Source organism: Nelumbo lutea, chromosome 2 (genome assembly GCF_056320005.1).
Source record: "Nelumbo lutea isolate HS-2025 chromosome 2, American lotus-T2T, whole genome shotgun sequence".
NCBI classification, from domain to species: domain Eukaryota; kingdom Viridiplantae; phylum Streptophyta; class Magnoliopsida; order Proteales; family Nelumbonaceae; genus Nelumbo; species Nelumbo lutea.
In genome coordinates, this window is record NC_142685.1 from 60,993,933 (window position 1) to 61,059,138 (window position 65,206).

Genomic DNA, 65,206 nt, shown 5'->3' on the forward strand with positions numbered 1-65,206 from the left:
GTGTCATGTAGGTTTGAATTGGAGAATTTTACCATTAATGTCTGAGAGCAGCTACTTCATATTCAGTCCGCCCCTCCCCATACTCTGAATAACTGGGTTGTTGGAACCTAGTGTTGGGGTAATTGCCTTTTTAACCATGGACTGAAGTTGGTTTGTAAAAGAGATTCATACTTTATTGAAATATTACAAAGTAGAGCCTTAGACGTAGAAAATTAAACTTGTTGGCTTATTATTCATTAATCAGAATAGCTGCATCTAGTAAGTAACAAATTTTCATCTATGGTAGTACTTTGTCTCAGTGTGATCTTTTTATTACCTTGGTCTAATAATCCACAACAAGAGAGATTGAGGAGAATGTTGCCATAGAATCAAAGTAGAATAGGCAAAATGGAAGGATGCATCCAGAGAACCTTTACATAAAACACAGCTTATATCAGTCAATTTCATGCCCCCTCCCCCCAGCTGGTTATTTCTTGTTAAGAGTCTATTCTTATAGGCGGTCCAGACGAAAAATGCTACTTCAGAGAAAATATTCTTACACCAGATTCTGTCAATAGGTATCTCTTGTCCCTCAAAGTCAGACAGTGCATTGTAAAAAGGTTTGACAGAGGACTTGGATGATCTTTGTCTTTAAACTGTTCAAGGAGTGTAAAGAAGGACGAACCATCTTCTTCTTCCATCTTAGAGGAAACTGCAGGAGCTTCTGACATTGTTGCCCCATCAGGTATGCCTTCCCCCAGTTATCGCATTTTACATTAGATGGTTTACTTCAACTGGGTTCTTTTCTCATTTATGTTAGATAGTTTTCATTAACTGATTTCTCATTTATTCGATCTAATTTAAGCTGCTCTTCTTGAATAAGTGGACTTAATATATATTCTTTTCTATTGTTACTTTGACATTGAATTACTATTTCCTTTTTAAGTGGATTGGTGTGAATTCTACTTCTTAGTTGATATTGAGTTTCTTTTTCTAAATAGGTAGCTAATTTCAGGGACACTAAAAATGATATATGATCTTTTTTCTTTTTGCTTTCCCACCTGTTGTCCCTTGTTTTGCAAATTTATTAGATAATGATGTATTGGGTGATGTTGCTTATGATAGCTCTGAGCATAGAATCCAGGATATGTTGATTTAAATATATGTTTATGAGATAAAAGAATCTTCTCTTAAAGAAATATTAAATGTTAAAATCTTAAAGTAGTCATTGACTGTTAATCGCAGCCAGCTTCCTATTAGCAGTCATTTTACCCATTTTCAGCTAATGGCAACCATTTAATCCTCTAAAGTTTAGCTTCCTTTTGTGCTTCTCCCTCCCTCCCTCTCTCTTCTCTCCCTCAAAGCTGTTTGGTTTATGTGTTCATAACTGATATTTTGCATCCTCTTGCAGTTTAAGTTCCGTTGCCTGCCTCTGAATGATTCTTTTTTCTTTTTTTTCGTTAGGATGTTGTGATTCTTTTTCACTTTTACTGTTACTACATTACCTCTTCCTTTTAATTTCTAGAAAATGAGCATTGGTGCTTTCTTCCAGATGCCATGTGGATATCTTTAGCATGCTGTAAGAGAAATGTTCTTCAATTGACACTTCTCAATACTTTCAGATTAATTTTTCAAAATCCTAAAATCCTTTTCATTTATTAAGAACTCTTTGAGCTAGCTCTACCAAATTAGGAGCTGCAATATAATATTCTTGGAGAATTTGAATGCCCTTGGGTTGGGATTGGGTTGATGGGTGTGCGGGTATATATAATGATAATTTTAGACATCTTATATGAAGTCACTACAAGTAAATCATAAGAAACGTGTATAAAATGTTGAGTACCTTCATTATGTGTTGATAAATAAATATATTACATAATTGGTTTTTATCTTAAATCAGGTTATAACAGGTAAAACCAGTGCAACTACCACCCTATTATAATAGAAACTCAAAAAACCCAAACCCAAACCAACCCAATAATTGTTACTCAAGATGCAGACTCCAAGCCTGTATGATAGGTTCAGGTTAGTTATGGTCTGTCAGGCTGACCTTGGATCAACAACCCTAAAAGATGCTTTCCTAAGCTGGGAGACCAGGAACAATACACTTCACATGGACAATCAGCTAGCTCCATCACTGTTATATCATGAATATCAACATACATCAAACAAGACAGTACACTGCCTTAAATACAGCAAAGGATTCAACTTTCTCATCCAACAAGAGGCATTCCATTAAGCTTGATAGTTGAGCTTCACAGTAATGGCTCTTATGATCTAGGTGCAAGAAATGCAATACTTGCATCCATCATCAAAGAGTCAACCAATTATTACCTTTACAGTAACAGAGCATAGATAATGGGCCCAGAGCAGTTATGACAAAGAAAAGAAGCTATTGCAGGTCTTGAGACATCCTTGAAGCTGGACATTAGGCCCTAAAAGTGGCATCTCTCTCTGTCTTATCTCTTTTTTGAACCAAGACTCTACTGTGCTTTCATGGATCGAACAACTACATGGGAACCATCATGTTAAATATTTGCTCTGTCAATTTGTATGTATATATAACAACTTAATAAGTTTTGATCACTTACCCAGAGAATCAATTACATCATCTTTTTGCTTATTTTGCATTTAATTCACAACCTCATATAATCTTTATGATCCTATGAAGGAACTCATGCAATTTTTTGTTTGTGTGATAGCAATTGTTTTGCCAAAATTTGTGGAATGATAACTGAATTTAGTTGCATTTATTTTGTCTTTTTTTTTGTCTTGGTTTTTAGGAGAGGAACAAGAGGCTGTTTTACAAGCTCTCCATCTGTTCATGGCATCTGTTTGGGGTCTTCCTGCTAGATATGCAAAGATTATAATAGAAGTGATACCTAACAAAATTCTAATCTTTCTTCTTACTCATGAATTTCTTTTGTATTATGCACTTCTTTTATTGTGTATAACATTTTCTTTTGTATTTATTGATATTGACCTATATGTTTGTTTTTTATATTATAGCAGGTCTTCTACCTAAAACAATCAAAGGGTTTGCCTACCAAGGAAACACGGGTGAAGCTTAAATATGTATTTTGTCTCATGATTCTATCTTTGTTGATGCTGCTAATGTATTGGAAACTAAGCTACCATTTATTATTATGCTGGATCTTTCTTTAATTATTTACTTCATGCTCTTGCTTTCTTTTCTCTGCATTTAATCTTTGATTTTTTTTTTTCAATTTCCGCATTTGCTATGAGTTATATATTAGCTCCTTTTAATCTGCGATTTTTAACCATAGCTCCTTTTTTTTGAGAAGTTCTTAATTTCTGGTTCTTTTTAGATTCTTTAATAATTGATGAAGACTTACTTCAGCACATTGTCTTGCAGCCATAGCTTTATTACTAGTTATTCCCAATTCTACCATTTAATTTTTTTTCTTAACCATTGGGTCATTGAATTTGAAGTAACAAAACTTCTGTAGTTGGGACAAGGCTTAGATGATGATGATGATGAGTAGTACATCTCACTCACTAACCTAATGGAAATTTTACAGAACATATCTCCTGTTGTATGGAGTGGCATAGGATGCACACATCTGCTTCAAGCATAAAGTTTAAAACAAAAATATAGAAAGTAGAGGAAAGAATTCAATAAATTTTCTAAAAAAAAATAGATGGACATTGTGCCTCATCTTGGTTTCCGAAAATTTGAATTTGGGTTTCTATATGATGATCCATTTTGTTTTGTCTCATTTTATCAATGGTCATGCAGTGGCTTTTGGCGTTGCAAGGTAGACCCCATATTGAAAGCTGTGAAGCTGTGTTTGGTGAAAAAAACCCAGAAAGCCAGAAATATGCTTGAGCTAAGAAATTGACTTTTTGGTGAAACTATTTTTGGTAGCTTAACATATAATGATCCCAAACGGGCTCTTAGTCCCTTGCTCAAGACAAGATGTAGAAAAGACAAAGGTACGTTTCATGGCAATTACTGTTAAAATGCATCTAACATCTAGGCTGACTAGCCTCTCCATGGAACTTAAACTTCCATATTTGAGACTAGTAGCAGCTGTTGGTTTTAGGGGCAAAATGTTTGAGATTCCAAGCAATACCAATCCTCATTTAAGCTTGCTGGGTTTTAGGCTGACTAGCCAACCCCAGATCTTTAATTGAGCTTGTTGGGCCAAGTGAAAAAACATTTCATATTCTGTGTTGACTTCCATCCACTGTTTTTTTCCTGTCCTTACCTCTAACAAAGGAAATATTTTAAACTGCAGTGATACCTGGAAACACTCCTCTTTTTCAAGTATCATGGAGTTCTTGAAGGCGTTGGTGAAACCTCCAACACCTCAACCAGTTCGTGTAGACATTCCCCAATTAACCTAAAAGGGTGAAATTTGCAAACGTTACATAGGTGCTTTTCAAATTTGCAAGCTAATAATTTGAATGGAATTGCTTGCTACTCTGGGAGTTCATAATTTCCACCACTGGCACATGGTAGCCAAGAAGTCAAGCTTCCTTTCCCATCCCCAACCCCACCCAAGAACTGGTGGACGGAAACGGCTGAACAAGAAATTCTCTGTTCCCTCTGCTACTACCAAAAGAACCTTCACTTGGTCATGTTTGGTTTGAAGGAAAAGGTAAGGAAGGGAAGGGAAAGATAGAGAAAGCTACACAGGGTTTGTAAAGGTTTCCCTACCTTTCCCTACTTTTTCCTTCAAACCAAACATAGCCTTAAAGAACTAGCAGTCTTCGACCATCTCTTCTTTCAGTAAGCAGGTTAGGAGCTTTTGGCTAGATCTAAGCAACTCTTTCCACGGAAATTGAAACTTCATACTCAGGGATGATGTTGTTCGATCTTATTTGGTAGTGTACCAATTTCGTGTGTTGAATTCTGGTAGCGTTTTCAGGTCATGGCGGTATGGAGAGAGAGAGATTTCCTCTTTAAGGTAGCACACAATCAAGGGTCCACAAAACGGCTTCTAAGTTCTAACTACTTGCTTGGTATCTTAACCATGCTGCATGTTACATGTGCAATGAGATCCTGCCTACCATATTGATAGGCCACCCAAAGAGCGCTCTGGCACAAGAAATTCACTATCAGATAGGTTATCCTTACCCTACAATAAATTTTGGAGATAATATCGTATCTTTTATATATATATATATATAAGATAGGGGTGCTCTCTAGGAAATGGAATCTACTCTTGCGAGTAGATTCCCAAGTGAAAGAAATCCATTTCCTATTAATTATATAAATATTGTTAGATAATTAGATATATATAATTATAAATATATAATAATTATTATAAATATTGTTAATAATTAGACATTGAATTGTTCGAACAGTTTTGATCATTTTTTTATTTTTTTTACTTTTTTTGTTAGAATGGGTTGATCGTTCGGTTTGAACGGTCGGACTGTTTGACTCGGTAACTGGATTCCTGATCGATTCGGTTTTTGGTTGGTTTTAAAAAACATGATGTTATGTCATTCGAGTGTGACTAATACGATCCAAAAATTGAATTGTTTTGGCCATCAATTTTTAGGTCAATGGGCTGATTGGGCGGTCCGTTGTGACAACAAAAATTAAAAAATAAAAAAAATGCCAAAACCATTAAATGGGTCAACGGGTTGATGGTTCGACCATTCGAGTCAATGGACCGTTGATTGATTCAATGGTTTTTGGCCAGGGACTAGGATTGGGGTAAAATGAAATTGGTTGTTGGGACGACTCCCAATTATAAAAATAAAAAAACGGACAACCCGTTTTGACAACAAAAATTACAAGCAAAAAATCGAGTGTGAGGTCCATTAAGCAATACCATACGTGCTATGTCATTCGAGCGTGTGACTTAGAGGTGTAAAGTGGGTCGTGTCAGGTTGGCACGGCATGGCCTGTGGGTGACCCACACAAAGTGCGGGCTATGCCATGCTGGCCCGCGGGCCGTCACGGTTCATGCCGCCCTCTCCAATGAAAATTCTAGGGGTTGGCTCGACACGGCCCATAGCCTTGGCCCGTGCCGTGCTGCAAGCCTGGGCCGTGCTAGGCTAGGCCACAAGGCGGGCCTTGAGCCTAGGCTGAACCGAGCTAGATTGAATGGATATCAAGATACGAATAATAACGAATTTACGATTACCCAAAAAAAGAAATAAATAAAAGTATAAAACAATTCAAATAGGAATTTTATTTCATTTAAATTTGAATGAATCATAATACAAATTACAAAGCAAAGCATACAAATATTGAAATTATGAAATATACAATGGTTAGATACTTCATACTTGGTTGAATGAAATATGAAAATAGAATAAATTAATATAATATAATATAGTTATAAATTGAAAATACAAAATTACATTAATAGCAAATAAATTAAATAAATTTAAAACAAAAGTTACAATAATTTGAAAAAAAAATTGTGGGTTATTTGTTAAAATTTACAATTTAAACAAAATTTACATATACATTAATCATTATGATGAAAGCATTCACATACACTTTCATCATCTGCTTCAAGTGAAAAATGAAATATCCGATGTATGTAGTAGTATCATGCGCTCCTTTGTCTTGTAATTGTAAAGTTGTAATGTATATTCTGCATCATGATTCATGACTGCATCTAACTAACCCTAGTACAATGGTACCTGCAGGTCCTGCACTAAAACAATTAAATAAGACTCCGTTGGAACTATAGCCTATAGACACCAAAGGGGTTAGCAGATCACGGATCACGTGCCATGGCAGGATTGGTAGCAAGAAATGTTATCCGACTTCTCCCAATATTTTTTAAATTTATTTTCCATTATTTCAAAAATTCATTTAAATTATGGGTTATTTCTTCTTCCTTCTCATGTGTGAGAAAATGTCTGGTCAAATGGCTAGTACCACTCTTGCTATAATAGCTAAAGTCTTTTTTACATTTTTAGCAAATTGCTCTTTTTCCCTTCCCCTCAACATTCTCTATTTTAAATATTCTTCAAATCAAGCTACTAAACTTAGGGTTTTGGGAAAATCTGCCTTTTTCTCAAATTCTAAAAAAATTAAACTAATTTAATTGGACATACCCCGGATTGTCGGTTTAGAATCCCAACTTGATTTCAACGGTTAAAGCCTTTCAACGTGACAACGTCCAAGGCTCCAAGCTTCCCAAATTGCTAACTTAGAGAATTAGACAATCAGCCAATTAGACTATGAGGCATTAAGACTATCAGAGTTCACTTAGATTGTAGAGAATGTACGAGAGACTGAGAGAGGGAAGGAAGACTGAAGAGATTAAGAGAATAACTTAATAAGAGAAATGTTGAATGTTGATTGTTGAATTGGTGTGGTGAAAAGAATGGTGGAGGATATAGCTATTTATAGGAATTGAAAATAATTCAATTGCCCAAAATACCCTAAAAACTAATTGTTTTTTGTTGTTGGGAGGAGTATTTTGGTCATTGTATAACTTTACCCAAAAAGCCCCATAAACTAGTTGTTATATAATAGTTGTTGGGGGCATTTGTGTCATTTTTCTCCCCTCCATAAGCAAAATACATAAATACCCCCTATATAGTTGTTTATAGCTGTTAGGGGGAATTTATGTAAACCCCCCTGGGGGGGGGGGGAGGGCAACGGCTAGTTTTTGGATAGGTCGAACGCGGCCCACCTGTGATGGGCATGAACAGTCGTGTCATGTTGTATCGTGCTGGCCCGTGGACCTCAAACCCCTGACCCATCACGACATGGACCATCATGCCAAGCCTAGCACAGTCGTGGGCTATCGTGTCGGGACGTGGGCCACCTGGCCCGATTTACACCTCTAGTGTGACTCATACAACCTAAAAATGAAACCATTTTGGCCACTGGTGGGTCGACAGTTTGACTGTTTGGTTCGAACAAATGACCCATTATAACAACAAAAATAAAAAATATAAAAAAATGACAAAAAATCATTGAACGAGTCAATAGTTCGATTGCCCAGGTCAATGGGTCATTGATTGATTCAACGATTTTTGGCCAAGGACCGAGATTATGATAAAACGGAATCAGTAGCCTAGATGGTTCCTAATTAAATAATAATAATAATAATAATAATAATAATAATAATAATAATAATAATAAACGGCTAAAAATCATTTTATGGTTCAATAGGTCAATGGTTTGACCGCTCGGGTCAATGGGTCATTGACCGGTTCAACGGTTTTTTGCCAAGGACCAAGTCTATGGGTCAACAGGTCGACAATTCCATTCCAGCCACTGTGAAGCAGGGCCCCTCTGCTAGTATATATTAATACGAAAGGGGTGGTCTCCCCTTTCGCCAAATGGTAGTAATTTAACTACCGATTATAATAATGTTATTTATTTATTTTAATCCAGTTTTAATAATTACTAATTATTATAGTAATTTAATAAATATAATCTTATATCTTATATATATATATATATATATATGTATGTAAAAGATTCTTTTTGTTTGGCTTTTGGTCGACGGTTTGACCGTCCGTCCGGTTTGAATGACAGCCCATTCTGATAACAAAAACTACAAGCAAAAAATTATAGAACTATTCTGGCCATCGGTTTTTGGGTCAACAGTTTGATTGTTTGATTCAACCGGATGGCCCATTTTGATAACAAAAATTACAGGCAAAAAATTGAGTGTGTGAGGTCCATTAAGCAATATCATATGTGTTATGTCATTCGAGCGTATGACTCATACGACCCAAAAATGGAACCGTTCTAGCCACTGGTTTTCGAGTCGATGGTTCGACTGTTCAATTCGAACGGATGGCCAATTCTGACAACAAAAATTAAAAAACTATAAAAAATGACCAAAAACCATTGAACGGGTCAACAAGTCGATGATTTGACCACCTGGGTCAATGGGTCGTTGACCGATTCAACGGTTTTTGGCCAAGGACCAGGATTGGGATAAAATGGAATTGGTTGCCTAGACAGTTCTCAATTAAAAAAAATAAAAAAATGGCCAAAAGCCATTGAATGGGTCGACAGTTCGACCGCTTGGGTCAATGGGTCATTGACCGATTCAATGATTTTTGGATAGGGACCGGGATTGGGGCAAAATGGAACTGGTTGCCTTTCATTATTCAAAGGCTTCTACTATAGGCTTTATTCGAGCGTATGTGGTATGTTCTTTTTTTTTTTTTTCATTTTCTACTTTTCTTTGTTTTTTTTTTTTTTTTTTTGTGTTTGGTCTTCTTCTTCAAGATCCTCTAAAATGGTCTAGGGTTTACCACCATTTTATTTCTTCCCTTTTGTTTTTTCTTTGAATTTTCTTATATAATGTTTTTTTTTTTTACTTTCTTATAAGACGATCTACTTTGTCTCTTTCTTTGGTTGCATGTATGTTTAGCTCCGTCTCAAAGTAGAACTTTATTTTCCTTGGTTTTTCTAGTTTAGTGGATTTACCACCAATTTTTTTCTGTGTTTAAGGTCACTTTGGATTTATCTTTCAAGGTTTTGGAATCCGTTGCAGTGTCCACCATTCCCATGACTATGACTACAAAGTTATTTCGTCTAACTATTGACATTTAGAAAAAATGACTCGAAAACGGAAACGTTCTAGCCATCCGGTTCAAACGGATGGCCTGTTTTGACAATAAAAATTAAAAATTAAAAATACAAATGGCCAAAAATCATTGAACGGTGTTCAATTGCCCATGTCAACGGGTCATTGATTGATTCAACGGTTTTTGCTAGGGACTGGGTTTGGGGTAAAACAGAATCGGTTGCCTGGATGGTTCCCATGCCAAAGAATCCTACCGTCCAGGTCAACTGGGAGTTCTCGATGTGAAATAATCAATGTGAAACAAATGACAACTATGAAGTATAACTAAGAACTATCATTGTATAATCATGTTCTTTTATATGAGATGCTTTACTGAAGCATTATTTAAAAAAGATAACATGATGATCTCTTTTAAAACTTTATATGAATTTCAAGACTTAAATACTTATAATTGCAAATTTCTTATTAACAAATAGCAATATTACAATTCCATTGGAAGTAGGGGCCCTCCCTAGTATAGTACTAAAAACAATAAAAATGGCAAGAAGGATTCGTGTGGCCAACCCCATATAGGTTGTGTTTACTGGTTGGTACCATTGCTGTTTGGTAACAAACACAATAGAATATCTGCTTCTAACTGCACTAGCATCCGAATGAAGCGCAGAACACTCGACCCGCTTCAAGAGATGGCTCTGGATGACTGTCTCGAGCTTTTAGACGAGACTGTCGCTGATCTTAAAAGCGCTCTGTCCGGTCTGTCACCGAAAAACTCACCTTCGAGGCACTATAATGACTTGGGAACTCTGTTAAGTGCTGCAATGACGAATCAATACACCTGTCTTGATGGATTCGCTCACAGTAAGGGCAACGTAAGAGAAGAGATCAAGCAAGGCTCGTACAACATAAGCCACTCGGTCAGTAATTCTATCGCCATGCTTAAGAAGATCCCAAACTCGAACAGAAGCTCCAAGGCTGAGGTGTTCCCAGAGTATGGCAGAATGGGTTCCCGAGATGGGTGTCGCCTAGAGATAGAAAGCTTCTGCAAGCACCGACAACACGACGAAGTTTGATTTGGTGGTGACTTGCGCTTCTTGGAACCGATGATCTAAGGAAGACGATGAACAGTAACATTGCCCTATTTTTCAAAAAAAAACCTTATTTTGATTATTTTATAAAAACATTATCTTTTATTGATATTTAGGGCAAAAACTTGCCCTTATCTCCTATAATCCCCTAATTTAGGTCATTAGAGTTGAGAAGGAAGAAATTGAGATTTTGAATATTTTCACATGCATTTTTCTAGAGGAGAAGGAAGAAATTGAGACTTTGAATATTTTGACATGCATTTTTGTCTAGAGGCTTGACGTTTTGATTTAGTTTTTGTAAACAGACAAGCTAATGTGGCGACGCATGCGAAGAGTTTTTTTTTTTAATCTTCAAGTGAAGTGCTTAACCAGGCTCTTTTTTTGGCCGGAGGAGTCCCTTTGCTCATCTCTCATATTTGATTGTTACAAGTTAGTAATTCTTGCCTTTTTCTTTCTTCTTCAAACTGTATATAGATCTTTTTGTACCTGTTTCTGTGCTTTAATGAAGTTCCCTTTTCAATCAAAAATATAAAATAAAATTAAAAATGGTTGGGTCTGTTGCATTTGGATGGTGTGAATTTGGCACGAAACTAGAAGGTATAGTGCATCAATCAAGGATTAAAATATCGAGGTACATCAATCTCTATTTGGTGTATCCAAATAGATCTACAACATTTCAAAATGTCAATTATTTCCACTCTATGCACTAATACTTGTCCGTGAATTGGCATCAATTCCAAGCTGGCATCTAGCCCAATTATACATTGGGCCTATGAATTCTGATGCTAGGCTGAATCGTCATTCTCCCTTTTTCAAATGTTTAAAAGGTTTTAAATAGGGGTGGATTTGAGCCGAATATTTGATTCGCCAAAAAACCATGAGGCTTGAGCTCAGTTCAAGCTAGAGAGTCGAGCTCGAATTCAACTCGACTCAAAAAGCTTGTAAGCTCGAGCTCAGTTGTGAGCCAAACTTTCTATAAAATTAAAAAAAATTATAAATATACTTTTTCATTTTATATATAAAAAAATTAAGAATTATAAAAAAAATGTTATTATTATACATATAAAAACTAAAAATATTATGTATATAATATTTTTTATTTATATATTTACATATATATTATTTTTTATATATAATATTTTTATTATATATATATATATATATATATATATATATATATACACGAGCCTATATATTGAATTTGAGTTCAACTAGTAACTAGAGTTAAAATGAGCCAAATCAAGCTTTTCACAAGCCGGTCTCAAATAGTTCGTGAATGGCTCAATTCGTGTCTACTCCTAACTCTCTATCCAGCTCCCTTATCATTATTAAAAAAAAAAGTTTAAAAAATAAATAAAACAGGGCAAATATCGGTCATATGTATTACAGTATTAGTGACCCAAGACCTAGTCCAACCCTGCTCGGGCCCCTAAATTGTCTGGGTTGGGCTAGGCCAGGCCCAGATATAACCCTTATCATAAGTCCGATCCATGAGCAGACAGGGCCCAAATAAGAGTTTTGCTAGCTTCACGGTTGACGTCACCCAACTAAGGAAATTAAAAAGATCGTTGGATGGATGTAATCTTTTTCTTGCGTCTTCACATATTAGCCAATCAGATCGTTGTTAGCACGTGTAGGCAAGCAACGGCTGACTCTTGGCTGCTTGCCTTTCCCTCCTTATTTTTTTAAATTCATAAAACAAAATAAAATAAAAAGTATGTTGACGTATCTGATCTCTTTCATCTTGACCAATGAGTGTCGAGTGAGTGAGCATGAGATCTAAGGAATCCGAAGAGTGGGCCCCTTCGGGGCGTGAACTACAACGACTTTCCAACAGGCTTAACCGCCAATGAGCTCTTTCTCGGAAAAGGTCCTCCCCTGAACAGCGAGCGACGAAGCACAAACCACAAACCAGCAGAGCACCCCCAAAAAATCCACCGCCATTTGGGTCCCTGTCAGTAAAAATCTCGAACACCTAGTTCGCAGATATCCGAACCCTATAAATAGCTGCCCGTAATCACCGTTCACCGACCAAATGCCATCTCCTATTTTCCTTGTAACAACGTAGTCTACACCTGCAGATATTCTGTTTCTTCGTTTCCCCCCTCTCTCTAGTGTACAACAGGCTAGTTATCAGCATCAATGGATTTCTAGAGATAAACCCGTCTTTCTTCCAACAAAATCTCCCTCGTCTTCTTCAGCTTCGTTAGAAACTTCTGCTGCTCTGTCTGGGAGTGGCGGCCCTTCTGGTGAAAATCCTGGGTTTCCTCCGATTCCCGCCTCGGTGTGGCCTTCTTCGTCTTCTATGTCAGTGGGGTTTAAGGCATCTTTTACTCAAGCTTGTTCTTTTGGTGAAAGTTCGGCTTTGGCCGGTTCGTCTTCTTCTGCTTCGGCTTCTCCGTTGGCGGAGCATGAAGGTTCCTGTTCTATGGACCCTTCTGTTTCTGTGAAGATGGAATCCATAGGAAGCTCTTCTGGAGACAAAACCCCATTTTTATCGTCTCCTCGGTTGATAACCGAATCTGAAGCAGCTGGGGGAGGTTTTACATCAGTGAGGGGCAGTGAGGAAGAGAGTCTTCCGGTTCCCCGGCCCCTCGAATGCCTTCAGGGTAACCTGATTCCTCCTTTCCTTTCCAAGACCTATGATTTGGTCGAAGATCCTTCTCTTGATAAGGTGATCTCATGGGAACCGAGTGGTGAGAGTTTTGTGGTTTGGGATCCCGTGGAGTTTGCGAGGGCTGTCCTTCCCCAGAACTTCAAGCACAACAATTTCTCCAGTTTTGTGCGCCAGCTAAATACTTATGTGGGTATTACAGAATCACAGCCGATTACGGCTGCTTTATTTGTATATAACTTTTATGCATTTTTTGTATTCCTTTTTTTTTTGTAATTTTCTTTGTATTTTTATGTATCTTTCATCGTGTAAATAATTTGATGAATAGCCATCACTGTAGATTGCTGCTGAGGCTAAATCGCGATGTATTATGTAAGCTTTGTGGAGTTGGGAGATTTTGCTGGTGTATCCTTTCCTGTCACTCTGTATTTGTATCTGGATTGTAGATTTAATTATCTTTTTCTTTCCCGCAGAAATACTTTGGTTTGGTCTGTGATAATTCACTTTTAAATCTTTGGGAGAAAGGATTCAGATGGTCTTTCTCAGGATTTCCTGAATATTCTAAATGGACTTCGAATGTATTTGGTTTGAAACGGGAGCATTCGATTGTCTTTCAGGGAATGTCTAGTGTAGTGTTAATGGTTTCTTGCATCAGGAACTCCCTCCCTACTTGTTCTGCCCTTTTTAGGTTTAACGTGCTGTCCCAGGTTTGCAATTTCCCTGTAGACGTGTTTCTTTTAGGAAATCTTATTGATTGGGTCACGAGGGAAGGATATCAACTTCTACCAGCTATGCAAAAACGGGTTTATACTTATATTTTCTTTTTAGTTTATGGAACATATGCTGCTTCTTATTTGCAGGAGTGGATGATCTCATTCTTTTGCAGGTTGTATTTTTTATATTCCTTTTTATGTGCTAATCTGAGCTCCATGTTTTTGTTTTAAAATGCTTTGTTTTAGTAGTTTACAGAATCTCAGTATAGAGAAAATGACTTTATATTCATGGTTTAGATTTTAGAAGTTGTTTATCATGCATATTCATTTATTTTCTTGTAGGATTTTATCTTTTCCTCCCCATTTATTCTTGAATATTTTTTATTATCCTATTCAGGGGTTCCGCAAGGTTGATACAGATCGATGGGAGTTTGCTAATGAAGATTTTCTACGAGGAAAGAGGCATTTGTTGAAGAACATCCATAGGCGCAAGTCAAATCAAGCACATCAGATTGGGAGCTATAGTGGGCTAACTACTGAAACAGAAAAGCTTGGTTTGGAAAAAGAAGTAGAAAGGCTTAGGAGGGAGAAGAATTTCTTAATGCAGGAGGTTATAAAGTTGCAGCAGGAACAACATGGGACAACTGACCAGGTGGAGACAATGAATCAGAGGCTCCAGGCAGCAGAGCAGAGACAGAAGCAGATGGTCACCTTTTTGGTGAAAGTGCTTCAGAATCCTACACTCTTAACTCATCTTCAGAAAAAGGCAGAACATAGAGGGATTGCTTCTCCAAGGGTGAAAAGAAAGTTCATCAAACAGCATCACCTTGATCAAAGGAAATTGGATCCTTCCATGGAAGGGCAGATAGTGAAGTATAACACTGTTGAAGACAACCTCAATACGTCCTCAGTAATGGAAAAGTTAGATCCAGTCTCTGGTACACAACTTCCTGGTTATATCTTACAAGATATGGTAGGGAAGTTGGGTCTTGGTGCAGCAAGCATTCACATTGAAACTGAAAATGTTGCATCCAGTGAAATGCAGCAAGAACTTGTTGGGGCCTCAAGTCAGATGGAAGTAGGGACATTGGACTTGGGAACTCTGGGCTCTGAAGTTGCTCTCCTCAAAGGAAAGAATGTTATGAGCCTCCAAGAAGAAGGTAGTGCTGATTATTTTGTCTCTTTCCCTGAGGGTTTGGCAAAAGATAAGACACTTCCAGACTTCACGTCCCTAGGAACCGAAAGCATCAGTAAACAGGATGATATATGGAGCATGGGTTTTGATGCCAGTGCTAATGTCTCTAGTCTCTGTCCTGATATGTGGGATAACGCCATTAATTATGATGCTCAAGATCTGGGAATCATGGGTGGGATATCGGATCCATGGGACCTGAGTTCACTACAAGCAGCAGGAGGTGGAACTGATAAGTGGATGGGTGATGATCCCTCCTTAAGTGATCTTGAAAACCAAGCTGGACAGCTAAAAGATGATAATTCTCAAAACAGGGGTACCTAGGGTTTCATCTGCTTCAGCATTGATGCCCTCAGTAGATCCCCATCTTGTATATTTTCTTTTCCTATACAAGGTTTTCTAAACTTCAATCAACTTATTATAATATATACAGTGATTTATGTTTTTTTATCAGTACACTGATTTATGGTTTTCATTCCTTTTTATTAATTTCACTACAAGTTATATCCCATGTATTATAATCTGTTTCTTAAATTTTATTTTACCAATTTTTATGGGTTCCTATCTATATGCCAATTGAATGAAGAATGCCTTCTCTTATGAGCTGAACCTGTGTTGCAAGATTTTCTTGCCAACAGATCTTTTAAGTTCTGAATACTGCAAGTTTATTGACAGCGAGATCTATAAGTACTCTTCTGTAGGGATATATAAACAGGTTTGGTTGTCTACTCTAGCAGTCTGGCATCCAGGTTCTGGGGGAAGAACCGATGGTATGAATTTTTGCCTAATTTTCTTTGCAGATATCGGTTGCTTGATTTTGCATAATTTGGCCTTGCCTTCTTATTAAAACCTATGATTACTTGGATCCTTGTACATGCCTAGTTTTTTGATTGTCTAACAAAATAACTACTTGATATGACATTAGTACTGCACAGACAGACTGAGTATACTTTATAACAACAATACTTCTATAATATCTAAATTATATTTTAACAAATCATACCATACAAAACATTTATATGCTAGAAGCTTTTTTTTATACAAAGTACACTTGGGCCTCCCCCATCTGTCCATGAGACAGAAGCTAGGTCCTACGGGACTCTACCAACCAAAACTAAATCTTCGTTATGACCCTCATTTGCAAGCCAACTGGCTGCCTGATTTCCTTCTCTTCAAATGTTCAAGTTAGGTGTGCAAATGGATCGGGTCATGATTCGAATCCAATCCTATTTTTGTCGGATTCGGATAACCCTCTATCGGATTTTTGGATTGGATTCAGATCCCCCCCAAGGTTTAAAATTTCAACACGCCTCTATGTATTGACAAAGGTGTATCGGAACTTAGAAACACACAGAAACTCTTTTTTTTTTTTTTGAATTTTTTTTGGGGAGTTAAAAACATGTTTTTTTTTATTGAAAAGGAGTGGGGTCTCAAAACACGTAGAAACAGGCGTATCGGGACCTAAAAGATACGATACGATATGCCCGATACAGGGTGTATCGTATCGAATTTTTGAACCTTGCCCACCCCACCCCCAAATCCGATTCAAAAAGATCTGATCCGATCCAACCTATATGTGTATATATTAATAAACATATTTACTTATAAAAAGACATGTATATATTAATATAAGAAGTAAATCTGACTTCCAAATCTGATAAGAAACTTGATTAAAGAAATAAAAAGGTGATAAAGGAAGAAGGAAACAACAGAATAGAAGAAGGGGAAACAACAGAATAAATCACCTCTCTCCCCTCACTAATCCTTTTATTGATCTTCACTGATGTGGTTAATTACAAATCATCCCTTAAGTGGGGCATATAGCTAAGCATAAACTTAAAATAAGTTAACATGCCCTTTAGCATACAAAATAAATAACCTATTACTGAAACATAAAATAGACACTAGGGCCCATTTGGCCCAGCCTCTCTACACTCCCCCTTAAGATGAGCATAGATGCCAATCATGCCCAGCTTGCTTATATAGTGTGTTAGCTTTCCTTTTGGAATACCTTTGGTCAAGACATCAACCAACTACTCTTCTAAAGAAATAAATGGCAAGCAAACATCTCCTGAAGCAACTCTTTCCCATATAAAATGTCTATCAGCCTCTATGTGCTTAGTTCTGTCATGTTGAACAGGATTATGTGCAATTTAATAGCAGCCTGATTGTCACGGTAGAGCATCATTGGCTTTTCATAGCCAATACCCAACTCTTCCAGAAGTAATCTTAGCCATAGTAATTTCGACACTCCATGTGCCATTGCCTTGTATTCTGCTTCAGCTGAGGATCTAGCTAATGCAGACTGTTTTTTACTCTTCCATGAGACAATGTTCCCTACCACTAAAGCATCCTGAGGTGAATCTCCTATATTAATACATCCAATCCAATCAGCATCAATATATGCTTCCAACTTTGTGTGTCCATGTTTGGCAAACAAAATACCTTTCCCGGGATTGCCTTTCAAATAACACAAAACTCTTCCTGTAGCAGTTAAATGTGTCTCTGGGAGAATGCATAAACTAACTAATAACACTCACTACATAGGAAATATATGGCCGAGTTATGCAAATATATAACAACTTCCCAAGCAGTCTTTGAAACACTCCCCTATTAGGCAACAACTCACCATCAGTGGCAGAGAGCTTATGATTGGGATCTATAGGGGTGGAAGTTGGTTTAGCACCAAGTTTACCAGTCTCTGCAAGGAGGTCAAGAATATACTTGCATTGAGAAATGAAGATACCATCCTTGGATCTAGCAACTTCAATTCCCAAGAAATATCTGAGATTCTCCAAATTCTTGATTTCAAATTCAGAGTTAAGAAATCTTTTGAGCTTAATCACTTCTTGGGTGTCATTACCCGTGACCACAATGTCATCAACATAAACGATAAAAAAAGCCACCAAAGAATTACTTCTTTTCAGAAACAAAGTATGGTTAGATTGGGTTTGTGTATAACCAAAAGGTACATGAACAGCTCTGAATCTCTCAAACCAGGCTCGAGGAGACTGTTTGAGACCATAAATAGATTTCTGCAGTTTACACACTTTCCCTTACATTTCCTTTTTATTCAAAAAGGCATTTTTAACATCAAATTGGTGAAGGGGTCAATCAAAAGTAGCAGCTAGAGACAACAAAACACAAACTAATGTCCTCTTGGCCATAGGAGCAAAGGTCTCAAGGTAGTCAATACTATACATCTGAGTGTAGCCTTTAGCAACCAATCAAGCCTTAAACCTCTCAATAGTGCCGTCAGAATGGTACTTAATGGTGAACACCCGTTTACAACCCACCGGTTCCTTCCCTTTAAGCAAATCCACAATATCCCAAGTATGGTTCTTATGCAAAACATCAAGTTCAATCATCATAGCATCCCTTCGTTCAGGTTTAGACAGGGCTTCTGGTACAAACCTGGGAATCACATGGGTAGAAACAGAGGCAAGAAAAGAGTAATAGACAGGGGATAAAAGGCTATAGGATAGGTGTTTGGAGATGCAATGTTTTGTACACTTCCGCTTGCCTTTTCAAAGGGCAATAGGAAGGTCAAGGGTCTAGGAAGATAGGTGGGTTAGAGGAGGGCTAACTTGTTATTTCAATAGTGATGGGAGGTGCAAGAGGGTCTGCGGAAGGAGTGGAAACAACTTGTCCATGCTTGATTCTTTGTCATTGGTATCACCTTTGGAGCATAGGATGTGAATGAAATGTAGGAGGATGAGCTGGAGGAGGAGAGGGAGCAAGAACATGTGGTAGAGACACAGTGGAAGGGAGGCATCAGAAGAAAATGACTCGGTAGGGGACTCAAAAGGAACTGGAAGATGAACAGTTGGAGACATAGAAAATGGCTCCTTAGGATGCTCCCCCTCAGGAGAAATACCAAAGAAAGGAATGGATTCAGCAAATGTGACATCCCTAGAGACAAAGCAGGTGCACGATCCGGATCAGAACAACAATATCCCTTTTGTGTGGAGGCATATCCCAGAAAGACACACTTATGTGCCTTAGGCTCAAATTTGTGTCTCTAATGATTATGAACATGTACATAGCAAGTGCACCCAAAGAATCAGAGCGGAAGAGAAAAGAGATTCCCATCCGGAAAGAGAAGACTAAACAGGGTTTTGAAACCCAAAACCCGAGAAGGCATATGGTTAACAAAAAATGTGGCAGTAAGGACAACATCCCCCCAAAATTTAATAGGAAAATGAGATGCAAAAAGGAGGCATCGAGCAACCTCAACCACATGGCGGTTCTTCCTTTCTGCCACTCCATTTTGTTGTAGGGTATAAGAACAAGAACTCTGATGAATAACCCCAAAGGTTTTAAAGTAGGATGAAAGGTTCTTTTCAAAATATTCCTTAGCATTGTCAGATTAGAATATTTTGATCAGTGTATTAAACTAGGTAAGGATAAGCTCATGAAATTTTTGCACAATAGTTGGTACTTCATCCTGATATCTCATTAGATAAATCCAATTATAGTGAGAATATTCATCAATAAAGATGATAAAATATCTACAACCCCCCATAGTAGGCAAATGATATGCCCCCCACACATCAGAGTGCATAATATGAAAAGGAGAAATGGATCTTTTATTGCTTACCGAATAAGATTGTCTACAATGCTTTGCAAGTTCACAAGATTCACAATGAAGACTCGATAAAGACACTCCCTTAAACATATCATGAAATAAATGACTCAATGATGAAAAAGGTAAATGACCAAACTGCAAATGACATAACATGACTATCAATAGACTCTGACACAACAAACTCCAAAGCTACTCCATTAGGTGGTTCAAGACTCCTATTAGGTGTGTCCAACAGGTATATTCCATCCGCCTCATGGCCACTCCCAATCGTCCTCTGAGATTTTAGATCCTGAAAAACACAATGGGTAGGAAAAAAGGTTATGCTATAGTTCACGGATTTAGTCATGCTACTAACAGATAAAAGATTGGTATTAAGCTTGGGGGCATGATGAATAGAGGATAAGACAAGTGTGTCAAAGGCCTTGATATCTCATTTGCCAGAGATGGGAGCAAGAGACCCATCAGCAAGAGATATCTTCTCTTTACTAGAGAGGAGTTGATAGGAACAAAATAGGTTAACAGATTGGTCATATGGTTTGATGCACCGGAATCAATAATCCAAGTGATTTTATGATTACCTAAAATAGAAGAATGCTTTGCAGAAGCACGAGTGCCTGAGTGAGCAAATGCAAATGATCATAGTTGTCAAGGCGAGCCTAGGCAATGGAATTTGAAAGTATAAAATATATATCCCTACCCCTCTTAAGCTATGTTATTGGTTTTTTATACTAACCAACATACCTATATGCTAGCTATTAGCAATAAAATCATTCAAATAAAACATAAAATGCCATATCTAGCATCCAGGCCAAAAAAATGGGGGATTTTTTTTTGATGAATAATAATAAATTTATTGATTCATAAGCAAATTTAGAGTGAGTTCATACATCATCCTAGCAAGAGCCGCGAACTGCAGCCCCTCCTTGAATCTTACAAGTAAACTAGGAAAGAAAAACAAGAATCACAACTGAGCCCAAAATAATTCTTCCCAATTTACCCATTGCTTAGCTAACATATTTGACAAAGTATTTGCTAATCTCCCCACCCACTGTACAATGACCAACATATTCCTTGTCAACCAACTAAATTTCTTCATTTCATTCTTGTATCGCCACATAGCCTCTTCAGAAATTTTCAACCAACCCACTACCACTTTGGAGTCCCCCTCGATTATTAGGTGTTGTACTCCTAGCTGGTTTGCAAATTGCACCCCTTGTACAGCAGCTAAAAGTTCTGCCCTGATGGAGTTCCCAAATCCCAAGGGACCTGAGTAAAGCAACAAAATCTCTCCCTTCGCATTTCTCAAAGCACCCCCCATTCTGGATAAACCTGGATTACCCATGCTACTTCCATCAAAGTTCAACTTTAGTAAGCCTTTGGATGGAGGAGACCAACTTGTAATTGATTTGTCCTTCAGAGATGAACACCTCGCTACTGCTGACCAATTTCTCCAAAGGTCATTAAAGGAGAACTGATGAAAGATTTCCAAGGTCTTCAGCCAATGTATTGCCCTAATTAACACACAGTCTTTCAAATCCTGGCTGCTCATTTCTTTTTCTTGAAAGACTCTAAGATTTCTTTCTTCCCAAAGAGTCCAAATCAAGGCAGCACGAGCACATCTCCACATAATTCTCCCTATTTTTGTAGGCCAATAAAAGGTAGAATGGTCGAAGAGCATGTGAAAAGAATGAAATATAAGGGGGTTGAGTCCCTGCTTCGTTCCTAACATAAGTTGTCCAAGAGGACAATCTGGACTGTGTTTAAGGGGGTGGAGACCCTATTTCAAGCTAAAAAAAAATGGAGAAGGATTGTTAAAAGTAAGAAAGGAGTACCATTGTGATTTTAGGAAAGAGGAGGAGGCGGAGCCCCCTGTTTCATCCCAAAAGAAGAAGGAGAAGAAGAAGGAAAAAACGTACCTGGAGGTCTTGCCTACTTGGAAACTTTCAGTCATCGTTTTCTCTTCTCTTTTATTAAAGTAAAAGAGAATTATTTTAATAAAAAATGATAATATACAACATGATGTATTCTAATAAGATAAAACAAACCAATAAAAATGATATAATACATATGCACATTCAAAGAAATAGTATAGCATATATATGGGTGAGTGCCTAATACAAAAACACCTAGGCATTGGGTGAGGCGACTTCTAAAAATCGCGTAGTTGCCTTGACAACTATGCAGATGATGAAGTGCTACTAAAAGGGGAGGATGTTGTTACAATGGTTTCCAAGTGATTCAATAACCTCCCATATTTCTCAAACTCTGCCTTTACTGTTGCCAGCTGCTCTATAGCTGACTTTTCTTCACTCTCCTTGTTCCTTCCTTTAGGTACTAGGCAACATTAGCATTCTTAGGCTTTCTTGTCTGACCATTCTTCTCGAAATTGTTGTTATTCCGAAACCCGTCCGGGAAAAGATCAAGATGGAGTTTCCAACAAGTATCCTTAGTATGCCTCGGTTTCCTGTAGTATTCACATATCACTTATTTCTTCTTGATAAGACCTTTTGGCTTTATTCCAACATGTGCAAAATGTTATGTAGGTGGACTCTGTAACTATACCTATCGCTTACTCCCTTCATTGCTTGCCATAGCATATGCTTGAGCAAGAGTGACCTCATCCTTCACCAGAATATTCTGTCAAGTAATGTCGAACTCAGGGTTGAGTCTTGTAAGAAACTCAAACACCCTATTTCATTCCACCAGTTTCCTAAAAGTCTCTGCATCATTAGTGCTCTCCCAAACAACTGTCACCATAACATCAATTTCCTACCATAGTGATTTAAGCATGCAATAGTAGATCACTATATTCTTCTCCCCCAATCTCAATTTTTTCACATCACTTTTTAGCTTATAGACTCTTGCCACATTCAACTTTTCTAAATATGTTTCTGTAACATTGTCCCAAATTTCCTTGGCCGAAGACATCCAGAGATAATGCTGACTTATATGGGATTGCATAGAGTTAACCAATCATCCAATAATAGTGTAGTTCTTCTGCATCCATTTCTCATATGCAGGGTCTGTCTCCACGGGTTTCACCTTATTGTCTGTGAGATATCCCAATTTACCTCTACTACAGACATGAATCCGTATAGATTGGGCCCATGCTAGATAATTAGTGCCATCTAGCTTGATTGTGGTCATTCCAATCAAAAAGGGATCTACCAGGCTAACCTTGGATACTAGCATCTGCTTCGAATCACTTCCGGAATGTTCCATTAATCAAACAAAATAAAAATAAAGAAAAAAAATAGCTTTTCAGTCTATATAAACTTAACTGAGGCCAATACAGTACCTAGAGACTTGAAAACTAGGGCTTCACTGCACCCAGCTGTCGGGGAGGAAGAGAGAAGAAGTAGCCGCTCCTACTAGAGCTTCCAAACCACCTACAAGTCTCTACCGCACACTTCTAGAGATCAAACTACACCTCCCAAGTCTTGAGCACCACACCAAAATCTTCTCCTTGACCTGTAACTTGAAAGCTCTCTTGTTGGCTAGGGTTTTGGGTAGAAAATTACAACTCCACTTCTTGGTAGTTCTTGGGTAGATTCTAACTCTCCAAACCCTCTACCAACTAGGCAAAAATATTTTATGATCTATCAAGAACTTATCTCTCCATACGCCTAAACGAAGGGTGTATGGGAAAAGGGAAAAGAAAAAAAGAGGGAAAACCTGCTCTGATACCAAGAAGTAAACCTGACTTCTAAATCTGATAAGAAACTTGATTAAAGAAGTAAAAAGGTGAGAAATGAAGAAGAAAACAGCAGAATAGAAGAAGGGGATGGAGAAGAAGAAAATGGTTTGGTAATCACCTCTCTCCCCTCACTAATCCTTTTATTAATCTTCACTAATCCTTTTATTAACTACAAATCATCCCTCAAGTGGGGTGTCCAACTAAGCATAAAATTAAAATAATTTAAAAGAAGTTAACATGCCCATTAGCATACAAAATAAATAACCTACTACTAAAACATAAAATAGACACTAGGGCTCATTTGGCCCAGTCTCTCTACAATATATATGATGAAAATAGTTGAAAAAAATACTTATATTTTTTGTTTTCCTATATATAAACTTTTATGTTTTTTCTTTTAATAATTTATTAAATTTTTCATAATTTGAATCGGATCGGATCAGATTCAGATATCCAACATCCTTAACTGATTTAGATTTGAATCATCATTTGTGAGATCCGATCAAATCTTCGGATCGAATTGGATTCAGATGTACCCTAATTCGAATCTGATCCGATCCGTTTGCATCCCTAGTTCAAGTAGGCTCATAGTATCGGAAAACTATACTTAATCTTCAAAAACTTGATATGGCATGATATAATATAAGGATATTAAATGAGATACCCTCACCTGTACTTGTGTCTAGGATCTTAGGAAATGAGAGTCATATGCTCATTTCCTATAGCTGTGTCTATCCCTATCCATACTCCATATTTAGCCATCATATACCACCAACACTCACAATATAATCAAAGACCACTGCATAAAACTATGTACAAGAAGAAAAACAAAGTCAAAGTAGCAGAAGATGGAATACCAGCCCAAACAGACAAGAGGCAATCCTCACATTATGTATTTCACAAAAAGGACAAATTCTGTTGACTTGAACCTCCTATCTTGACTTAAAGGAGTTTTATTTTTCTGTTCAGGAACACCAGGAAGAATTTGAAAATTTTTCTCGTGTTTTTTTTCTTTTTTCTTTTTGGAGAGGGGGTGTAAATGAAACATGAAAATGCAAATAAAAGCTAAATCTTCAATAAGAACAGACCTTCTTTCTTTTATGTATATTCAGATGATCAAAGCAATACTAAAAAAAAAAAAAAAACAAGAAGAGGTATTTTATCCACCCAAAAGAATTCAGACCACTTATACAGTTCTACTCAGATTTAATGCTTGAGATGATGATATATTAATTTTAATGTGAGGTCAAGGTGGGAAATGCAACTCCAGATCATTGTTCATTGTTTTTTCTTTCTTTATTTGGGAAATATCCCTTAGGCTTAATTCATTCAGTGTTGCACTGTTGGTAAGTCCAGGATCTACCTGCATGCGTACTTTGGGCGTTAGCCTACTTGAGCCTCATGTTGATGGACAATTAAGAAAGGATATCTTGGAAATTAACAACATGGCTGGTGCTGTTCACAGTCGATCAGTATTCTGATGTGGTTTCAGTAAGAAAACTGTAGAGAACACTGATGCGGGCCCCACAGCTACGGTCCCACTGTGTTCGTAGGGTAGAAGGTGTTCTAGTCTTCCTAGGGTCAGCTGTTAGTCATTTAGTTGTTTCAATTGTTATTTGTTTCGGTCTTATTTTGCTCTATTTGTTATGGAAAGACTAAGGGCAGATCTGTCCTTTCCATTTAATGAGCATAACCTATAAATATTAAATAAAGTGGCGGCGGCAGAACATTAATCTTCTGTTCCTCCTTTCAACTTTGTGTTCTACTTCTCTTCCTCCCTTTTTCTCCTCTCTTCTCTATACCTTTTTTCCTTATTTCCGAACCTGAAATCCATTAGAGTTCAAGACTGATAACAGTCCTGAACGTCTACTCGGTATCAGAACTAGGGTTTCTCATGTGAGTCTAGTCCAGCCGACCACATGAGAACCATCTAAGGCTGGAAGCTAAGAAAGCGGAGTTCGTTGATTGATTCTTGGAGATCTCCGGAGGGTTTAGCAGCTCTTTGAAGAATTGCCACAGTTGCAGTGTGTTGGTGATCAGGAAGAATTAGGGAAGGCTAGGGTTCGGGTAACCTTGGAAGGCAGCGAACATCCTCTTGTAAGTTTTTTATTTTCTGAGAGAAGTACTATCAGAGAAGATAGGTTGGACCTATCTAGAAAGGGCGGTTGAACCACTCTAGGGTTTTATCTTTCTATTCTCTAGGGTTTTGTCTTAACCCTGTGGCAAACCCTAATATTGGGCTGAACCTTGTGATCTAACACTACGGCAAACCCTAATAGTTCTCTCCTCAACATTGATCAGTTTTAGGGTTTCATACTAACCCTGCTGCAAGCCTTATCTGTACGGTACTGTTTGGAGTGTACGGCTGAGAATTTGCTTTTAGGACTGATTAAAACCCTAATTCTGCTTCAGCATTTCAGATTATTCTCCAAGTTGTTTTTCAGATTTTTTGGGGTTTTAAACTCTTCTAAGGGGGTCAAAACTGTATGGACTGTTGCTGTTGTGTGTGGTAATTGGTTTCAGATCAGTTTTATACATGTTTCATGCACATCTACTGTGAGTACAGATTGGTTCTATACTGATTTTGTGATTGTGGTTGATAGTCCAAGTGTTGTTTTGACTGTAGTAACCCTAATTTTGAGACTACTGGTTCTTGACTGAAATGGAGTTTAAGAATCAGGCAGAAGTTGTTTTGACTGTAGTAACCCTAATTTTGAGACTACTGGTTCTTGACTGAAATGGAGTTTAAAAATCAGGCAGAAGGCAGTTTTGGGAACAGCAGTTATGGTGGTGATTCTGAGACAGGTTTTCAGATTACAATCGTAAAATTTGATGGATCAAACTATTTGGAATGGGCCCAATCAGCCATGATGGCTATTGGGGGAAGGGGCAAAGTATGGTATCTCTTGGGAGATGTGACAGAGCCCTCCAAGGGAGACCCTATGTATACCAAGTGGGTCCAAGAAAACTACTTGGTTATGATGTGGCTATGTAATTTTATGCAGCCTTATATCAGCTGAAATTACTTATGGGCAAAGATAGCCAAGGAGATATGGGATGTCAAGAAAGAAACTTACTCCCAACCCCTTAATGTGGCCAGAGCATATGAATTGAAATGTGAGGTGAATACCCTTAAACAAGGAGAGAAACCGGTTTCGGTCTACTTCTCTACCTTGAAGTCCCTATAGCATGAGATTGATCACTTATAGACTCTTGAGTGGGAGAATCCCAAAGATGCTCAGACCCATAGAAAGCACATCGAGACAAACAGGGTGTTTGAGTTTCTAGCAGAACTGAATTCAGAATATGATATTGTGAAGCAACAGATTTTGACCAGAGATAGTGTGACCCTCTCTCAGGCATACTCCTTAGTGCACAGTGAAGAGACCAGGAGAAAAGTCATGATGCAACATCAACCGCTTACACCTGCCTTGGTAGCTGTCAAACCCAAAACTGGGGGTGATTCACAGAGGGACAGAAAGAAGGAAGATAAAAGGGATGTGGTATGTGAGCATTGTAAGAAATCTAAACACACAAAAGAAATATGTTGGACCCGGCAAAGTTGAGAAACAAGAAGGGTAATGCTCATGTGGCCGTGACTACTGATTCAGCATCCTTGTCTAGCACAAGAGGCACACCCTTAGAGACCTTAGCTGCAGTTTGGGCTGCTCTAATACAGTTGGAAAATGAAGTTGGCAACTCAGCTCAATCGCTGCAGTCACCATCAACCCTTGCCACATCGGCCTTTGCACATTCAGGTACTCAAGCCTCAGCCTACCATGCCTCAGCTCCAGGTACTACTGAACCCTGTTGGGTAATAGATTCAGGTGCATCCGACCATATGGCTAGCTTGCCCTCATTGTTTACTACATATCACTTATCTTCTGGTAGGGATAAAGTATCTATTGTTGATGGCTCTCTTATCCCTATTTCTGGCAAGGGTGACATCAGACTGTCAGATACTATCTCCTTGTCTTTTGTCCTGCATGTTCCTAAACTTGATACTAACCTTCTTTCAGTTAGTAGTATTACCAAACATATGAACTGTTCAGTAACTTTCTTCCCTGACCGATGTGTTTTTCAGGACCTGGAGACGAAGAAGGTGATTGAGACTGGCCGTGAGATGAATGGGATCTATCTGCTCGGGGAGAGTTCTCGTCGGGAAGAGTCAGTGGATAAGAAGTTACTTGTTTCTCAGGTTGTGAGTCTGGTTATGCTTTGGCATAACCGATTGGGTCATTTGTCTTTTCGTTCCTTAAAGAGTTTGTTCCTTACTTTGTTTGAGTCTGTTGAATTGTCTCAGTTGAAATGTGAAAGTTGTGAGTTTGCTAAACATTGTAGAAACTCTTATTCATTGAGTAATAAAAGGAGTAATAGTTCTTTTGATATTGTGCATACTGATGTTTGGGGGCCATATCACATTCCTTCTATGCGTGGGTACAGATATTTTTTGTTATTTATTGATGATCATACTCGGTTTTCTTGGATTTATCTTATGCGTTCACGAGATGAGGTTCCCGCCCTGACCCAAAACTTCCACCAAATGATCCTAACCCAGTTTGCTACTAGGATCAAATTTCTTAGATCTGATAATGCAAATGAATACTTTGCTAAGCCATTGGCATCGTACCTTCTTAATCATAGGGTTATCCACCAGAGCACTTGCCCTCATACACCTCAGCAGAATGGGGCTGCAAAAAGAAAGAATAGGCACATCTTGGAGGTGGCTAGAAGTATTATGTTTACCTCCAATGTCTCCATTCGCTTCTGGGGTGATGCTATCCTCACGGCAGTATATCTTATTAATCGGGTTCCTTCCCGGGTCCTTGATATGAAACCTCCATTTTCCCTTCTATACCCCAATGAGGAGTTGTTTACTATTCCCCTGAAAACATTTGGTTGTACCTGTTTTGTTCAACTTCTCGGTCCCCATCACTTCAAGTTCGAACCCAAGGCCTCCAAATGCATCTTTCTTGGTTATGCACAAACTCAAAAAGGTTATTGCTGCTATGATCCTGTCTCAGGGAAGAAGTTTGTATCAATGGATGTCACTTTCTTTGAGGAGACACCCTACTATTCTCAGGTTTCTCCTAAGGGGGAGAGTAGTGAGAGTGGGGATTTGGGTCATTTTCTTTAGGGGGAGTGCAGTGAGGGTAGGGTTAATACTTTTGGGGCTGTTCCTTTACCTATTCCATTGGGTGATGAGGGTTGCAGTAGCAAGGGTGGGCAGGGGGAGTTGAGAGTCTATCATAGGCGATGCAGACAGGTTGATCCCGGTCATCAGCAGTCCCGACCAGTTCCAATCTCTTATGCGGCTCCAAGTCCAGATATTACAGTCCCAGGGCCCACAGAGACTCCTTCCATTGTTGCCACTTCTCCCCCTACAAATGACCTTGACCTTCCCATTGCCATCCGTAAAGGAAAACGGCATTGCACCACATTTATAGCCCACTGCATCTCCCAGTTCTTATCCTATGATCGCCTATCTCCCTCCTATAGGTCATATCTCACTTCCGTTGCTAATGTCCCTATTCCAAGAACAGTGCAAGAAGCCCTATCAGTCCCGGAGTGGAGAGGTGCAATGCAAGTTGAAATGGATGCCCTGTTGAAAAATAATACCTAGGAGCTAGTTGATTTGCCCAAAGGAAAGAAACCAGTTGGATGCAGATGGGTATTTACTGTGAAGCACAATGCGGATGGTTCCATTGAGAGGTACAAAGCTCGGCTAGTTGCAAAAGGGTTCACTCAGACTTATGGTATAGATTACTTGGAGACATTTGCCTCGGTTGCCAAGATGACCACCATTCGAGTTCTATTATATCTTGCAGCAAGCCACACTTGGCCTTTGTACCAAATGGACATTAAAAATGTCTTTCTGAATGGGGACCTGCAGGAAGAGGTTTACATGCAGTTGCCTCCTGGATTTTATGATACAGAGGCAGGTAAGAAGGTCTACCGGCTCAATAAGGCATGTATGGTTTGAAGCAGTCACGTAGAGCTTGGTTTGACAAGTTTGATTATGTACAAGCCCAGTCAGATCATACATTGTTCATCAAGAGGGTGGAGTCCTCTCTGACATTACTTGCAGTATATATTGATGATATTGTGGTGACAAGAAATGACAGCCATGAGATTGAGTCCCTCAAACGGCTCCTTCATCAAGAGTTTGAGGTGAAAGATCTGGGTGCACTACGGTATTTTTTGGGTATTGAGGTTGCTAGATCTAAACAAGGGATCTTTGTTTCTCAGAGGAAATATGTTATAGATCTGTTGACAGAAACTGGAAAGCTAGGTGTCAAACCTGCGGATACACCCATTGAATAGAACTACAGGATTAGTGCAGAGAGTGGGGAGACTCTTGAAGACAAGGTTATGTTTTAGCGATTAGTGGGAAAGCTCCTATATCTCTGCCTCACTCGGCTAGATATCAGCTATGCAGTTAGCGTTGTCAGTCAGTACATGCATTCTCCTAGAACCACGCACCTTCTAGCAGCAGAAAGAATATTAGCATACTTTGGGTAGAGGTATACCATTCAAGAACAATGGTCACATGAAGGTGGAGGTCTATACGGATGCCGATTGGGCTGGGAGTGTTGATGACAGAAGGTCTACCTCTGGATGTTGTGCTCTTGTGGGAGGTAACTTGGTCTCTTGGAGGAGTAAGAAACAGAGTGTTGTCTCCCGATCTAGTGTTGAAGCTGAATACAGGTCAATGGCTAATGGAGTGGCTGAAATTCTTTGGCTGAGATCGCTACTTGAGGAGTTGAGTATTGAGTATGAGAAGCCCCTGATGTTGTATTGTGATAATCAAACGGCTATTAATATAGCACACAACCCGGTACAACATGACAGAACTAAACATATTGAAGTTGATCGACATTTTGTACGAGAGAGGGTCTCATCACAAGAAGAGTGTCTCTTGTACATCACCTCCAACATGTAGTTGGCAGATATCCTCACTAAAGTTGTACCACGGAAGAAGCTAGAGGCGGATCTATCCAAGTTGGGAATGATAAACATTTATTCCCAACTTGAGGGGGAGTGTAGAGAACACTGGTGTGGGCCCCATAGCTACGATCCCACTGCATTCGTAGGGTAGAAGGTGTTCTAGTCTTCCTAGGGTCAGTTGTTGGTCATTTAGTTGTTTTAGTTGTTATTTGTTTCAGTCTTATTTTGCTCTATTTGTTATGTAAAGACTAAGGGCAGATCTGTCCTTTCCATTTAATGAGCATAACCTATAAATATTAAATAAAGTGGCGGTGGTAGAACATTAAGCTTATGTTCCTCCTTTCAACTCTTGTGTTCTACTTCTCTTCCTCCCTTTTTCTCCTCTCTTCTCTATACCTTTTTTCCTTATTTCCGAACCTGAAATCCATTAGAGTTCGACTAATAACAATCCTGAATGTCTACTAAAACCAAAAGAGAAATAAAAGAACAACAGAAGAGAGGAAGAGAAGGGAAGAGAATAGAAGAAGAATGAGAAGAGAAAGGGAGCAAACCTTAATCAGTTTCTGCCACCCAGATTTGATATTTATATGTTTCTATTATAACAAGATCTACAAAGACATCAATGCCCCTGCCTCCCAACATACTCCTTAATAAACAATAACAACAACTATAGTAGGCCTAGTAAGGCCTAGAAAGACTAACAACAAGGCCCAAAATACTAATAGCAGGTAAATTAAAAAAAAGGCAAATAATATGGCAGGGACTTCACCAAATTACTAGCCTATTTCTCCACACTCCCCCTCAAGTTGGGAATAGATATTAGTCATTCCCAACTTGCATAAATCTATCTCTAACTTGACCCTTGTAACTGCTTTAGTGAAGAGATCGGCAAACTGCATATCGGAGGCAATATAAGGAAGGCACACTTCTTTGGAGGCAACTCTTTCTCTGATAAGGTGTCGATCCACCTCAATATGTTTGGCTCTATCATGTTGTATTGGATTATGATCTATACTAATAGCGGCCTGATTATCACAATACAACATTAGGGGATTTTCATATTCAACCTCCAACTCCTCAAGTAGTGATTTTAACCATAACACTTCACCCACCCCATTAGCCATAAATTTGTATTCTGCTTTAGCATTGGATCGGGCAACAACAGTTTGTTTCTTACTCTTCCAAGAAACAAGGTTGCCCCCAACAAGGGCATAGTACCCTTAGGTAGATCTCCTATCATCCACACATCCAACCCAGTCTGCATCAGTGTACACTTCTATCTTCATATGACCATTATTCTTGACAAGTATACCTCTGCTTAGACACCTTTTTAAGTAGGCAAGTATCCTCTCAACTGTAAAAAGATGGGATGTTCTGGGAGACTGCATACATTGACTAACAACACTAACAGCATAAGAAATATCTGGGCATGTTAGACAAAGGTAGAGAAGCTTTCCAACCAGTCGTTGATACATGGCTTTATCTTCAAGTAGTTCACCCCCCTCTGCATTTATCTTATGGTTTGGCTCAATTGGTGTTTCTGTTGGCTTAATTCCCAATTTCCCAGTTTCTTCTAAGAGATCAAGGGCACATTTCCTTTGGGATATGAAGATACCACTTCAATTCCTTAGTAAGTAGCTTCTTGAGAAAATTTATCTCAATACTATCACTGCCTGTCACCACAATATCATCAACATATACAGTCAGGAGAGTTAAAGCTGAACTTGCTTTCTTGAAAAAGAGAGTGTGATCAAATTGAGCCTGTGTATAGCCAAATTTTTCCAAGGCATGTCTAAACCTATCAAACCACACCCTTGGAGACTATTTCAAGCCATACAAGGCCTTCTTCAATCGGAAGACTTCTCCACTATCTTCATTATAGAAGCCTGGGGGCAACTTCATATACACTTCTTCCTGTAAATCACCATTCAGGAAAGCATTTTTAACATCCATTTGGAACAACGACCATGAGAAGTTTGCAGCAAGAGACAACAACACTCTGATTGTGTTAATTTTGGCAACTAGTGCAAAGGTTTCTACATAATCAATACCATAAGTCTGTGTGTATCCCTTAGCAACCAGTCGAGCTTTGTATCTTTCAAGTAACCCATCTACATTGTACTTCACTGTAAATATCCACCTACACCCAACCGGTTTCTCCCCTCTTGGTTGATTGACTAGCTCCCAAGTATAATTTTTGATAAGTGCATCCATCTCAACTTTCATTGCTTCCTTCCACTCAGGTACTACCAAGGCATCCCGCATAGTCCTAGGGATAGGTACAGAAGCAATGGACACCAAAAAGGACTTATATGATGGTGAAAGATGGTCATAAGAAAGAAACTAAGAGATGCAATTGGCAGTAAATGAGGCCCGGACTATAGTAGGTCTACTAATAACAAGGTCAAGAACAAATTCAGATGAATCACAAGGGACATGGAATTTAGGATGCAATGGGTCAAAAGGAGTGCAAATGCCATGGCAGATGTTCTATCCAAAGAAGGGGTGGGAGGAATCAGATATTTTGGGCACAATTGTACAGTTTTGTTAGTTTATTTGGGGAGAGATAAGAGGGTTTATCTCTCGTTTGACTCTCCTTTGATGTATTCTCTTTCAACCTTAAAATTAGTGAAATTTGTGGCTATTAATAAAAAAAGAAAAACAGTCTACTTATTGAATGGTCAAGATTGAAGAGTGTGTACATGCCTAGTTTAACACATGGAAATAGTCTAGCACATAGGCCATACGGTCTCAGCTGAAGCTACACAGTATGTGAGGAACTATAAAGAAATGATGCAAAAAAAAAAAAAAAGAAGAAAAGATTATCAAAATAAAAATGGCTCGCAAACCTACACATATACATACATATACATAAATATGTGGTTCCTTTTTCTTTGGCACTTGATATCTGAGGCCTTATTGCATATCTAGGGGTTCCCAGACCTTTTTGACTCCATAGCACATAAAAACTTTTCCTTGGCTATCAAAAAGACGGGTGAAATTTTTCCTTTTGTCACCACTCACTAGTAATATGAAGTTGTATGTGATTTTCCGTCAATGGTTGTTTTGTTGCTGCTTTATCATGCTATATTTTTTCATAATTGACTTGAAATTTTCTTATCTCATTTCAATATAATGGAAATCACTTGGTGGAAAAGAAAATCAAGTTGCTGTCATAAGCCTAAAAGTTTCCTTTTGTGTCGTTGTGCAGAAACTGATGCTCCATGTGCTGCTTGTGGGATCTGGAGTAGGAGAACATGGTGATTGGGTTCTCATGCAGTTTGTTTCTGTCACAGCTGCATGGAATTTCTTATGAGTTATCATTTTGCCTGGTTTTAGGGCAGTTATTAATGTAGTATGTAAAATAGATGGATTTGAATCTTTGCTGCGTGTATGTGCATTGCCAGGATGTATTTTGATTTGTTCCATCCATGACGCACCCTGCATCAAGGTTGTTTTAAGTGCTAATTCAGTTTGGTTCTCTTTCAAGAAGGAAGAGGAAAATCTCTTGAATTTCAAGTCTAGGATTGTCAATTGGTCAAGTAATTCAACGGACTAACATTTTTTTTTTTTTTCTGTTGATAATTACAGCAGACTAATTGATCCAACCCTATATAACACAGGATCTGGGTCTGCATTTTTGTCTCAATTTTAGTATGGAATGTAACTGATTTTACCTGTTCTTATCTGTTTTCAATCATGTACATGCTACATACGTACTTGTACAGTTGTACATATCTATTTGTGTTTCTCATGGTGTATCTATGACAATTTCATCAAAATTTGTAATTTTACTGGGGATATATTAGAAGAAAAAGAAAATCAACAGTTAAAGGCTTGCCACTTTGTCTAAAAGAAATGAATTCTATAGTGTAAGATATTTATGCCAGAATCTCTCTCTCTCTCTCTCTAAGCTGGAGTTAGAGATAAGATGGAGTTGCAAATAGCCAAATAGAAATGAACAAGATAGTGAGTACTACCACGTTTCTTTCTTAATTTCTTTGTTTATTCTATTGGTGGGCGTTGAAGACCTGTTGTTGTTTGGCGTTTAAAATTTGTAAAATATACTTTTAAATTTTGGAAGAAAATGAAGGACAAAAGAGTTATAAGGTATATTCAAGTTTTTTTTTAAAAAACCCAGTATATATTTAAGTGAATTTATAAAAACCCAGGGTACGTTCAAGTCCTTTTCATCTCACAAATTTGCATATGCAAAAATCAACCTAAATGCATAAATCAGTTCTCTCAGATGTGATCATGTTCAAAGTATCATTACTTCAGATATGCAAAAATCTTGTATCTAGAGTCTTTAACATGAGCACGGAAGTGCTATTTTTATATTTTTGTTTCATAAATTGGCAATAGATGTTATTGTTACTTTAAACCCATTTAAAAGTTGTAACTCATTGCTTAGCATTTACTCTTTGTTTTTCGCTCCATGGGGTTACACAAGAAAGAGTAGCCCATCCCTTAACAGTCTTGTAGCAGGATTTGATCCCAATCTCTGCTAAAAAAAACTGAATCAACCACTGTATATCATTCAAATTGGAAAACCTGCATCTCCACATGTTTGGCCCTTGACCCCATCAACAACCGCAACATGAAGAGAGTATGGGTGCTATTCAAATTGGAAAACCTGAATCAACCCCATTTCCACGTGTTGTGCAACTACCTAAGGCCTTAAAAATCAAGAATGTTTTGTTAGTATGGGTGCTCACAAAGCACCAGAACCAGATGGTATTAATGCAGCGGTTTTTCAAAGGTGTTGGGATATAGAAGGGAGTGATATTGTGAAGTTGGTCGAGTATTGTTTCTCCAATTCAGAGGTGATTTCTTATATAAATTGAACACTCATATGCCTGATTCCTAAATCTGACCATGTAGAGTTTCCCTCAGATTTTCGCCCCAGTGGGCTAAGTAATTTGTCGTACAAACTCATTGCCAAAATCATGGTAAATAGACTGAAACCTCTTTTACAGAAAAATATTGGCCCATACCAAAATGCCAAGGCAAATTACTGATAATATTGTAATTACAAAAGAAGCGGTTCATACAATGAGGAAGCAAAGAGGTAAGACTTCTTACTTTATTAACCTTTCCAAGGCCTATGATTGTGTTCGAGTGGTTGTTTTTATTGAAAATACTCTCTCCTTTAGGATTTCCTAATAAGTTTTGTGACATTATATTCCAATGCATTTCACTGACGGAATTGGCGGTTTTGGTAAATGGTGTTGCTGGCACTTATTTTCAACAATCTAGAGGGATTCGTCAAGGATGTTCATTATCTCCGCACCTCTATATTTTATGCACTGAAGTCCTATCTCATATGCTTACTGTGAAGATGCAAGAAGGAGATTTATGAGGAATTCATTTTGGGAGAACAAAGCCACAAGGGTACGATTAAATCATTTATTTTTTGCGGATGATATGCTACTGTTTCAAGGAAATTGATGGTCTCAAACAGCAATTAGACATTTTCATAAATCAGCAATCTACTTCATCAGTTCTAATAATGAACGTCCAGTTAGAAGTCTTATTTGAAATGCTTTGAATATAGGATAAACATAAATCATAATAATGATGATGATGATGATGAAATGTACCTAAGGTGCCCCTTCTAAAAGGAGGAAAGAATATTGGTGGATATGGTCTTATGTTTTAAAACGGATGAAAGCTAGATTGGCAGGATGGAAGATCCCTTTATTATCTCAGGTGGGAATGACTGTTTTAATCAAATCCACTTTAGAGGCTATCCCATTATACCAGATGCAATCTCAGCCCATACCTAAAGAAATTTGTGTAGAAATGGACTCTTCGTCAAGCTAATGGGATTCCGCCTACAGGTTTCTTTCAAAGAAGAGAAAAAAAACAAGAGCTGAGAGGACGAAAGCAGCCAACATCCTAAGAAGTAGTAAACCACATATTCGACCTTGGCTTGTTTGATACACTTAATACCCAAATTTGGGTATTGGTACATATCAATATAACAACCAATATATATCATATTTTTTATTTTATTTTAAAAATTATAAAATATATTTACATGAAAGCATACATGCATATTTGGATGCACCAATACAAATACGAAACACCCAATACTAGATGTGAAGGAATATATATCGTATTGATATTCTGCTCCTTTCCCATAACTATTAGATGTGAAGGGGCTAATCCATGGTTTACCCTAACTCCTACCATCTTTGTTTATGGATAGACTGATATAGATCTAGCCCAATCAGGGCCTGGTTGCAACCACACCTTGGGCTATCAATGGATTGGGTCTGGGCTGGGATCAATTAGAACTGGAACCGACCTGATATTAAATATTGAAGACCCGAAACCGAATCAGACCCAATAGGGTCTGTAATTTTACACCTAGAATCGAATTGATTGGTTCTTATGACAATCAGGTCTAACCCGATTTCAAATTGATTCAGGACTGGATGGAACCGATTCCAAACTGATAATTATCGGGACACTATCAAAACTCAAAACCAACCCATCGGTTCCAATTTTTAGACCAGAACCGGCCCAATCAATTTGGGTCCATCAAGTCCGTCGGATTGGACCCGACCCATTGACAGTCGTACCCACACCACTACCCCTTGATGAATAAAGCAAAATTTGATTGTCGCAACTTCATCTGTAATGCGTCATTCCCAAAAGACAAGGTCCAGACTCCAGACCCGAGGCCAATTTAGCAACTGCAGATCCATTTCTCTAGATATATGTTAAACCCGGTTTTGAATTTTGAGAATTTGAAAATCCTGCATATTTCCAAAAGTCTTTGAAATTTAAATATCAGATGTAAGCCAATGATCAGGCTATGTGAAGGGAATTTTTTTTTAAGTATGTGTGCAGACTACAAAAGAGGGTCGGGTCTGGATCTTGTCTTTGGATTATAGGAATTACTTTTAAACCTGTTTTTGGTGCTATCATGGAATTAGCTTTTATAAATTTTATGATTTTAAGAAACGCTTCTAAATATGAACTTATGAAACTTATTGAAATTATTTCTTTTTCTTTTCATGTTTAAGACTCATCCTTAGAATTTAAAAAAATCAAGAAATTAAAATGATTCTTTTGAGAATTCATCGTTGAAATAATGATTCTTTATAGTAAAATTGAAACCAAACATAACTTTAATGTCAGGCAAACCAGTTGATTTGGTCATTCCCATACTTCCTTATTATTAAGGTTGTGTACTCTCTCTCTCTCTCTTGCACGTATTTGTGGTTAATCCTTATGCACATCGGCTTGTATATGTGCTCTTCGCGAATTTTGTTCTTCAGTTGTTTGTGTATTTTTTTTAAGTAGCCGTCTGTTGTTGTAAACTTGAAGAGAGAGATCTTGACATGGTCGCGGGGATAGCTCAGTTGGGAGAGCGTCAGACTGAAGATCTGAAGGTCGCGTGTTCGATCCACGCTCACCGCAATGTTTAAATATCGTCTTAGGCGTTTAAGACTTTAATCCATCACACTAGTTTTATAAATGTGGTAGCCAATTTGGTGTTATTTATCTTGGTCAAAACTCTTCCCATACCATATTTACGTGCATCATAGATTTTATATACTGCTTTTAATAATAAAAAAATAACAATAATTCATTTTAACTAAGGTTGTTCATCAAACTAATTAAACCAACCAACTAGAAAATCAAGTTGGTTGGTTTTTTAGTATTTTTAGTCAACTTTGGTTCAACAATTTCCCAACTTGACCAAGTTGGACCAGTTTTGCTTTAGCCATTTGTAAATCGAACAATCCGACCATAGATTTATATTAATATTTTTATATTTTTAATATAATTTTTTAATACAGAAAAGTGGAAAATTCCTATATTTCTTAGTCTAAAATATTTTATATCATAAATTATTTTTTAATAATACCATTATAATTTTTAAAATTTAAATTTAATTTTTTAAGTTTTAATTTGTTGAACCAATTTACAAAACTGAAAATTGACCAAAACTAACACGAGTTAGTCGATTTCAGGTGGCCAACCCCCCAACCTAACCAAGTTGATTTGATTGGCCAAACAACCTACAACCAAATCCGAACTAACCCATAAACACTCCTAATTTTAGTTAAATTAATAATCTAATCTCTAATAAATAACAGTAGTTTAATCCCTAATGATTATTGAAATTTTATAGCAAAAATACACAATTATTTAAAATATAATAAATAGTGTAATCTCTAATAAATATTAATTAATAAATTATAACAAAAATACAAGATATACAATAAATTACACTTAAAAATTCAAATAACAGTAGTTTAATCTCCAATAATTATTGAAATTTTTATATTAAATAACAAAAACAAAAATAGATTTATACATAACTATTGAAAATTTATTTATCATAAAATAAATAAATAAATAATTATTCAAAATACAATAAATATTAATTTAGTATATATAAATATATAATAAATATAGATTAAGATTTTAAAATTATTATTATTAATTAATAAATATTAAAATTTTTGAAATTTATTTTCTAGAATTGTTAATTGATATAAATAAAATTAGTTATTTACAATATTATTTAGTTATTTCAATAATAATATTATTTAAAATTTTAATATTAATTATTTATTGAATTTAATAATCCATAAAATTATAATTTATACTATTATTAGATAATTTCAATACTAATTTTTTAAGTATTAAATTTTATTAATTTGAATATTATGTTATAATTATTTGTCTAGTTTTAATAAATTTTTTTAATTTATTACATAATTAATTTCATTATTTTAACTATTTAAAATCCAGTTCTGTTAAAATTTTCATTAGTTAAAATATTTAGTTATTTAAAGATTTAAATAATATATAAAATATTTAAAAATTTTCATTGTTTGAATTTTATTTATTTTAAAGTTATTACATAATATTAACTATTTTGTTATATAATTGTTTAGCTATTTTTAATATTTTGTAATTTAACATATTTAGTTATTTTTTAATGTTAAACTTTTATTATTTGAATAACATTTAAATTTAATAATCCAGAAAACCATAATTTATATTGTTAGTAAATAATGTCATGATGAATTTTTGAAAAAATATAAAATTATTAATAATATGAATAACATTAAATATTTTATAGTTATTTGTTGTGTTTCTAATAAATGTTTTAAAGTTATTATATACTTTTTTGGAATATTTAAATAATTTTCAAAATTTTAATTCAAACTTTCTTTAGATAGATATAGATAAAAACGGGGGAGAGGATAAATGGGAATTAGAGATAATTTATGAGAGAAACTCTCTACTAAATTAGAGATAATTTAGGATATAAATAGGAATTAGAGATAATTTAGGAGAAAGTGAGTGGTAATAGGGAAGGTAGTTTAGGAGAAATTTTTGGAAAAGAATATTATTTAGGTTATTGGAAATGTTTGTGTGTGTGTGTGTGGGAGAGAGAGAGAGAGAGAGATTTGGTAATATTGTATAGGGAAGGAGAGCATCTCATTGGTTGTTTAAAAAGTGACATGGAATAAAAAAAATAAAAAATCAATAAAAAGAAGTAAATTTCTAGATTGTTAGTGAATTGGTGCTAATTTTTTTCCTAAAAAAACTCAATGCTAACTTCAAGATTTTTTGTGGACTAGCTCATGCATAATAGCAATGTTATAGTCTGTAAAACAAGCAATAGATGAGAAAGGAGAGGGAGACAGGGAATCAAATGAGTTGAGGAGGTTAGATGAATTGAGCTGCTTCTGAAGGCATTGACAAGAAAGAGTCCTAGGGTGTGTTATCAGGAGAGAACTATCTGATGCTTAAGTCAGTAAGTGAGCAAGAAGTCCTCAAATCAAGCAAGGGAGGCTAGGTCAATGAGGGAAGCAAAAGGACAAGGTGAGAACTACACTATGCATACCTTTTCATGGGGGTATCTTACTTAGGTTGCGTTTGTTTGTGGTGTAAAACATCATCGATGTAAAAGTCCATTGATGACGTTTCACATCGACCATTTGAAATATGTGAACCGTTGAGCATTAAAAAAGCATGCTTATCAATGTAGTATATTAGTATTACATCAATTTTATCAATGTAGTTTTTACATCAATAATCGATGTAAAATCCATCATAACTCATAAGTGACTTCTTACATTGATTTACAATGTAAAACTCCACTCCATCCAAAAACTGACAAATTTGAGTCGAAGTGGAGTTTTACATCGATCTTGATTTACACTACAAACAAACAATGACAAAACTGAAGCGGTGGTGATGTTTTACATCGATGAGGTTTTACACTGCAAACAAATGCAGCCTTATAGATGAGGTGTCATGCTCATCGATGAGTTGAAGTCCTACTAAGAGATAGCTATCAAACCCAACTCGAGCTTCTCGATGATTGTCCTTATCGAGATCCAAGCGTGTTAGAGGCATCTAGGTGAGACTGGTTCGTTGAGTCGGTTGACTAGGATGGTCTAGGTCATGGGCAAATTACTTGAGTGTTTCATTTAGTGGCACATTAAGGCTTTAGATTGGGGCATGCAGATGGGTCTCATCACTTTCCCTCCGCTTTCAAGACCGAAGTTGTAATCTCACTACTTATATAGTGAGAGGTTGACTTAGTGGAATAAGGTAATCCAGCTATTTGTTGAAGTAAGGATAAAGTCCAAGCCATGTTATAGTTGATTGGAGGAGATGCGAAGGTCTTTTATGTTTATGTCATGTGAGTTGTACATGTTCTCCAAGGGGTTGCATCGCTTATGCTTGTGTGGCTAGCACAAATGTGTCATTAATTGTCATTAATGCTTGTGTGACTACCCCTATTGTTTACAAAATTCCTTGAAATGTCCCCAATTTTTTTGATAATTGACTAAATCCTCCCCTACCATTAGCATTTTGTCATAATCTGTTCACATGAGACACCACATGACTTGATTTTTTTAAATACCATTATTACCATTTTGTAGTAAAAGATGCTCTTTTTTGGCTTGGCCTCTTGGAAATGTAGGTAGTAAAAACCAAAAAAAAAAAAAGAAAAAGAAAAAAGAAAATGTAGAGGCAAAACTCGGCTTGGCTTCCTGGAGAACAACACTAGCTTCTTTGACAATCTCCCCGTCATTAATCCCGCTAGTTTATTCAACTTCAGTGTGTTAATCACAATCTTAATGGTTTCATCCTTGATACCCTAGCGAAATTCCCACTAAAGTCATTCTTCGTCAATCTAAATCTTTGTGGTGGACCGTTGAGCCCTTACAACACATTATTCATCTATTAGGCTCCATTGCCAGCAACAAACACCCCAATAGTAGGAAATGGTCTAAGAAGCACATACAGGGGCGATTATTGAGATTTCTATTATTGGGGTAGACATAATTCTCCTCCTGTTTCTTTTACTCCATTTGCAAAAATGGCAATGAAAAGAAAACATTGTGAAGCCTCTTAAGATGACACCTTGAGTCATGAGCACTTTGTCATTAAGGCTGCGTTTGGAAACGATATAAATGTCGGTTCCCCGGTCCTGATTTGCATGTGTTTGGGAACGATGTGAAAATACCCTTAATATCGAAGTAAATTTGAAATCTTGTTAGAATTTACTTCCATCTTCGGGTGAAAAACTACTTCGATTTTAACGAACTAAATATTCACACCCATTTCCATCGATGACAGCAAAGGAGGCAACGAACTCCCTCCCTCCAACTCCAAGCTATTCTCTCCCGCCACCGACCTCTTTCTCTCTGGTAATCTCTCCTCTCTCATCCTCTCACTCTCATATCGTCTGTCTCCTCCTTCCTGCTCTCGTATCTACCAGTCACCGCCGCTGCAACTTTTGGCAGCGATGCTTCGGTGATCTCTCTCTCTTCTCACCTTTCTCTCCATCAATCACTCAATCCACCGCTCACCGTCCATCACATCTCAACCTAACCTCGACGGCGGCATCAGGTAAAGCCAATCTACTAACATTTATTGCATCCCCATCATCTTCCACTATATGATAGTGATTCTCAGGTTTCCTCTTCATTTTCTCCGGCATATACGACACTGTTGGTCAGTTTCTTCATCCCATGTTTTCCACTCAAGCAACAACAGTGGTGATTTCCAGCGAGGTATCACCATTTTCTCAAACCCCATTTATACTCCGACATCTACCTTCAAGAATAAATGTTCCGAATGTAGGAATACTCCCCTATTGCAACATCCCACATCAGGCTGATATATAATTCAGAGACAATGGTGGGGTTTTGTAGGGCCATTCTCTGTGAAATTTTTGGCTAACGACAAATGTGGTAACAGGTTCATCGTACCTCTTTCTTTTGTCTTTTATATATTGTCATCCGTTTTGTTTAACATTGTTTGCTTCCCAAATCTTCATGTCTAACTATCTTTGTGTGCTTGTCGTGAGCGGTTTGAATATCAAAGATAGGCTCTGTTTTGCTAATTTCTGGTTTGATTAAACATGTGGTTTTACTTTCTCGTTCAGTTGCAACGAATAGGATGATTTGGGATTGAGGGAGTTGTATAGTTTAGTCATTCGGTACTGAGATAAGAGGTTTGAAATCTGTTGTGTTATTTGATGCAACTGGGATGGGAGAAGACGGTCGAAGGCTTGTTTACATCGTTATAAGTTTCCGAATGCTGGCAAAAGTGCACTAATGATTTACATAGTTGCTGCCAAACAAGATGGAAGGAAATCAAACATACAAAAGTAAACCGATTTGTATTTTTTGAACCCCTACAAATTTGCATTTACATCATTTTCAAACACAACTATGTTAGCAAACAATGCAAATAAGTGTGAATACAAATATGTTTCATCTAAATTGCAAAGTTGGATTAGTTTTGAACTGGCAAATTTACTTTCTTACAAAACAAATTTTTAATTGCAATGGATGCAAACACGAATTCCAATAAAATATATGCCTTTTTTATATCGAAAGCCCACTTGAATGAATGCTTATTGTCAAACACAATCAAAACTGGACCAGAGTACAAATTTACCCTGAACCAGGATTTACACTCCATTTGCATCGTTTCCAAACACAGTTTCAACTTGTAGGTTCTGTTGAGAGCTTCCACTGTGGTTTTAGGAAAAGGAAGCTTTGACACTTCATACAAGGAGTTACTCAAAGAAGAAGGGACGACAATGGTGGTAAAGAGACTTTAAATACATACAAAATATAAGGTTTTGCATCCTATGTAAACATGTGAATCTACTTGTCTACAATTTCATGCCATATGGAAGCTTATTTGCACTTTTACACGAGATATGATTCAGCAAGCTGTGTAACAAATAATAATACTCCACACCAGCCATAAAATACATGGGCCCAAAACCATTCAACCTCTCCGTGTGGGCCCCATGTATTTTGTCTTGGCGTGGGGCATTTCATGAGGTCCACAGCTTGCTATATAGATAAGGCTTTCAGCTAATTTGAAATCTTTTCTACATGGTATAATTTCAACTATGATTTTCACCTTTCTTGCACTCAATACTAGAAGCCTTGATTTGTTACAATCATGAGAATTAATTTTTTCTTAACTTTTTAAAATTTGATTGTGTGGCCCTGTTCACTTTTTGGTAAGTTATTTAGCCGAATAAATACAATTACCTGGATAAATTTTTCCTAAGAAACACTTATTTGAGTAAGTGCGTTTACCCGTGTCTTTTTATTTTTCAAGTAAATAAGGCAATGACCATTTTAGTCATAAAAATCTATTATTAAAATGAACATTTTTGTCCGATTAAAGTATTCAACTTTCCCCCTATGTAGGAAAGTTATTCACCCACCTAAGAGATGGGTATCACTTTCTTAGGTAAGTTATACCTAGGAAAACTTTCCCTAGTACCCACATAAAGCTAAAAAATAACATGGGATCTTTGGTCAATAAGAACTAAAATCGCATTGACTAAATTTCACCCCTATCAAAATCCAAAAAGAATGCCCCCAATATATCAACAAAACGCAGAAATTTGGGAATGATGGTAATTAGTATTCTAGGAGAGGAATTTTTATGTTCTGCATAACTACATTTAGATTTTAGAAAAAAAATTCTAACCTGTGCAGGGTGGGTAGATATGAGATGTATAGAACGGTTCGTTTGTTCTTGTCCACTGAGTCACCGACTAACGTCTTCTTAGTTATGCCTCTATGTTTTCTTTTTTTTTTTTTTTTGTTCTTTATCACATACATTTCCTATTTTTGTTTATTGTTTATTTAAGGAAAATTTTGACATTTCATTATTTCCTTCAAAATTGAACAATGATATTAATTGTATCATTTGTTTGAAAACTTGGGGTACTGCAACCAATTTTGTAAATAATAGGGGTAGAGTTAGTCCATTTCTTAAAACTTGGGATAGTTTAAAATATTTTCCCTAGAATATATAGTTAGATGATCCGTTTTACTTTTTATAAGCCTTTTTTAATGATTCTAAAAAATTTCTTCTTTCACTCTTTGATCCCCGATCTAGTAGGGGTGCAACTTGGTAGATCCAATCCGAGTCTCAGATTGGGTTCAGGCCTCAGACTTCAAGTTTTTTTATTTATTTTTATTAGGTTTGGGACTAGCCCTTAAATAGCTTAAACCTGACCTGGGCCCAATCTACAATCTAACCTTATCTTAAGCCGAGTTCAGCCTAATTATACACATAGATACATACATACAATTTTGTATGTATTTAATGTATATATTCAGTATATCTATAATTTTAGAATTGGTTTATTAAACAAACCAAAGCTCGGGCCTGAGCTAATCCAAATGCATTAAATTATAATACGGTCTGGACTCGAATTAAAAAAATTGACCATAAAGCCCGCCCAACCCGCTGCACCCCTACGGCGGTCCCCGGTGGTAATCCGTTTCTAATTACCAGTTTACCACAGCGAACCCTCTCTCTTTTGATCCCTTCCCTCATTCTCTGTGACTCTGTCTGTCGAAAAACAAAAAGTAAAACGAGAAAATATAAAAAAAAGAGACTGAAGGAGAGAGAAACCGGGTCGCATGTTTCACCGCCACTCGATTCACTCGCTTGACCTTCGATTCGGAAGATGCCCGTAGACCCAACCAGCTTCATCTACTTTCATCGTCGTTCTCTGTCTCTGTCTCTCTTAGTCCCTCTACTCCCTTCGAACCAAATGCCCCTTCACTCCTCAATTTACGAAATTCGGCTACTCTTCGTCGGCTCCAACACTCCTCCTGCATCAATTACCATCTCCCCTGTATGATTCCATGTAAAACTGTTTGGCTTAGGGTTTTCAGGGACTCTCTCCCAATCGTCTTTTTCAGTTTCTGCTCTTAATTTTATTTTATTTTATTTTATTTTTTTATTCTTCCATGTCTCTGTAACATAAAGAAGATAAGGGTTAGGGTTTTGGGTTTCTATTTTTGTTTTTTTTTTCTTCTTTAAAATATTGGGTTTCTATAAGTGATGTAAATGGAGAGTTCGCGTAGATCCATTGATAGGTCGAGAGAACCAGGGCTGAAGAAACCTAGGTTGGCCGAAGAGGCCGAGCGGGATCGGAGTTCAAACAGTGTCGTCGTCGATCGTGAGCGACCCTTTCCACAAAGAGGAACCTCTGCCGTTTCCGGCGCCGGAGCAAGGCCGTTGCTCTCGAGGTTTAGAACGAATGATAGAGAGAGAGATGACCCTGTTCGAGGAACTTATCAGCATCAGCAACAGCAACATCAAGAACTTGTTACTCAGTATAAGACCGCTCTTGCAGAGCTGACCTTCAATTCGAAACCAATCATTACTAATCTAACTATCATTGCCGGGGAGAACCTTCATGCTGCAAAGGGCATCGCTGCCACTGTCTGTGCAAATATTCTTGAGGTGAACCGGTTTATGCCGTTCTTCCTTACTGTATCGACTGTAACTCTTTGTGTGATGAATTCAGAATTATCTTCTCATTTTGGTGCTGGCGTTGTTTGCGTTGTAATAGCTCATTGAGGAAAAGGGAAAAAATAGACCTACTTTTTAATTTTTTTCGCAACTTTTCGCAGAGCAGAATGCATGCCTTCATTATTGATCTAGAATAGTGGAATACCAAATCTTAGACTGTAACTGAACTACCGAAGTTCGAAATAATGGATTTTAATTCGTCATATGCTTGGAATCAAGAATCTATTGATTATGGCACTGGAAGGTTTATTACCAGATTGGTCTTTATGTATTTTTATGTAGATATCATGGCAAATACATGATACGAATTCTCAGCAGAATTCTTTACTTGCTTGGTCCCCGTCTCTGGTAACATTTCAAATTGTCTACGATGCAAGGTCAGTAAACAAAGATTGCAGGTTGAATGTGTAAGCAAGAAACAGTATAGTCTGCATGTGGGTTTTCCGTGGTCAAATATCGTTTCCCTTTGGTTATCTTCCTAACTTCTGAATGTGTGATTTGGCCTTAAGCCTCAAGATGATTCTCATATTTCTTCACCACTTACCATATTATGCTCTTCCTTGTTGTAAATAAGGTTGCTAATATCATAAATTATCATTGATATGGGCCTGGGAGAAGCTCCTTTGTCCCGTTGACGTGTTGAATCAATTAAGAAGCTGTGGAATACCTACAATTTCTTACTATGGCATGCTACAGGAGATCAGCTGGATGTTAACTTGCATACATAAGCATATCCCTATGAGTAAGTTTGAAGATCACTGCCTTGCAGTGAGCAGACTGCTTTACTGGAGTATATCTCATGTTGGTGTGGAGAACTGTGGATGTGTTCAGAATGATCTCTTACATCCCTTGTAGCTTTGCTGGTTTATAGGACATCACTAGATTATCATTTCATTTGGGGGGATAGGTCCTGTATCAGCTTTCTAGCCAAATTTGCCTTCACAATGGCGAGTTCTGTTCTTGAACAGAAGTTTTTGTTTCAAGTTCTTTGCCATCATGCATGTGGACGTCTTTTTAACATTCAGCATCCTGGTGGTCAAATTTGTAAAACTCTATCAAAGATCCAGCAACTGCCGAGATTGCCTTATTTCCATGGGCCTGAATAAATGTGTACATGGTACAGACTGTAACATCAAGGGTTTGTAGGTGGTGTGGTAACATTTCATTCCAGCTCCCGTTGGTTTTCTTCTCTTTCTGTTGCTCAGAGACCCTCATTTTATTGGAAGGTTAGATTCTTGAAAACTACTTGTCTTCTTCTTGAGGGGTCATGGTTGTCAGAGTTCCTTTTCATGTTGATATTGAATCCATGAGTCCTAAGAGATTTACTCAAAATTGGCTTGAATTAGCTGCATTTCAGTTGGAGGCATCTGATTCAGAAAACCAGTTCATGTGCACAAAAGTCAAAACAGACATTTATTTCTTCTTGTTTGTCAGATGATTTGTGCTGAAATGTTTTCTCGTTTCCATGTTGATTACATGGAAAGCACTCCTTGATTGCCCTTCTTCCTCATTTCATTTTCATTTTGGTTGGCATCTTTCTGTTCTCATTATTTGGAGGCTAAATAATGATAAAAAACCTAGGGAATGGAATTCCTACTTGTCATTACATGGATCTTGTTCTTACTGAAAGCCCAAATCTGTAGATGTGGTTAAATGGTCAATGGCCCTCTCCAGGTCTCCTACCATCAGATGATTTATCAGATTTATTCTGTTGTCATTTTAGAGGCTGATAGTTGACCTGTATCTTGATCCTTTGTTATGTTATTTTTTTTTTCCTATTTACTGTTGAACCATGCTATAGTGTTTTAGGTTGCTGATTTCTATATATCTATTCAATGAACCTTATTCTTCATAAATGCTAATTATCATATTAGTTTTTGAGGAAGCTTGGTTATGTTTTTTTCTTCTGATGTTTGGGAACATAATTTGCAGGTACCTAGTGAGCAGAAGCTGCCATCTCTCTACCTTTTAGATAGTATTGTAAAGAATATTGCGAGGGATTATATTAAACACTTTGCTGCCAAACTACCTGAGGTTAGTTCTTCCATCAACCTGTTTCATCTGCAATGAAGTGGAGTAATTCCTAGAAATTGTATTCCGTTCATATTTTTTTCTTTATATATTGGAGAAATTGTCACTTACTCTTGAGGCTGATCCTATTAACCATAATTTTTATTGGTTCTTTAGATGCGTTCTTTGTATCTGATAGATCTGCAAAACAAATTAGGTTTAAACACTTTATATTTCTGAAGCTATTTAGTTCCTTGGAAGTTTTAATTGGTTGCAGTGTATACTCTTTGCTTGTTTATGTGTTTCTTTAATTTCACTCTATGTTGGTGTTTCTTGACTTTTCTGAGTTAGCTGGTATGCTTCATGTCATTTATTGTTTCTGCTAGTTGTCAATATTTTATTATTTTTTCTAGGTATTCTGCAAGGCCTATCGACAGGTGGATCCCTCAATTCATCCTAGTATGAGGCATCTTTTCGGCACTTGGAAAGGGGTATTTCCCCCCACAACCCTTCAAATGATTGAGAAAGAGCTAGGATTCCAACCTTCCATTAATGGTTCATCATCAGGAGGCACAGCATCTAGGCCTCTGCCTGATTCTCAGTCACAACACCCATCTCATAGCATTCATGTAAATCCAAAGTACTTAGAGGCAAGGCAGCGCCTTCAACAGTCAAGTAGGGTGAGTGCAGTGATATATTTGACTTCTGATAGTTTGTAGTCATCCTGCATATTGAATATATTGCTCTCATGCTACTGGATATGCATGATGCTACTGGATATGCATGATGGATCCCTTAAGTTGTCTTGCTTGTTAGTTTCTTTCTTAATGTAAATGCTTTTACTGGGCTTTCCAAAGATATTATATGGATGTTGCAAGTTCTGCAATAAGCTACTGTGAGCAGTTGATGTCTACTTTGTATAGTTGTTACACTCTACTATGGGGTTATAAATATTTCACTAATTGATTCTTGGATCAGCAAGGGAGTTTGCTTTTCTGGCCATTGTTAATGTATTGTCAGGTCTTCCATTTACTGTTAATTCCCATCTTCTAATTAATGTTTATGAACTTAAATGTCATTGCATGTATGTTATAACTTATAAAGTATCTTCTTTGTAGCATCTTACATGATTTCTATTCCTGAAACCTGAGAACATGGTGGATTTTTTTTTGATAGATTTTTTCTGATTAGTCATATATTTATATTATGTCACCGTCCTTTTGGCTAAGATCAAGTGTAATATCTATTCTTATCATTTTTTTGGATAGATTGACAACTTGGTACATTTATTAAAAGAAATACCGGCACATGATTCCTAGAGTAGACAACAGGACAGGTAAAAAATAGGCATCAGATTCTTATTGCAGAGGGCAGGATTAGAGAGTGTGAAGACTTTCTCCTACAATGTTTGGCCATTCGTTTCTTAGGAATCTGCCCAGACCTTGGAGAGGTAGAAAGGTGGGCTTCTTGTCCTGGAGTTTATTAACAAAACTGAAAGCGAGAAAGTTGGAAGGGAGCAGGATGCTCTTAATCTTCTCTCTTAAGACATAAGCAATCAGTGCATTGCACTCGGGCAAGTCATGGCTAAATGGGCATTGCATGTTCCTTTCTCGATTGACTCCAACAGCTTGTTTGGAGAGATAGAGGAGTTGCTACGACCGTTGGTGGATTCAAGTCTTCGGAACCCCTCCATTCTCGGTGTCCAACGGTTTTCACAGAAAGTGGTGATGCAGATGGAGGTTTCATAGCCAGCTGACTCATCAGATCTCTCTCGGAGCAACATCAAGTCCCTTCGATTGCTCATTTGGAGTAGAGCAGTCCGTGATATTTCCAATTCCGTTGAGCTAGTAGTAAGGGGTGTTAGGTACTTGGCTTTGAATAGCAGTGGAAGACTTAGAAACTCTTTCTGATTGGTAGAGCTTTGCTTTCCTAGGTCAACATTATGGTTTCAAACGAAAGTTGTTTTGTTCATCAATGGGCCGTAGAGCTAGTTGAGGCGAAGTCGGTGTGTCATGGTGGCTCCAATACCAAAGGTCAACGACCTTCTTTAGTGTCTCATGGTGGAAGAGTGAAATGGAAAATATGTAAACCTAGATCTAGGAGGTGTTGTGGTTCTTCATTTGCCAAAGGTGTTACGGTGGGTAACACAATGGATGGCAAGCCTTCACCGGCAGGAATGATGGCCTCTAATCTCCAAATTGTTCTTGCTTTGTCTTCTCCCTTTTCGGTTTCTCAGGCACACTTTTCAAATTTTGAATTTGCGCTCTTTGCTCCTAAACAAGCAGAGATGAAAACACGAACCAGGTTGGTGCATCCAGATGACTGGATCCAAGCCCAACTGTTTCGGTTTGTTGGACCCACTACCCTCTTGTCTTTCGTTACCTCGACCTGAGGCCCATTTGGAAACTGTTGTCCCATCGCTTTACCCAAAACCTATGGTGACATCTTTGCAAGCTCCCAAGGTTTAATTCTTGTGGGCATTGTATGGCAGAGATTCAGAGCTATTAAGGGGCCTTGTAGAAATGAAGAGCCCTCTAGCGGACGTCTATTGCAAGATTTTGAGGTTGGCTCCCCAACCTTGGGAACTGCATAAGTTGATGTGGCTGTTACTGGGTTGAGTATTTGAGACAATGTTTTGTCTCCTCAATAGATTGTTTCCTGAGCTGCTGGACTTTGGATCTAGCTGAGAATTTGAATCATGCAGATTCTAGGCCTTGCACATGCGGCTCCTCCCCACTTTCTAGTAATGTGAATCTTAGAGTGGAGAAGTTGATGTCTTTTGGCAATTTTCTTGGGGCTTCATTCACAGGGGGGCAAGAGGACCCAGTATGTGAGTGGATCAAAGCCAAGGAAACTTCTCTTGCACTCCATCTATGATTTGAAACTCTAGCTCATAGGGTGATTTGGAGTTAGACAACACAAGCTCAAGTTACTCCTTTACTAACTTGGATTACCTCCTAAGTCAAAGGTTCAAGAAACTTGCGGATTTTTATTATGCGACAGTGGTGAAGCCTATTCCCAAGGGTTCTCATAGCTCCAGAGGGAGGGCCAGAAGAGGCAAGGTAAGGTTTGTGCGTGTTGGTTGACTCTTCCTTATGTTTTCTTGTTGTGCTAGGTTGTGTGATGAGTTTGAGCTTATAAGGGTTTTGTGTGGTTTGTTCTACTTTGTCTGGGTTTGTTGTTTTGGATTGTTTGTTTCCTTGAGGGCTTGGGCCTCTTTCTCGGAGCTTTGGCTTAGGCCCCTTTGGTAGGGTTTTGACTAGTGTGGAGTGTACTTGAGCCAATAGCTTGGATGCTACCATCAATATACACCTCGTATGCTTTTTTCTTTCTTTTTTTCCTTAATAAATAAAACCTTACCATATTCAGAAAAAGGCATAAAACTTCTACTTTGTTCAATACAATTATATCTAGAAAGAACCAACTTAGCAAGATTATACTCTCTTATGAGAAATGCAGCCAACCTGAAAGATCAGTCAACTTTAGGAATTTGACTGGACATCCCTTATTTTTTTTTTTATGATAAAAAGAAAAAAATTATTAGAGAAAAATAAAAACTGATTACAACCACCAATAAGGTGCTAGGTTAACACCTTAACGCGACACAAAGGAGACAAGAACTCCATCACACCAAACAAAGGAAAAACATTAATCGCTCTAATCAAGACCTTCTGAGAAATCTCTCCCCAAACCACTGACGACCACACTTCAAAAGATAGACTTGGAAGAACTCCATTAATCAGATACACTACGATCATTCTTCCTCAACAAACTCATCCTCCCTCCCTTCAACTTCCTCATCCCAAACATCTCCACTTTTCCCACCTACAGTTTTCTTCATTCTCTCCTCCTTGCACCTCCTCTCAAATTCAGAAAAAGCTCTATGAACAAACTCCTCTCCACCCAGAAACCACACCTAAATATTTGCCTTCCTCAACATCCTTGTCAGCAAATTTCTCAATGTCCACACCATGGTTTAAAGTATCGATACAATACGCCCCGTATTGTATCGTATCTTTTGAAAAAGATACACCCCAACAGGTGTTTCGGGAACCCCACCTTTTTTAATAAAAAAACCTATTTTTAGCTACCCAAAAACCAAGATTTGAAAAAAAAAATAAAAAAAAAATGTTCGTTTGTTTCTAAGTACTGATACGCAGTAGCGTATCAATACTTTAACCTTGGTCCACACTACCAGTCTTCTCTTCTTTCTTCTCTGATGGATTCTCACCAATGTTCTGAAAATCGTAGGGAAGGTCAAATTGAATGGGATCATGAATCCTATCATAAATCCTAAGATTATTTCTATTTTTTTTACAAATTTATCAAAAAATTAAAGATATATTAAAATGCTAAGTGTATATAGGAAAACGATTTTACACTGTTTTTAATCCATATCTACCATATATCTACCTAAAACAATAGAATTTACAACTTATAATTAGAAGCCTAAGATGATATAATCAAGCTTGACTTGAAAGTCAAATAAATACACATGCAATGGCTATTTAATTTGCATATGATGCAGAATAAACTCTAACCAAGGTTTTTAAAATCGGATCGGATAGGGAACCGTTGTGGGGACCGGTTTCCAGGTCGAATGGTCCAATAGTGGCTCAAATTGATGGCCCGTTCTGACTTATAAAATAAAAAAATAAAAAAGGCCAAAAAACGTTGTCCGGGTCGACGACTCATCTCCCAGGTCAGCGGTTCGCTGGCCAAATCAATGGTTTTTTGGCCAAAAGCAGTTTTAAGGTGAAACGAAATTGGTCAGGTGACCGGTTCCCGGTTTTCTGGTCCGATTGTCTGGTCCGGTCCAGTTTTGAAAACTATGACTCTAACTTCTAATCTTGAACAATGTAAATAAACCATTTTCTAGTAGGGGCTTTAAAACAAGTCTCCCTTTACAAAATTAAATATAAACAAACAAATTCCAAAATAGAAAACTAATTCTTAATTAAGTTCATTTGAGCTGCAGTGAATCGTAAAAATTATGAATCAAATCATAGGATTCAAACAAAAATTGTAAGATTTTTGCAGAAAAGGATTCAGACATAAGATTCGAATCGAACCCTTGGGGTTCATGATTCAAATCATGAATCGTATTGTAAACCGTAAGATTTTAACAACATTGATTCTCACTACTCTTTTCAACATCTCCTCCAACCTCCTTCTCATCTCCCTCAATTCCAACTCTAGTCTCAAGCTTCTCAATTGGATTAATCACTGGCTGATTGTCCATTCTTAGAGTTGAGTCAGTCTTAAAATTTGCTCCAATCGAAACATACTGACAGGAAGATTTGAGCTTAACTTCTCTTCTCTTGTACCACCTTTTTGTATTAGTTAGTAGGACCTGCCCCAATTAGGCCTTCTTTTAAACGGGAACAGACTTTGGTAACATGCACAATATGGGGTTTGCTTGGACGAGATTTTTTTTGCACCTCCATCACCTCAGCAACTTCTATTTTGTTGCTTACATTCAGTATCCTAACTGGATATCCCTTATCATGATGTTTGACTATGATCCTCTTAGACAGTTAGTAGAGAAGGTTAAAGTAATAAATGTAGTCACCTTCCAAAAGAAAATTAAAAGAAAAAATATAAAAAAAAAATCATTTTATTTTATACTTTTGTTTGTAACTATTTTCATGTCCTTGAAGTTCTCTTCTTGCTGGTCCCACATGCACAAGGATCAGAGGGACAAGCAAATGTTGTATTTATTTTAAATGAATGAAATCCTAATGAGAAGTGCCTTCAAGGGATTATAATGACGTAAGATTATCCTGAGCTGCTAAGAATTATTGAATAGAAGCTAGATTTTGTAAGGCTAGCTAACATTAGAGAAGCTAGAATTCTGACATCTAACATGAACATCTTGTTCAAATGGATCAGAAGATTTACCAACTCATAGTGGGTGGGCTAGCTAGATGTGTAGGAAGGTTGGATGTATTCTGGGGTACCCCTCCTGGGTAGCTATTTTTAATGAGTCTTTATTTCCGTGTGCATTGTTAGCCATTCTTTTTGGAAAGGTATCGTGTCGTTGATGAGCCTAGACTTGCATTCTTATTTCATTTTCAATAATAAAAATCTCTTGATGTTGTTAATAATCAAATTTTTACATCTTTTTGAAAATTACTAGTGATATCTTAATTGTAAATTATGTCTTCGGAGATTTGACTTTAATTAGGTGATTGGTATCCTTAAAAGGGTGACAGGCATCAGACTTTACTAAGCAGAACTGGTTTTGGCATTTGCTTAGTCGTCCTTGTTCCATAGGTTCACTCTTCAATTTGATTCCTTTTGTTCTTTTAATTTATAAATAAAAAATACAAGTTCCTTAATCCACTTAAGTTGACTCCATCAACTGCAGAGCTTATCTTGGTTTCTCAACCTCTTGACTCATTTCCATGTTGCAAGTTGTGGAGCAATTAATCCACAGGTGTACAGTTGATTGGGTGATTATGTTCTCTATCAGGTTGCTGGTTTCTTCTATTGGGTGCTTAGGATTGGCATGCATGCCACTACCTTTTTAATGACCCTTACGAATATAACATTGTCAGTGTATATCTACATAATGATATTCATACAATTTTATTTTCCTTTTAATTTATCAATACATCTGGTTAATATCTGTAAAGCTATATTGTAACATAGTATATTTATGTGGACTGTCCTACCTTAAAGTGGTATAATTAGAGTTGTTGGTTTTAAATTTTTGTACTTAGTCCTTTCATTCTGTCGTAAGTGATTAATTCAGTTGACTAAATCCATCATTAGACCTTTCTTGGCTGTTTTCTTGGGTTTATGTGATGAAGGCAAAAGGAACAGCAAATGACAATACTGGTTCTGTAGCCTCTATGAGCATGTGGAGATGTCAGACAGAACAGCTAGAATTAGTAGTGGAGGGCTATGGACAGATTTATCTATTAAAGAAGCATTGTTATTATGTGTTTACCAATGCTTTATCCCTTTCAATTGCACCATAATGAATTTAATTTTGCAGAATGTTCCGCGTCCTCAAAAAGAAGCATTAAGCGAGCCAGTTCATGAGAAAAATAGTGGTGCAGGATATGGGGATTATGAATATCGCTCTGATATTTCAAGACATTCAGACTTGGTAGTTGGAAGAGCCACTGAGAGGGTTCCTGAGCGAGAAGGACTTGACAAGCCATGGTATGGAGCTGGCAGCAAGGCTACAGATGCAATTGTTAGCCAAAGGAATGGATTTGAAAGCCGGCATGGGTTTCAAAGCTATCGGGCACCCAGATCTGCACAGCCTGTTGCTCAGCTGCATCAAACACAGAGCATTGGAAATAGAAGCAGCAGAGGGATTTCTAGGAATTGGAAAAACTCTGAAGAAGAGGAGTATATGTGGGATGATATGAATTCCAGATTGACAGATCATGGGGCCCTTGATAGCTCAAGGGGAGATGGTTGGACTCCTGATGATGCAGAAAAGCAGGTAAGCTTGCAAACCAAAATGAATAGACAAATAAAACTTTGGATGCTTGAAACAACCTTCTGGATCCCTCACTGGAATAAATTTGATATGTATTTTTGCTAGAAGTCGTTTGGAGCAAAAGGTAGATTTTCATTGCAATGGGTCCTGCCTCTTTGTTGCCTTATGTTTTTTAGATGGTTAAACAATAGGTGCCATCATTCGAATTGGTTTTTCCCACCATTTCTCTTCTGATTAAATGCAATTATATGATTATAACCATATGATGCATTATCCTGTATGGAGGTGGTTGTTTTCTGGCCTTGCAAGAGGATTTATGTGTCTGTTGTTGTCTGAGGTTGACTTGATAATGAATATTTTCCTAATGGTAGCCCGTAGAATGGTTTGCCTCAAACCCCCTGGCATTGAGTCTGTGTCCTTTAGCAGTCAATGTTGCAGACAACTCTGTAGATGAATGTTCTTCACTTCTTTCTAGTCTATTGTTTCCATTGTAAAGGGTTAGAAAACAAGGTTTTGGCCATAAAAGGGTAGAACATATAACTGAAATATTTCAAACTGAAAAATTTCCTCTCCTTTTCCATTTAGACAAAATAGAGCCTAAGTTCCTAATATATATTAGTTTGAGAGTGTACCCATGTCCACTCCTTGTTTGTGAATTTTTGTTGGTGTGGTATTAACCATCTTGGAAATGTAGTGAAAAGAGAGCTTGCCTTTTCTACTTGATTTGGTCCCATGTAACTTGTCACTGCATCTAAGCTCTTGTTGGATGTAGGCACCCAATATGAATTAGTCTTTCTTCAAGATGCTCTTTACATGTCATACATTTTTAAGCCTCATACACATGGGGAATGATCCTCTCACTTGATTTTTGTTTTGTACTTTAACTCATAAAGTTGAATACAATCACTTGGTGAGATCATTTCCCATGTAGGAAGAGGTAAAGATTGACCACAAATACCTATAGAAATTTGGTAGGGGAAATGTTCAAAATGTTCCACTTGACGTAGTTTGCTTGTATTGGCAGGGTTGAAATATCTCTTTTTTTTAACAAACAGTGTATCTTGATCATTTTATAATCTATGTTGGATTGTCTTAACTATGCTGGTTGATTTATCTTTAATATCCAGGAGGTTGAAGAACACCTATCACAAACTCGAAGTGAACGTGAAATTGGCTCAAGGATTAAGAGAGAAACTTCAATGGATCCAGCCATAGCACAGAAAGGACAAGATATAACTGGGCATCGAACATCCTCAGGGTGGTCATCACAAAAGCCATTCCCAGTAGATGGTTTGATAAATATGGGTATAGCTTCATTAATTTCAGGCAAGTCAGAAGGGCAGTCTACCTCTATCTGTGGTTTGTCAACAAGCATGAGTTCATCTTTTGTCAAAGCAGGACATGTACTGCCATTATCAACCTCTGTTGTTGGAGCCCCAAGCATTGGATCTTTGACAACATCATCAACCTCCTTTGACACATCCACTGGAGTTTTGGGGCCACGTCATCAACCTCCTGGACCTGCTTCTCCATCTGGACAGTTGTCAATACACCAAAGTTCTCATTCACCTTCGTCTTCAGTAGTGCATCAACATCAACCTCAACCATCACACAGTATGACTGATGAGCCTGGTCCAAAAACTTCCCTACCTCCAGCACCATTGAACCAAATACCTCAAATTTCAAGTGGTCAAGATTCTTTTCCACTCATGTCAGGTACCTTGCCGTCAAATCAGTCACAGACCTCTCAATATTTACATACCTCATCTTCCTCAATTTCATTACCCCAATTAAGGCGTGTTCCCTTCACTCAGCAGCAGCCTGAGTTAAACCAGTCTCAGCCCTCTGGTCAAACCCAGAAACCACTGCATCGAGGTTCAATTTCTGGAACTCCCCAAGCAACAGAGCATCCTGCTCAAGGCCATTCAAATAGTCCTGCTGCAAATATCACAGGAGAAACGGATACAAGTAGTTTGTTGGCTGCAATTATGAAGAGTGGACTACTCTCAAAGACTTCAGTAAGTGGTAGCCTTCCCAACTTGAATTTTCAGGATTCAGGGGCACTGCCATCTAATTTGAACATTCACCCCCCTTTGCCAAGTGGGCCACCTCCTGTCCAGCTTGCAACATCCTCTGCATCCATGGTTGCATCAGCTTCTGTATCAGGCTTGGATTCTAGTGTTAATGTGTCATCTCTAACAGCAAACCCTCAAAGGGCAGCAGTACTACCCCCACTTCCACCTGGCCCTCCACCTTTATCATCTCTTGTAGGTAGCACAACATCGCAGACATCAAATATAGCTAGTGCTGTCCCAAAGCCACTTTCAAATCTTTTGAGCTCATTGCTTGCCAAGGGATTGATATCTGCATCAACAACTGAGTCACCAACTCTGACCACGACTCAGTTGCCAACTCAGCCTCAGAATCACTGCTTTGGTCCATCAAGCAGTAGCTCCATATTGGTTTCTTCAGGTCCCATTTCATCAACCATTCCTACAACATCTGGGAAAGAGTTGCATAGCTTAAAATCTGAGGTAAATAGCACGATTTCCTCATCCCAAATCACAACAGAGGCAAAGGACCTTATAGGCATTGAGTTTAAGCCTGAAATTATTCGAGAACCACATCAATCAGTAATTAACGCCCTCTTTGATGACACTCTTCATCATTGCTATGTATGTGGCCTTCGGCTTAAACTAAAAGAACGACTTGATAGACACATGGAGTGGCATGCTTCAAAGCAAACAATCCATCACAGGGCTTCAAGGAGATGGTACACAAGTTTGAATGACTGGGTTTCTGAGAATGGGGGACTGCCATCTGGATCCATGGACATTGCTTCCATGCAAGTGCTGGTGAAGGAGCTGGAGAAGGGTGAATTGATGATCCCTGCTGATGAAAGCCAGTGCATATGTGCATTATGTGGGGAGCTGTTTGAAGATTTTTACAGTCATGAAAGAGATGAATGGATGTTTAAGGGAGCAGTTTATATGACCATTCCAGTTGGAGAAGGCAACATAGGGACTACTGATAAGAGTGCTGCCCAAGGTCCTATTGTGCATTCGAACTGTATTTCACAAAGTTCAGTTTATGACTTGGGACTGATGGAACATATTAAAACGGTAAGGATCTTGTTCGAAAAAAAAAAATATAGGAAATCATGAGGATATGTATGACCTCTATCTTGACAGGTTTTTGTTTGGTTACCATTTTCACTTAGCAGGTGGTTGGATCCAGTGATTTAAAAGGCGCGCCTAGGCGCACAGGCGAGGTGCAGTCCTTTCAGGCGTGTGCCTTGCGCCTCAGCCCAGACGCGTGCCTTTTGAAAATTTGGCGCTTTTTTGCGTCTTTTTGAACATAATGGCTGGGCCAGGGGCTCCACCCCTGGACCCTCGTGCCATGCTCCTCGAGGCAAGCCCAAACAAGTCCACATTAGGTCTTAAATTCTTAGTTTTCACACAAAAAACAAGTCCACATTTGGGTTTTCCTCGAGGAGTGTGGCACAAAGGCGGCTCATGGAATCAGGAATATAATATGTTTTACATTACATTAGCTATGTGAAGTATTGCAATTGAGTGAAAAAAGAGATTAGAGGTTTTACATGCTTGAAAATGTTTTATGTTAGATTTTATTTTTAAATTCTCATTTGAATATGCTTTACATCTTATGTTTATGTATTTTAATTTTAGATAAAAGGTTTTTTAAAACATTATTTTAAAATTTAACTTTATATTTTTTAGTAATATTATGTTTAATATTTTTTTTTATTTTTTTGAATTTTCTGACATTTTTTTTATTTGTTAGCATTTTTTTTTGTATTTTTGCGTCTTGCTTCAGAAAGGGGCACGCCTCACCTTGCACCTTGCACCTCAGGTGCAAATTGACCCCTGCGCCTTGCGCTTTTAAAACATTGGTTGGACCAACATTTTATTTTTCTACCAGATTTCCCAATCCACAATAATGACCATATTGGATGGTATTAACCATCTTGATCTTAACAAACTTTATAGACATTTGTTATGTTGCTTTCATTAGGTCTTCTAGGTGAGAGCCCTATTTCAGAGCCTGAATGTGTGTATCATGGGGTTGGAAGTCATGCATGATATGGTGATTAGGTAATTTATATGGAGAGATTAACAGATGTTATGTGCAAAATTTGCGAGGATTTCTTTTGTTTGTGTAGGGTTGGATAGATTGCTAATATTCAGGTGCCCTGGTGTGTAGGATGAATTTAGTTTCTCTTAACAAGAAGCATTCTTCTTGTTTCTCTTGTCATTATCATAATATTCTTGCTGTCCCATTGATATTGGAAACTGACAAGTTCTCTTGATAAGAAATGTGTGAACATTACATTGCTGTTTCAGAGGTTAGTTCTAGACGTTTTATTATGTGGTGGGTTTTTTATTTTGCAGGAGACATGATGCTCTAGGGTGAAGAATGCGTGCCCTTCCTTGTAATATGGGCTCAATCAGTTAAGGCTGACATGGATTATCCAGATTTTACCCTATAACAGCTTACATGTGCATGATTATTGTCATGCTGGTTTGCCCATGTCTGAAATTTTCCTTGGGGCTACTCTTCACATTTTTGAAATGTGAAGTGTAGCCCCACTTATATATATCACTGTCTTTCTTCTCTTCACATTTTTGAAAGAAAATTTTATAATTCCATACATGGTTTTTTACCTTGGCGTTCTTGACTAATATCGCTTGTGTTTCTTTATGTTTCTGTTCTCTATTAAGTTTTGGTGGTTCCAGTGTCTGGCAAGGCGGCCGCTTCATGTGCAATCAGCTCTGCGATTAGAGTAGATGACCAACCCGCCACAGAAACAGATGTACTTGTTTTGTTAATATCAACGGAAGTTTTGATGCATGCTTCACTTTTTGGTTTTCTTTTGTTAAAACGTGGTCTCTCACAACCTTCACCTTCGGAAGACAATAAATCGAGTCCCTTTACTTTTTCTCATCCTGCTTTCAAGATAATGTATTCTGAATTGTCTCTCTCATGCTTGTCAAGTAGGTTATTATGTCTTTCATAATGTGGACGGTTTTGTTTTTGTTTTTATATGATTTGATTGATGGATTTGGGTACCTGAAATCTTTTGTTCATGTGCGTTGTGAGATCCAGGACAATGTTTAAGAGTTTCTTTAATTTGATGTCGCTGGAAAAAGTAAAAAAAAAACGAATATTAGATAATTGGAAGCTCTTCATTATGAATCAAGAACGGTGCAGCACAACACAGCACCCCTTTGGCTTGCATTGCTAGATATTATTACGGTACGATAAGGTTGACTTATTGACAGTGGTTTAATTCTGAGATTTTGACAAGTCGACGGGTCCCCCAAGTCGATGAAGCCATTATTGTGGCGTTTTATTTTTGCGATACTGGAAAGGTGTGGTACCTGAAAAAGTTTAACCGATCATGAATCAACAAATTATGGTTGGGAATTTGAATGCAAAAGCATTGGAGGCAGTTCTTTGCCTGTATGTTGGAATTTGAATACTTGGAATGGGGGCATTTGGTGCATGGGAAATTAACGGTCCATCACTCTATGGTAAGTAAATTTTTCTTCCGGTAAGTTTTTTCTTCACTTATCCAAGTTTTAGGTGGATAAATCATTCCTTATTGGGGAGGGAAAATTTTCAGGATAATGCCCTTGTGAGGAAAAACTTGTTAACTTTGTCCCATAATGAAAATAGTAATAGAGAAAAAAAATGATCAATTACCCGTAAAAAATAATTGATGCAAAAGAACATGGGTAAGATAAATTGTCTCCCTTGGCGGACAAAGTTCATGACCAAAAAAATAAATAAGAACTCGGAGAAATAGCTTGCAAACAAACAAGGTCTGAATGATGCCGGTTCCATCATCAGTTTTTTCAGGGTTTTTTTTTTCAAGGTTATTAAAGTCGGACCCTCTTTCTTTTTTTGTTTTTGTTTTCCGCTTCACCTTTTCCCCCTCGAAAAGTGTGGGGGGGGGGGGGGGGAATGGGGTTGGAAGTTGGAACCACTGCTGACTGCGACTGCGACTGCTGCATTATTTCAGCATTCTCTCTCTAAATGAGATTTGAAATTGCTGAAACTTCTATAGGTTTCTCTACCTTTCTCTACTTTTTTTCTTGAAAACAAATATATTCTAACTTGACTGTAGCTCAAGACTAAACGGAGTATGGTAATGTATATGACCTTTTTATAATTCTCTTACCGCGATTTCTACCAACCAACAAAAAACAAACATTTCCTTTTTTTATATATTTCATCAAAGCCATACAAACCGTGACTTTACGAAAAAGAGGTAAGGGGGCCTGAAATTCTGATCACCACCTATCTAATCCTTTCATATCATATCTCCGCTGCAACAAATCGCCCAGTCATGGAGGTCAAGTCAAGTCTGTTTGAGTCCTGGCCGGTTCTTATAGAGAAGAGAATATGTTGTTTAATGTTTATCTTATCATCCCCAGCCTACGACAGTCAAAGTAGCCTAATTTGAAACGCATTTATATTTTATAGCCGCCCAACTATTCTCTCCTCCTGTTACTGCTCACTAGTGCTTCAAAGTACAGACACCATTTCTTTCAGTCCTGGTGCTGGCTGCCTGGCTTCCAACTTCATCATGAGATTGGATCATTCATGCATGCATTAAGAGAGAGAGAGAGAGTGTAATGATGGAGTGGAAATCCGACAAACTTTGACCAAACAGTTATCAGCAATAAATACTTGGTGGTGGGTTCACATACTGTTTTACTCTCAATCGTCTGCTTTCATTGACTCTTGTGATGGGCGTGTGTCAGCAATATCTTGCTTGATTGAAAACTCAATGGCGACCGTATTAATGCCAAAAATTAATGGTGTAGGGATTTTAATGAATGAGGGGGTTCGTGCACCAGCTGAAGATGACTTCGACCACAAAACTCATTTACCCTTCCTCTCTCTCCCTCATCTTTCTTCAATGAGATCGATGTACGATTTGTTGTGCCTTCAGGCTACAAACCATACATCTCTTGATTCTTCGCCTTGAGAGTTGAGACCCAAAAGTGTATAAGTAATTTCTCCGGGTTAAGTAACCTAAACACGATTAGCCTTCCCTTAGCCTTAAGTGGTTTGTTCCACTTACTCTTCTCTATCTTTACTTTGTTTATCTAAAAATAACCGTTCTCGAGCAAAATTTTAATTTGCCTTCAATGGAGAACCAAATTCACACTGCAATCTATTCATCCGAACCCCAACCCTTATGTAGAAACTAGCTAGAAAGCAAGAAGAACCGTTGCCTCTTTCAAGAACAAAGAGACATTTCAAGGAGTTAATCCCTTGTAGATTAAGTCACCATCATAAAAGGGTACTAGCTAGAATTGATATTACAAACAGTACTGATCGATACTCATCCATACCATGGTGTTGTAGTTTCAATATATATTATATATATAACAAGTGGGGGATAAATACCCGGCTTTTAAGCTATTTTTGTGGAAATTTTGTAGCCCAGGAGCTGAGTAAAGAAGTAATTGAGTACAGAAACTAAACTGTTGGAGAAGGATTGATTAGACTGAGGCATAAGAGAAGCTATGGAACTTCATGATCATGTTTACAAGAGAAAATCTATGGCCTATGGTGTTGGGTGTAAATATAGTCCAAATGAGCCTCTGAAATCATCCTCCTCTTTAGGCATTCTTCATCTGAGTTCTCGCACTTCTCCAATCCCAGCAGCTGTAACAATTACTCAGAAAGCTAGAACATGTTAATTAGATTAGCAGAAAGAGTTATATATATATATATATATATATATATATATATATATATATATATATATATATAGCAGAAAGAGCTCCCCTCACCCACAAAATAATAAGAAAAAAATAAAATCTTACGTTCCATGTATCCTCTTCTGCTGTCTTCGATATGGGATCTGGGTTAACAGTCTCACGACCCTTTGCAGCCTTGTCACCTATAAAAAATTCTAAACTCTTTAAGTCCCATAAAAAAGTAGACAAAGAGATGGGGCAACTGGATGTTTAGCACAAGAAAAGAAAAGAAAAGATTTTCTTACCTTGTTTTGGTTGCATCATTAGTCGAGCGCTTGTCGTTGAATAGGAGAGGAGAAGGAAAAGGAGGAAGAGGAGAAGACCAGGAGAACGAAAGCTTTGTTTCATGGCTACAGCTTCAGTTTTGAAGAAAAGATGCAGAGAAGAGAGAAAGAGGAAAGGTGGAAACAAAGAGGGAGAGATAGAGAAGAGCTAGGAAGGGTTGGTGATATGGTGGTGGTGCAGGTCTGAGGTATAAATACATCCCTCAGAGAGGCATCAACAGTCAGCCTGTGTAGGTCACATGAAAACCCCAAAGAAGGCAGTTACAGCACCTCTGCTGGTGGGCCCAACCCACCATGCCTGTTCCCACCCCATGCTCATGTCATGTGACTACACTGCACCAGGAGAGAGAGAGAGAGAGAGAGAGAGAGAGAGGAAAGCAACGATGTCAACTAGAGGAGAGAGATCACACGTTTGATCTCTTCTAGTCCCAAACACTCTTTGGACTGTTTCAAGGAGTCAACCTTTGGACTGTAGTTTGCAGCCTGCTCAGTGCTGAGTGCTGACAGCTGTTTCCCATAATCTTGCGTTTGGTTCATTCATACGTTCCTTTCTCCGCACGTGCAAAAAAAATCCAAGCTCTCTCAATAACACTTGGAGCCTCATAGGATCATTTTTTTTTTTTTTGTATTTATATGAAATAGTTTTTCTGGGTTAATAACAAAGAATCCAATTAACCCACATGAAAGCAAAAACCAAATTGAAGAAACTGTAAAAGATAATCCAGAGTTCAGACAACCAATAATAATACAAAAAAAAAACTCAGAAAAGTTCAAATGGGGAAACTAAACAAATATTATATTAGCTTTGTTAGATATAATAATATAGCTCCTTGGATGAAGGGAGGAGTTATCTCAAATGTACGAGAGATTTGATTATGTTTCTCTTTAGGAGGCTTGGATGATATCCTCCATGCAAGATACCACTTGTTGGGTTCTGTGAAGGATGTTTATTCTTTCAACTTTGTAGAATTTCTCCCTCATGAATTGGGTTGGAACATGGGAAGGACATATCTGCTAATCCCAGACCAATCTTATTAAAAATGACAACTTTAAACAAATAATGAGAAGACTCCAGCTCCAGCTCCAGCTCCAGTATTGTTGTGCACACACAGAGCTTCCACCTGTGTTCTAAGGAAGAATCTTTCTTTTCAGATGTATTATATATGAAATGAAATAATGTGATTGATAAGACTAAGGCGGTGTTTGTTGTTTTAAGAACCCCATTCAGCATTTCAGTAACCCACCGCCAACGAATCTCTGAAATTGCTTTTATTATATATTAACAATATCTAGATTTGAACTATTTTTAATTTGGGAGTTGTCAGTCCACTTTCAGAATCTATCTCTGCAATTACAAAATAATGGTCCAAGTTGAGAAGAGTTGTATGCAGTAATGGGGTTGGCAAAGGGCATATAATTAAGTGGTGTTACTTTATCATATTTGTACTGTTTATTTCAAGAAGATTAATTTAGAAAG

The 65,206-nt window shown here is 37.6% G+C and overlaps 5 protein-coding genes and 1 non-coding gene across 12 annotated transcripts in view; 5 read left to right on the top strand and 1 right to left on the bottom strand.

Moving 5' to 3' along the window:
* The window catches only part of LOC148871067 (Pentatricopeptide repeat (PPR) superfamily protein), a 6,545-nt gene extending 3,344 nt beyond the window's left edge, over positions 1 to 3,201 (top strand). The window contains exons 3-5 of one of the 3 annotated variants that reach the window (XR_016106824.1): positions 558 to 724; positions 2,763 to 2,854; positions 2,989 to 3,201. The gene's annotated coding sequence lies outside the window, so the exon portion shown is untranslated. Of the gene's footprint in view, positions 1 to 557; positions 725 to 2,762 lie in introns of all 3 variants that reach the window. The other 2 variants (XR_016106825.1, XR_016106823.1) reach the window with 2 other exon arrangements.
* A 9,438-nt stretch (positions 3,202 to 12,639) lies between these two features.
* LOC148871068 (heat stress transcription factor A-3-like) lies at positions 12,640 to 15,648 on the top strand. The gene is made up of 2 exons (XM_088967604.1): positions 12,640 to 13,364; positions 14,286 to 15,648. The coding sequence occupies exons 1-2, from the start codon at positions 12,867 to 12,869 to the stop codon at positions 15,402 to 15,404; spliced, it is 1,617 nt and encodes a 538-aa protein (XP_088823730.1). The 5' UTR covers positions 12,640 to 12,866; the 3' UTR covers positions 15,405 to 15,648.
* An 11,126-nt stretch (positions 15,649 to 26,774) lies between these two features.
* On the top strand, positions 26,775 to 34,052 carry LOC148871069 (uncharacterized). Its single transcript, XM_088967605.1, has 2 exons — positions 26,775 to 27,563; positions 33,525 to 34,052. Exons 1-2 carry the CDS (start codon positions 26,910 to 26,912, stop codon positions 33,627 to 33,629), a joined length of 759 nt encoding a protein of 252 aa, XP_088823731.1. The 5' UTR covers positions 26,775 to 26,909; the 3' UTR covers positions 33,630 to 34,052.
* Positions 34,053 to 37,674: 3,622 nt separating this feature from the next.
* On the top strand, positions 37,675 to 37,747 carry TRNAF-GAA (transfer RNA phenylalanine (anticodon GAA)). The gene has a single exon. It is a non-coding gene; the product is annotated as a tRNA-Phe (tRNA).
* Positions 37,748 to 45,197: 7,450 nt separating this feature from the next.
* Positions 45,198 to 60,743, top strand: LOC148871071 (polyadenylation and cleavage factor homolog 4-like). Of its 5 annotated transcripts, XR_016107875.1 has the most exons (7): positions 45,704 to 46,108; positions 48,110 to 48,211; positions 48,601 to 48,867; positions 55,191 to 55,649; positions 56,774 to 58,768; positions 60,059 to 60,117; positions 60,389 to 60,743. XR_016107875.1 is itself a non-coding variant. In XM_088972657.1 (6 exons), exons 1-6 carry the CDS (start codon positions 45,710 to 45,712, stop codon positions 60,065 to 60,067), a joined length of 3,231 nt encoding a protein of 1,076 aa, XP_088828783.1. In that variant the 5' UTR covers positions 45,198 to 45,709; the 3' UTR covers positions 60,068 to 60,743. The 5 variants fall into 5 exon arrangements, 4 of the variants coding, with proteins under 4 accessions (XP_088828783.1, XP_088828782.1, XP_088828786.1 ...); XM_088972657.1 differs by having other exon boundaries at positions 45,198 to 46,108; positions 60,059 to 60,743; XM_088972656.1 differs by lacking the exon at positions 60,059 to 60,117 and having other exon boundaries at positions 45,248 to 46,108.
* A 2,271-nt stretch (positions 60,744 to 63,014) lies between these two features.
* On the bottom strand, positions 63,015 to 63,947 carry LOC148871072 (putative phytosulfokines 6). The gene is made up of 3 exons (XM_088972207.1): positions 63,691 to 63,947; positions 63,512 to 63,588; positions 63,015 to 63,350 (listed from the first exon to the last, which is right to left on the bottom strand). Exons 1-3 carry the CDS (start codon positions 63,791 to 63,793, stop codon positions 63,243 to 63,245), a joined length of 288 nt encoding a protein of 95 aa, XP_088828333.1. The 5' UTR covers positions 63,794 to 63,947; the 3' UTR covers positions 63,015 to 63,242.
* Positions 63,948 to 65,206: the final 1,259 nt, after the last annotated feature.

What these genes read in the sequence shown, in the direction of transcription:
- LOC148871072 (XM_088972207.1), bottom strand. Translation starts at nt 63,793, where the DNA reads ATGAAACAAAGCTTTCGTTCTCCTGGTCTTCTCCTCTTCCTCCTTTTC. An exon ending in AATGATGCAACCAAAACAAG is followed by an intron (nt 63,589 to 63,690) that starts GTAAGAAAATCT and finishes AATTTTTTATAG; the next exon opens with GTGACAAGGCTGCAAAGGGT. An exon ending in CAGAAGAGGATACATGGAAC is followed by an intron (nt 63,351 to 63,511) that starts GTAAGATTTTAT and finishes TAATTGTTACAG; the next exon opens with CTGCTGGGATTGGAGAAGTG.
- LOC148871071 (XM_088972656.1), top strand. Translation starts at nt 45,710, where the DNA reads ATGGAGAGTTCGCGTAGATCCATTGATAGGTCGAGAGAACCAGGGCTG. An exon ending in GCCTTCAACAGTCAAGTAGG is followed by an intron (nt 48,868 to 55,190) that starts GTGAGTGCAGTG and finishes TTAATTTTGCAG; the next exon opens with AATGTTCCGCGTCCTCAAAA. An exon ending in TGATGGAACATATTAAAACG is followed by an intron (nt 58,769 to 60,388) that starts GTAAGGATCTTG and finishes TTCTCTATTAAG; the next exon opens with TTTTGGTGGTTCCAGTGTCT.
- LOC148871069 (XM_088967605.1), top strand. Translation starts at nt 26,910, where the DNA reads ATGTTGGACCCGGCAAAGTTGAGAAACAAGAAGGGTAATGCTCATGTG. An exon ending in AGAAGTTACTTGTTTCTCAG is followed by an intron (nt 27,564 to 33,524) that starts GTTGTGAGTCTG and finishes GTCGTTGTGCAG; the next exon opens with AAACTGATGCTCCATGTGCT.
- LOC148871068 (XM_088967604.1), top strand. Translation starts at nt 12,867, where the DNA reads ATGTCAGTGGGGTTTAAGGCATCTTTTACTCAAGCTTGTTCTTTTGGT. An exon ending in TGCGCCAGCTAAATACTTAT is followed by an intron (nt 13,365 to 14,285) that starts GTGGGTATTACA and finishes TATCCTATTCAG; the next exon opens with GGGTTCCGCAAGGTTGATAC.